This window comes from Oncorhynchus nerka, linkage group LG9a, assembly GCF_034236695.1.
Source record: "Oncorhynchus nerka isolate Pitt River linkage group LG9a, Oner_Uvic_2.0, whole genome shotgun sequence".
Lineage (NCBI taxonomy): Eukaryota > Metazoa > Chordata > Actinopteri > Salmoniformes > Salmonidae > Oncorhynchus > Oncorhynchus nerka.
Genome location: NC_088404.1, coordinates 17,953,412 through 18,025,500, shown reverse-complemented (window position 1 = coordinate 18,025,500; position 72,089 = coordinate 17,953,412). Strand labels below are relative to the sequence as shown.

The window sequence follows — 72,089 nt, the reverse complement described above, 5'->3', positions numbered from 1 at the left end:
TTGCGCACACCTGGCAACCATCATTGCGCACACCTGCTCCCCATCATTATGCACACCTGCTCATCATTTTCTCCTTGATTTCTCAGCCTTTATTTAGCCCTTTATTTAACCCCTGTTTATTATCTATGCATAGTCACTTTAACTCTACCTACATGTACATATTACCTCAATTACCTCGACTAACCTGTGCCCCCGCACATTGACTCTGTACCGGTATCCCCTGTATATAGCCTCGCTACTGTTATTTTACTGCTGCTCTTTAATTATTTACTTTTATTTTTTACTTATCTATTTTTTACCTAACACTTATTTTTCTTAAAACTTAATTGTTGTTTAAGGGCTTGTAAGTAAGCATTTCACTGTAAGGTCTACCTGTTGTATTCGGCGCATGTAACAAATAAAATGTGATTTGATTTAAGTTGTCATCAGTCATTAGGTGGTATTGTTCTCTATCACCTTCAGTACGCTGCTTATGTTTGTTCTTGTTTATCCTTTCATTATTAAACTGACCTTCTGCACCTGCTTCCTGACTCCTGGCGTATAAGTTACAGGTGGTTTGCATAGTAATAATAGACTGTATTTACAAATATACTATAAAGTGGGTAGGGACTTCGTCACGCAGTAGAATAAATATACTGAGCAAACATATAAAGGCAACATGCAACAATTTCAGTTCATTTAAGGAAATCAGTCAATTGAAATAAATTCATTAGGTCCATTAGGCCTGGGAGGGCATAGGCCCAACCACTTGGGAGCAAGGCCCACCCACCCAGCCATTCAGAATTTGTTTTTCACCACAAAAGGGCTTTATTACAGACAGAAACACTCCTCAGTTTCATCAGCTGTTCGGGTGGCTGATCTCAGAAGATCCTGCCTATGAAGAAGCCAGATGTGATGGTCCTGGGCTGGTGTGATAACACGTGGTCCGCGATTGTGAGGCCTGTTGGACGCACTGCCAAATTCTCAAAAATGACATTGGAGGCGGCTTATGGTAAAAAAATTTACATTCAATTATCTGGCAACAGCTCTGGTGGACATTCCTGCAGTCAGTATGCTAATTGCAAGTTCCCTCAAAACTTGAGACATCTGTGGCATTGTGTTGTGTGACAAAACTGGACATTTTAAAGTGGCCTATTATTGTACCCATCACAAGGTGCACCTGTGTAATGATCATGCTGTTTAATCAGCTTCTTGATATGCCACACCTGTCAAGTGGATGGATTATCTTGGCAAAATAGATATGCTCACAAATTTGTGGCCAAAATTGGAGAGAAAGAATTTCTTTGTGTGTATGGAACATTTATGGGATAGTTCTGAGTGTGTGTGCTTGTGTGTTTACAGTATGTGTAAGTTTGTGTGTAAGGGTTGGATATTTGGGTAGTCAGTGCAAATCATCCTTAAAGTGCAGATAGTCTCTAAGGTGCAGATCTGTGCAGGGAGACAGCTAGGGTTAACACACACACTCAAAACTTACACAAACTTACACAGGTAATGCTGCTGTTCTATTCGTCAAATCAGATCATGACTACGTACTCCTGCTCCCTGTTTACAAGCAGAATCTCAAACAGGAAGTACCCGTGACTCACTCCATTGAGAAATGGTCACCAGAATCAGAAATTGTGCTACAGGACTGCTTTGCTAGAGCTGATTGGAATATGTCTTGATTGGAATATGCCAAAAACATCGACTAGCTACCCACCTCCGTCACTGGCTTCATTAGGAAATTAATTTGCGACATTATCCCAACAGTGAAGGCTCGCTGCTTCCCCAATCAAAAGCCCTGGATTAACACTGAGGATGGAGCTAAACTAAAGGACAGGGCTACCACAGACAACCCTGAGGCTACGGCGGAGAACAGGAACAAGTACAGAGACGTCAAACGAGGAAAATAACAATATAGGAATAAAGTGGAATAATATTACATAGGCTCTGATGCCCGCAGCATGTGGCAGAGGCTACAGTCTATTACGGACTACAAATGAAGACCCAGCTGTGATCTGCCCAACGATGCCTCTACCAGACAATCTGGATCTTCTCTTTCTAAAACTATCCGCCGCCATTGTTGCAACCCCTATTACCAGCCTGTTCAACCTTTCTTTCGTATCGTCCGAGATTCCTAAAGATTGGAAAGCTGCCGCGGTCATCCCCCTCTTCAAAGGGGTGACACCCTAGACCCAAACTGTTATAGACCTATATCCATCCTGCCCTGCCTATCTAAAGTCTTCGAAAGCCAAGTTAATAAATAGATCACTGACCATTTCGAATCCCACCATACCTTCTCCGCTGTGCAATCCGGCTTCAGAGCCGGTCACGGGTGCACCTCAGTCACGCTCAAGGTACTAAACAAACGATATCATAACCGCCATTTGTAAAAGACAGCTTCAATGCCATACAACACTCCTTCCGTGGCCTCCAACTGCTCTTAAACGCTAGTAAAAACCTAATGCATGCTATTGAACCGTTCGCTGCCCGCACCCGCCCGCCCGACTAGCATCACCACCCTGGACGGTTCCGACCTAGAATATGTGGACAACTATAAATACCCAGGTGTCTGGCTAGACTGTAAACTCTCCTTCCAGACTCATATTAAACATCTCCAATCAAAAATAAAATCTAGAATCGGCTTTCTATTTCGCAACAAAGGCTCCTTCACTCACGCCGCCAAACTTACCCTAGTAAAACTGACTATCCTACCGATCCTTGACTTCGGCAATGTCGTCTACAAAATAGCTTCCAACACTCTACTCAGCAAACTGGATGCAGTCTATCATACTGCAATCCGTTTTGTTACCAAATAACCTTATACCACCCACCACTGCGACCTGTATGCTCTAGTCGGCTGGCCCACGCTACATATTCGTCGCCAGACCCACTGGCTCCAGGTCATCTATAAGTCTATGCTAGGTAAAGCTCCGCCTTATCTCAGTTCTCTGGTCACGATAACAACACCCGCCCGTAGCACACGTTCCAGCAGGTATATCTCACTGATCATCCCCAAAGCCAACACCTCATTTGGCCGCCTTTCCTTCCAGTTATCTGCTGCAAGTGACTGGAACGAATTGCAAAAATCGCTGAAGTTGGAGACCTTTATTTCCCTCACCAACTTTAAACATCCACTTTCTGAGCAGCTAACCGATTGCTGCAGCTGTACATAGTCCATCTGTAAATAGCCCACCCAATTTACCTACCTCATCCCCATACTGTTTTTATTTAATTTACTTTTCTGCTCTTTTGCACACCAGTATCTCTACTTGCACATCATCATCTGCTCATTTATCACTCCAGTGTTAATCTGCTAAATTGTAACTATTCGCTCCTATGGCCTATTTATTGCCTACCTCCTCATGCCTTTTGCACACACTGTATATAGACTTTCTTTTTACTGCTGTGTCATTGACTTGTTTATTGTGTTATTGGCTTGTTTATTGTTTACTCCATGTGTAACTCTGTGTTGTTGTCTGTGTCACACTGCTTTGCTTTATTTTGGCCAGGTCGCAGTTGCAAATGAGAACTTGTTCTCAACTAGCCTACCTGGTTAAATAAAGGTGAAATTTTAAAAAATGTAAAAGACGAACTCAATGCATTTCATGCACGCTTCGACAATAACAACATCGTGCTGGGTGTGAGTGCCGTCACTGACCCAGAGGACTGGGTGATCTCGCTCTTTGAGGTCGACGTGAGAAAGGTCTTTAAACCGTTCAATACCCGGAAGGCCCAACGCTATTCCAGGGTGCATTCTCAGAGCACAGAACAGCTGGCAGGCATGTTTACAGTCATTTTCAACTTCTCCTTGTTCCAGTCTGTAATCCACACATTTTAAGATGACCACCAGCATTCCCGTTGCCAAGAACTCTAAGACTCTAATTTAACTAGGCAAGTCAGTTAAGAACAAATTCTTATTTTCAATGACGGCCTAGGAACAGTGGGTTAAACTGCCTTGTTCAGGGGCAGAATGACAGATTTTTACCTTGTCAGCTCGGGGATTCGATCTTGCAAGGTTCCAGTTACTAGTCCAACGCTCTACCTGCCGCCCCACAATGACCCCCCACCCCCACACACACACAATGACTACCATATAGAGGTCCTGGATGGCAGGGACCTCGGCACCAGTGATAAAAATGGTTTGTCATGGGCCCTCAAATCCTCAAAAGGTTCTACAGCTGTACCATTGATAGCATCTTGACTGGCTGCATCACTGCTTGGTATGGGTATGGCAATAGCACCACCCTCGATCGCATGGCGCTATAGAGGGTGGTGCGGACAGCCCGGTGCATCACTGGGGCCGAGCTCCCAGCCATCCAGGAACTTTATACCAGATGGTGTAAAAGGAAGGCCCCGGAAATTGTTAAAGACTTCAGCCACACAAGCTTCCGCAAGCGGCACAGGTGCATCAAGTCTGACACCAACAGGTTCCTGAACAGCTTCCATCTCCAAGCCATAAGACTGCTAAATAGCTAACTAAATAGCTAACAAAATGGCTACCAGGACTATCTAAGTTGACCCTTTCACTTTATTTATTTATGTTTTTATTCTCTGTGCACACTCACAGGGCCATACACACTCACACACACTGACACTCCAACACACACACACACACACACACACACACACACACACACACACACACACACACACACACACACACACACACACACACACACACACAAACACCTACTTCATAATTTGCTCATGCACGTAATACACATACATTTATACTGACTCTACACACACACACACCCACTCACATACAATCATTATATATATGCTGCTGCTACGCTGTTTATCATATACAGGGCCTTCAGAAAGTATTCACACCACTTGACTTTTTCCACATTTTGTTGTGTTACAGCCTGAATTTAACATTTATGAAATTGAGATTGTGTCACTGGCCTACACACAATACCCCATAATGTCAAAGTGGAATTAGGTTTCTAGACAATAAGTATACAATCCCTAAATAAGTTCAGGAGTAAAAATGTGCAAGTTATTAGTTACATGGACTTTGTGTGCAATGGTGTTTAACATGATTTTTGAATGACTTCCTCATCTCTGTACCCCACACATATCTGTAAGGTCAGTCGAGCAGGGAATTTCAAACATAGATTTACCACAAAGACCAGGGAGGTTTTCCAATGCCTCGCAAAGGGCACCTATTGGTAGATGGGTAAACAAAAACAAAAAAGCAGACATTGAATATCCTTTTGAGCTGCTGATGTTATTAATTACAGTTTGGATGGTGTATAAATACACCCAGTCACTACAAAGATACAGGCATCCTTCCTAACTCAGTTGCCGTAGAGGAAGGAAACTGCTAAGGTATTTCACTATGAGGCCAACGGTGACTTTAAAACAGTTACAGAGGTTACTGGCTGTGATAAGAGAACACTGAGGATTGATCAACAACGTTGTAGTTACTCTACAATACTAACCTAATTGACAGAGTGAAAAGAAGGAAGCCTGCACAGAATATGCATCCTGTTTGCAACAAAGCACTAAAGTAATATTGCAACAACAAAAAATTGTCCTGAAAACAAAGTGTTATGTTTGGGGAAAATCCAATACAACACATTACTGAGTACCACTCTCCATATTTTCAAGCATAATGGTGTCTGCATCATGCTATGGGTATGCTTGTAATCGTTAAGGACTGGGGAGTTTTTCAGGATAAAAAAATAGAATGGAGCTAAGCACAAGCAAAATCTTAGAGGAAAAACTGGTTCAGTCTGCTTTCCAACAGACACTGGGAGATTAATTCACCTTTCAGCAGGACAATTACCAAAAACACATGGCCAAATCTACAATGGAGCAAATGTTGCACAATCCAGGTGTGGAAAGCTCATAGAGACTTACCCAGAAAGACTGGGTAAGACTGTAATCGCTGCCAAATGTGCTTCTACAAAGTATTGACTCAGGGGTGTGAATACTTATGTAAATAAAATATATCTGTATTTAAGGTTCATACATTTGCATAAGTTACTAAAAACATGTTTTCACTTTGTCATTATTGAGTATTGTGTGTAGATGGGTGAGAAACAATTATTATAATATCCATTTGGAATTTAGGCTGTAACACAACAAAATGTGGAATAAGTCAAGGGGTATTCAGACCAATGTCAAGCTTGGATTCGATGTAAATGACGGTCTAACATAGGATGCAGTCCAAATAGCAACAGCCTTCAATTCTTACTTTCCTGATTCTGTCAAGTTACTGACACAGAACCCCTCCACTGGCGTCTTGGGCTCAGCACTAGTGAATGACACTCAACCTGTCTTCATCATAAGGGAGGTTTCTCAGTCAGAGGTGAACAAGGTGATTAGCTCACTAAAGAACACTAAAGCCAAAGATGTGTTTGGGCTGGACTTTCTTAAAAACTACAGAGTCACTCATTGCCCCCATTACTAAGGTCACCAACACATCTATTGGTCAGGGGGTGTTTCCAAGGGTATGGCAGTCGGCCATAACAGCCATCTTTAAATCAGGTGACCCTGCTGACGTGAGTAACTACTGGCCCATTAGTATATTACCTGTGGTGTTGAAGGTTACTGAAAAGTGTGTAGCAGAGCAACTGATTGCCAGCCTCAACAACAGCCCCTTCACATTACACTCCATGCAGTTTGGCTTCAGAGCTAAACACTCCACAGAAACGGCCAACTGCTTTCTTCTGGAAAATGTGAATTCCAAGATGGACAAAGGGGGCGTTGTTGGGGGTGTATTTCTAGACCTGATACTGTGATGAGGATATCATCACAAAACTGTCAGAGTTCAACTTTTGCCCCGATTTCTTGAGATGGATGAAATCATACCTTGAAGGCAGAACCCAGTGTGTCAGGGTGAGCGATGAGCTATGATGTGGGCGTGCCCCAAGGGACAATACTGGGGCCCCTCCTGTTCAGACTGTATATTAATGGTCTGCCTTCTGTCTGTACTGGGTTGGAAGTTCAAATGTATGTAGATGATACAGTGCTCAATACTACTCAAAAGTTTGGACACACCTACTCAGTCAAGGGTTTCTCTTAATTTGACTATTTTATTCATTGTAAAATAACAGTGAAGACATAAAAACTATGAGATAACATATGGAATCATGTAGTCACCAAAAAAGTGTTAAACAATTAAATCTTCAAAGTAGCCAACCTTTGACTTGATTACAGCTTTGCACTCTTGGCAATCTCTCAACCAGCTTCAACTGGATTTTATTATTTCCTTTATTTAACTAGGCAAGTCAGTTAAGAACAAATTCTTATTTTCAATGACGGCCTAGTAACAGTGGGTTAACTGCCTGTTCAGGGGCAGAATGACAGATTTGTACCTTGTCAGCTCAGGGGTTTGAAGGTGCAAACTTCCAGTTACTAGTCCAACGCTCTAACCACTAGGCTACCCTGCCACCCTGAATGATTTTCCAACAGTCTTGAAGGAGTTCCCAGCCCTTGTTGGCTGCTTTCCATTCACTCTGCAGTCTAACTCATCCCAAACCATCTCAATTGGGATGAGGTCGGGTGATTGTGGAGGCCAGGTCATCTGATGCAACACTCCATCACTCTCCTTCTTGGTCAAATAGGCCTTACGCAGCCTGGAGGTGTGTTTTGGGTCATTGTCCTGTTGAAAAAAAAAGATTGTCCCATTAAGCGCAAACCAGATGGGATGGTGTATTGCTGCAGAATGCAGTGGTAGTCATGCTTGTTAAGTCATCATTGTCCGAGATGGCATAGCAGTTCAGACGTCTTTTGTCCTCGTCTTGTCGTGTCCTGTATATATATATATTTACAACTTTTTTCACATACATTTTATTTTTTATTTTCCATCAACTCATCTTCAAAACACTCTCCTGCAACCCGCCTCACCAATTTATATTTATAAATAAGTATTATTTACCTCAAATCTGCAATCCTCCAAGAAGCTAGCCAGAAGCTAGCCAGAAGCTAGCCAGAAACTCCAAGAAGCTAGCCAGAAACTAGCCAGAAGCTAGCCAGGAGCTAGCCCAGAAGCTAGCCCAGAAGCTAATCCAGAAGCTAGTTCAGAAGCTAGTTCAGAAGCTAGTTAGCTTCTTTACTGGCAAATCGTTAGTATTCAGCTAACCACGGTTTGTGGTCATCAGCTATCCTTTAGCTCGAAAATCTATCGCCAGTTTTGTACGGCGCAGCGCGGCTTGGAACGGAACATACCGGACCAATTTTTCTCTCCATGTCCCTGGATTTCAACTGCTCTCTGGACATTCATACCCGGATCTCATAGCTAGCTAGCTGCTATCCGTGTGACTATCGGCTTTCGTCGATTCCGGAGCAAACATCAATTATTCCGGAGCTAGCCAGCTCCGTCAATCACTCCTGAGTTCCATCAATCACTCCTGGGCTGCAGTCACCTATCCGGACCCGTTTTACTGCCTACGCGGAGCCCCACCGGGCCTTCACAACTGGACTGCCGACGTTATCTACCCGAAGGAGATCCGGCTGGCTCCTCCGTCGTGACGTTACCTGAACGCCCATCTGCGGCCTGCTAACCGTTAGCTGTCTTACTGGCTGCTCTCAGAATAGACAATCGGACAATTTATTTATTTTTATTATTATTATTATGTTTCTTCTTGGGCCTCTATAACTATATCTATTGTTTTAATTTTTTTGTTGTGTGATTTGGATTAATCCCCTCTACCACACGGAACCCCACTAATCTACTGACGGAACGCAAGAGGTGGCTAACAACAGACCTCCATCCTATGCTAGCTTGCTACCGATGGCCTGGCTAGCTGTCTAAATCGCCGTGACCCCCAACCAACCTCTCCACTCACTGGGCCCTTTTGATCACTCGACTAAGGATGCCTCTCCTTAATGTCAATATGTCTTGTCCATTGCTGTTCTGGTTAGTGTTTATTGTCTTATTTCACTGTAGAGCCTCTAGTCCTGCTCACTATACCTTATCCAACTTATTAGTTCCACCACCCACACATGCAATGACATCTCCTGGTTTCAATTATGTTTCTAGAGACAATATCTCTCTCTTCATCACTCAATACCTAGGTTTACCTCCACTGTATTCACATCCTACCATACCTTTGTCTGTACATTATACCTTGATGCTATTTTATCGCCCCCAGAAACCTCCTTTTACTCTCTGTTCCAGACGTTCTAGACGACCAATTCTTATTGCTTTTAGCCGCACCCTTATTCTTCTCCTCCTATGTTCCTCTGGCGATGTAGAGGTGAATCCAGGCCCTGCAGTGCCTAGCTCCACTCCTATTCCCCAGGCGCTCTCTTTTGATGACTTCTGTAACCGTAATAGCCTTGGTTTCATGCATGTTAACATTAGAAGCCTCCTCCCTAAGTTTGTTCTATTCACTGCTTTAGCACACTCTGCCAACCCGGATGTTCTAGCTGTGTCTGAATCCTGGCTTAGGAAGACCACCAAAAATTCAGACATTTTAATTCCAAACTACAACATTTTCAGACAAGATAGAACTGCCAAAGGGGGCGGTGTTGCAATCTACTGCAAAGATAGCCTGCAGAGTTCTGTCCTACTATCCAGGTCTGTACCCAAACAATTTGAACTCCTACTTTTAAAAATCCACCTCTCTAAAAACAAGTCTCTCACCGTTGCCGCCTGCTATAGACCACCCTCTGCCCCCAGCTGTGCTCTGGACACCATATGTGAACTGATTGCCCCCCATCTATCTTCAGAGCTCGTGCTGCTAGGCGACCTAAACTGGAACATGCTTAACACCCCAGCCATCCTACAATCTAAACTTGATGCCCTCAATCTCACACAAATTATCAATGAACCTACCAGGTACCCCCCCAAAGCCTTAAACATGGGCACCCTCATAGATATCATCCTAACCAACTTCCCCTCTAAATACATCTCTGCTGTCTTCAACCAAGATCTCAGCGATCACTGCCTCATTGCCTGCATCCGTAATGGGTCAGCGGTCAAACGACCTCCACTCATCACTGTAAAACGCTCCCTGAAACACTTCAGCGAGCAGTCCTTTCTAATCGACCTGGCCGGGGTATCCTGGAAGGATATTGATCTCATCCCGTCAGTAGAGGATGCCTGGATATTTTTTTTAAATGCCTTCCTAACCATCTTAAATAAACATGCCCCATTCAAGAAATTTAGAACCAGGAACAGATATAGCCCTTGGTTCTCCCCAGACCTGACTGCCCTTAACCAACACAAAAACATCCTATGGCGTTCTGCATTAGCATCGAACAGCCCCCGTGATATGCAGCTGTTCAGGGAAGCTAGAAACCGTTATACACAGACAGTTAGAAAAGCCAAGGCTAGCTTTTTCAAGCAGAAATTTGCTTCCTGCAACACTAACTCAAAAAAGTTCTGGGACACTGTAAAGTCCATGGAGAATAAGAGCACCTCCTCCCAGCTGCCCACTGCACTGAAGATAGGAAACACTGTCACCACTGATAAATCCACCATAATTGAGCATTTCAATAAGCATTTTTCTACGGCTGGCCATGCTTTCCACCTGGCTACTCCTACCCCGGTCAACAGCACTGCACCCCCAACAGCAACTCGCCCAAGCCTTCCCCATTTCTCCTTCTCCCAAATCCATTCAGCTGATGTTCTGAAAGAGCTGAAAAATCTGGACCCCTACAAATCAGCCGGGCTAGACAATCTGGACCCTTTCTTTCTAAAATTATCTGCCGAAATTGTTGCCACCCCTATTACTAGCCTGTTCAAACTCTCTTTCGTGTCGTCTGAGATTCCCAAAGATTGGAAAGCAGCTGCTGTCATCCCCCTCTTCAAAGGGGGGGACACTCTTGACCCAAACTGCTACAGACCTATATCTATCCTATCATGCCTTTCTAAGGTCTTCGAAAGCCAAGTCAACAAACAGATTACCGACCATTTCGAATCTCACCATACCTTCTCTGCTATGCAATCTGGTTTCAGAGCTGGTCATGGGTGCACCTCAGCCACGCTCAAGGTCCTAAACGATATCTTAACCGCCATCGATAAGAAACATTACTGTGCAGCCGTATTCATTGATCTGGCCAAGGCTTTCGACTCTGTCAATCACCACATCCCCATCGGCAGACTCGACAGCCTTGGTTTCTCAAATGACTGCCTCGCCTGGTTCACCAACTACTTCTCTGATAGAGTTCAGTGTGTCAAATCAGAGGGTCTGCTGTCCGGACCTCTGGCAGTCTCTATGGGGGTGCCACAGGGTTCAATTCTTGGACCGACTCTCTTCTCTGTATACATCAATGAGGTCGCTCTTGCTGCTGGTGAGTCTCTGATCCACCTCTACGCAGACGACACCACTCTGTATACTTCCGGCCCTTCTTTGGACACTGTGTTAACAACCCTCCAGGCAAGCTTCAATGCCATACAACTCTCCTTCCGTGGCCTCCAATTGCTCTTAAATACAAGTAAAACTAAATGCATGCTCTTCAACCGATCGCTACCTGCACCTACCCGCCTGTCCAACATCACTACTCTGGACGGCTCTGACTTAGAATACGTGGACAACTACAAATACTTAGGTGTCTGGTTAGACTGTAAACTCTCCTTCCAGACCCATATCAAACATCTTCAATCCAAAGTTAAATCTAGAATTGGCTTCCTATTTCGCAACAAAGCATCCTTCACTCATGCTGCCAAACATACCCTTGTAAAACTGACCATCCTACCAATCCTCGACTTTGGCGATGTCATTTACAAAATAGCCTCCAATACCCTACTCAACAAATTGGATGCAGTCTATCACAGTGCAATCCGTTTTGTCACCAAAGCCCCATATACTACCCACCATTGCGACCTGTACGCTCTCGTTGGCTGGCCCTCGCTTCATACTCGTCGCCAAACCCACTGGCTCCATGTCATCTATAAGACCCTGCTAGGTAAAGTCCCCCCTTATCTCAGCTCGCTGGTCACCATAGCATCTCCCACCTGTAGCACACGCTCCAGCAGGTATATCTCTCTAGTCACCCCCAAAACCAATTCTTTCTTTGGCTGCCAATGACTGGAACGAACTACAAAAATCTCTGAAACTGGAAACACTTATCTCCATCACTAGCTTTAAGCACCAACTGTCAGAGCATCTTACAGATTACTGCACCTGTACATAGCCCACCTATAATTTAGCCCAAACAACTACCTCTTTCCCAACTGTATTTAATTTATTTATTTATTTTGCTCCTTTGCACCCCATTATTTTTATTTCTACTTTGCACATTCTTCCATTGCAAAACTACCATTCCAGTGTTTTACTTGCTATATTGTATTTACTTTGCCACCATGGCCTTTTTTGCCTTTACCTCCCTTCTCACCTCATTTGCTCACATTGTATATAGACTTGTTTATACTGTATTATTGACTGTATGTTTGTTTTACTCCATGTGTAACTCTGTGTCGTTGTATCTGTCGAACTGCTTTGCTTTATCTTGGCCAGGTCGCAATTGTAAATGAGAACTTGTTCTCAACTTGCCTACCTGGTTAAATAAAGGTGAAATAAAAAAATAAAATTCAAAATAAATCACTGACAGTGTCACCAGCAAAGCACCCCCCACACCATCACACCTCCTCCTCCATGCTTCATGGTGGGAACCACACATGCTGAGATCATCCGTTCACTCACACCGCATCTCATAAAGAGAGGAACCAAAAACCTCAAATTTGGACTCATCAGACCAGATTTCCACTGGTCTAATGTCCATTGCTCGTGTTTCCTGGCCCAAGCAAGTCTCTTCTTATTATTGGTGTCCTTTAGTAGTTGTTTCTTTGTAGCAATTCGACCATGGCCTGATTCACAGTCTTCTCTGAACAGTTGACTTTGAGATGTGTCTGTTACTTAAACTCCATGAAGCATTTATTGGTCTGCAATCTGAGGTGCAGTTAACTCTAATGAACTTATTCTCTGCAGCAGAGGTAACTAGGTCTTCCTTTCCATGTGAGCCAGTTTCATCATAGCACTTTCAAAGTTCATAGCACTTTCAAAATTTTCCGCATTGACTGACCTTCATGTCTTGAAGTAATGATGGTCTGTCGTTTCTATTTGCTTATTTGAGCTGTTCTTGCATATAGTATGGACTTGGTCTTTTACCAAATAGGGCTATCTTCTGTATACCACCCCTACCTTGTCACAACACAACTGATTGGCTCAAACACATTAACAAGGAAATAAATTCCACAAATGTACTTTTAACAAGGCACACCTGTTAATTGAAATGCATTCCAGGTGACCTCATGAAGCTGGTTGAGAGAATGCCAAGAGTGTGCAAAGCTACATTATTCCGTTTGTGTTATTTCATAGTTTTGATGTCTTCACTATTATTCTACAATGTAGAAAATAGTAAAAAAAATAAAGAAAAACCCTTGAATGAGTAGATGTGTCCAAACTTTTGACTGGTACTGTATGTGCATGCAAAGAGCAAACAAACAAGCTACACAAGAACTCACTACGGTAATCGTCCAAGTTACAAAGTGGCTCAGTGATTCATGTCTGCATCACAATGTGAAAAAAACTGTCTGCATGTTCTTCACAAAGAGGGCAACTGATGCTCCTGAGCCAGATGTCTATGTGTCAGGGGAGAAGCTCCAGTGTGGTATCTGATGCTACTGAGCCAGATGTCTGTGTGTCAGGGGAGAAGCTCCAGGGTGGTATCTGATGCTACTGAGCCAGATGTCTATGTGTCAGGGGAGAAGCTCCAGGTGGTATCTGATGCTACTGAGCCAGATGTCTATGTGTCAGGGGAGAAGCTCCAGGTGGTATATGATGCTACTGAGCCAGATGTCTATGTGTCAGGGGAGAAGCTCCAGGTGGTATCTGATGCTTCTGAGCCAGATGTCTATGTGTCAGGGGAGAAGCTCCAGGGTGGTATCTGATGCTTCTGAGCCAGATGTCTATGTGTCAGGGGAGAAGCTCCAGGTGGTATCTGATGCTTCTGAGCCAGATGTCTATGTGTCAGGGGAGAAGCTCCAGGGTGGTATTTGATGCTACTGAGCCAGATGTCTATGTGTCAGGGAAGAAGCTCCAGGTGGTATCTGATGCTACTGAGCCAGATGTCTGTGTGTCAGGGGAGAAGCTCCAGGTGATATCTGATGCTACTGAGCCAGATGTCTATGTGTCAGGGGAGAAGCTCCAGGCTGGTATCTGATGCTACTGAGCCAGATGTCTGTGTGTCAGGGGAGAAGCTCCAGTGTGGTATCTGATGCTACTGAGCCAGATGTCTGTGTGTCAGGGGCGAAGCTCCAGGTGGTATCTGATGCTACTGAGCCAGATGTCTATGTGTCAGGGGAGAAGCTCCAGGGTGGTATCCAATTTTAAGTACCTTGGCATCATACTTGATTCCAACCTCTCTTTTAAAAAGCAGGTGAAGATGTAACTCAAATAACCAAATTCAACCTAGATAATTTCCAATTCATACTAAATTGTTTTACTGGAGAGGTAGCAAACCTGTACTTCAAATCTAACATACTGCTTGACTAGTTGGGCCCAAGCTTGCTGTACAACACTAAAACCCATTCAGTCTGTCTACAAAAAGGCTCTCAAAGTGCTTGATAGGAAGCCCAATACCCATCATCACTGTTACATCCTCAGAGAGCATGAGTTTCACAGACGCATGTCTTGTATTCAAGATCCTAAATGGCCTGGCTCCCCCTCCACTCAGTATTTTTGTTAAACAGAAAACCCAAACATATGGCAGCAGATCCACAAGGTCTGCCATGAGAGGTGACTGTATAGCACCTTTAGTCAATCTGCTTTCTCTGTGAGAGTTTCCCATGTCTGGAACACACCGCCATCAGACGCACACAACTGCACCACCGACAGTATCACACCTTCACAAAAACATGAAAACATGGCTAAAGGCCAATCAGTTTTGTGAACATAATCCCTAGCTGTGTATTGCAGCTTTCCATGTTGTCTGTACCTTGTGAGGTTTGGAAACACTTTGTTGCATTTATGTATTTTGTTTTGTTGCTTGTTCTATGTTTCTCTGTCTGCATGCTACGTGTTGCTTGTCCTATGTTTTTCTGTCTGCATGCTATGTGTTGCTTGTTCTATGTTTCTCTGTCTGCATTCTACTTGTTGCTTGTTCTATGTTTCTCTGTCTGCATGCTACTTGTTGCTTGTTCTGTGTTTCTCTGTCTACAAGCTATGTGTTGCTTGTCCTATGTTTCTCTGTCTGCATGCTACTTGTTGCTTGTTCTATGTTGTTCTGTCTGCATGCTATGTGTTGCTTCTATGTTTCTCTGTCTTTTTTAAATTTGTTTTTATTTCACCTTTATCACCTTTATAACTTTATATTTACAACTGCGACCTGGCCAAGATAAAGCATAGCAGTGTGAACAGACAACAACACAGAGTTACACATGGAGTAAACCATAAACAAGTCAATAACACAGTAGAAAAAAGAAAAAAAGTATATATACATTGTGTGCAAAAGGCATGAGGAGGTAGGCGAATAATTACAATTTTGCAGATTAACACTGGAGTGATAAATGATCAGATGGTCATGTACAGGTAGAGATACTGGTGTGCAAAAGAGCAGAAAAGTAAATCAATAAAAACAGTATGGGGATGAGGTATGTAAATTGGGTGGGCTATTTACTGATGGTCTGCTTCCTATAAGTTTCTCTGTCCGCATGCTATGTGTTGCTTGTCCTATGTTGCACTGCGTGTGCTCACTGCTCATTGATTGTCTGTATTATTATTGTAATTGTTTTTAATAACTTGCCTAGGGACTGCGGTTGAAAATGTGCCGGCTGGCTAAAACCAGCACTTTTATTGAAATGTTGACTCCCTGTAAATTACAAAATTAAACTCAAACTCAAACTTGTGAAAATAGTACCAAAGCGATTTAAGAAAACTGTCAATTTACAAAAATGTCTAAAAACATTTTTTCACTTTGTACACACTATTGTGTGTACATGGTTGAGAAAAACATTTAATTTAATACATTTTGAATTCAGGCTGTAACACAACAATGTGGAATAAGTCAACCACTTTCACGCCAGTATCACTGCACATTGTAAATATGGTCTGGAACTGACTGACCCTGTATAGTTTGCTTACTTACTTTCTTGTCTTCTTATTTCTCCTGTGTTTTTGTTCTACCTTATGTTATTTTTGTTGTATTACGTTGTTATTAATTACTGCATTGTTGGGTTTAGAGCTTGCAAGAAAGGCATTTCTTGTGCACGTGACATTAAAACTTGTAACACAAAAACAAATGCTTGGAGGATAGAGACTTAACTACAGTAAATTCCCTGCTGACCTATGACCTCTTTGAGTCATAACTCTCAGGCGGAACGGAAGCTACTTTTATCAGATCTGGAGCTGAGAAGACTGTATCCTATAGAGGTCTATAGATCTACCACGGTGCACAGATTAACGTGACAGATGGAGAACTCTCACTCAGATCAATAACTGTCGACAGTACATGGTGATCTCAATCCCACTGTATGAGCAATCCAGACCTGGGTTCAAATACTATTCTAAATCTTTCAAATACTTATAAAGTATTTGGAGTGCCAGATGGGTGGGGTTTGCACATTGTTATATTGGACTGTTATATTGGTTCCAGTGCACCAAGCAAGCTTAATCAAGCCCAGATAAAGTATTTTAAATGACTTTCCAATAGTATTTGAACCCAGGTCTGGAGCTGTCTGATGATAACCTACAGACAATAGCTCTATCCGCAGAATGGACAGAGAGACAAAGATTGCAACCATCCATCCATCACACAGCTGATCACCACACAATTTATCCCCGAGGTGGATCATCAGCACTCTGAAATTGGAGACGATTGGTCAAATTGAACCGTTCAGAACGTGTTTGCTGTATCAATATTGTGACTCTAGCTGTTATGATTTGAAGAATGGATGAAGTGGGTCCTTTGAGAGCAGCCGGTGCTGTCTGCTGCTGCAATACTACCAGTGACTTATTGGTTTAGATCCTGGTACAAAGCTCTACTGGAAAGAAAACACGAGGAATAAAAAAAGACAAACCTGTGTGATTCACCATTGACAATTCAGACAAACTGCTCGAAAGTAGTGATTTGAAGTCTGCTTTTCGGCAAAACAACCCATCAAACTCAACTCCAGACCTCAAAGCCAGTTCCACTGCTTTTTTTCATTGCTCTCCTCTAATCAGGGACTGAATTAGACCTGGCGGGTGTAATGAATTATCAGGTAGAACAGAAAAGCAGCAAGCTCTGGACCTCGTAGGGTAACAGTTGAATAGCCCTGGCCTAGACCATATCTCCCAGTCCAGTTTGTGGTTGTAGTTGTCCTTTAAGAGTTAACCGGTCATAAAGGACAAAAAGAAACGCAATACAATTGCAGTTTAGATGCTTATCCACAGTTCTGTGTTCTGCTGTTCTTGGCCATAATGTAACCTTTACCTTACCTCAGTTCAGTTAGTGGTCCAAACAAACATATTGTTGGATAAACATACACATAGATGCTACAGAGCACGATTTACTGTCCTGTCGTTTGTAGCTGGCTCCACATCATTAAGTATAAAATGATATGTTTAATCAGAGATGAATAATCTCCTAAACTGACATGGAAGGCATTTATACTGCGGAGGAGGAGGAGGAGGTCTTCACCCATAACATTAGCAGATTATACTGCTGATATCATGATCTACATTTCCTAGTATCTGTCAATTGATCTTTCTATCTGCACTGACTCCGATATTTAAGCAAACCTATTGTTTTTGATGGAATTCTTCTTTCTTATCATTATTCTTCCACACGTTGCAATATCTCAATGCCCAATTGCAATTTTTCCAATATCGAATTACACTGAGTGTACAAAACACTAGGAACATCATCCTAATATTGAGTTGCACCCCTTTTGCCCTCACAACAGCCTCAATTCGTCTAGGTGTAACAGTATAGACTTTACGTCCGTCCCCTCGACCCGACCTGGGCGCGAACCAGGGATGCTCTGCACACGTCAACAGTCACCCTCGAAGCATCGCTCCACAAAAGCCGCGGGCCTTGCAGTGCAAGGGGACCCCCTACTTCAAGGTCTCAGAGCGAGTGACGTAACTGATTGAAACGCTACCAGCGCACACCACCGCTAACTAGCTAGCCATTTCGCATCGGCTACATGGGCATGGACTCTACAAGGTGTCGAAAGAGTTCCACAGGGATGCTGGCTTATGATGACTCCAATGCTTCCCACAGTTGTGTCAAGCTGGCTGGATGTCCTTTGGGTGGTGGACCATTCTTGATACACACAGGAAACTGTTGAGCGTGAAAAACCCTGCAGCATGGCAGTTCTTGACACACTCAAACTGGTGACTCAAACCGGTGCGCCCAATCCATGTCTCAATTGTCTCAAGGCTTAAAAATCATTCTTTAGCCTGTATCTTCCCCTTCAACTACACCGATTGAAGTGGATTTAACAGGTGACATCAATAAGGGATCACAGCTTTCGCCTGGATTCACCTGGTCGGTCTATGTCATGGAAAGAGCAGGTGTTCATAATGTTCTGTACACTCAGTGTATATCACTTAGACAGGATAATGAAAGATGTTAGCTCTGCCCTATGGTTTGACGTTAGCATGAGTGTAACACAAAACTTGAAAAGCTGTTGTAAAGGTTGTTGTAGTGTTTTGGAGTCCATTTAAGGGCCAGGTAATACCAGAACGTACACCAGAGTAACGAGGTCAGCCTTGGCAGATTAGCAGATTGTCAGTTTTGCTCATCATAAGGAACACATTTGCATGGCATCTTTGTAAAAAATATATGTATATTGCGTCCTCAATTAACCCTAATAACTCCACTGTTCTTCGCTCTATCAACTTGAAACGTGCACCTAAAGTGTTTTCAATTGTTACATGTACACGAGGGAGGATGTATAATGCTGCAAAGCAACTGTCTTTCAGCCCACTCTGAAGCCAGCACCACGTTTTAATGCTGCTTGCAGCTCTATTGGTATTCTTTCTGTGAGCTCTCATATTATTTCAGTCATTACATGTGATTTTGGAAAACCTTTACCCATGCTAAAAAGGGGTTGGAGTATGAGCAAGGGAATAAATTGGTGTGAATTAACGAAATGTCATGCTCCCAAGGGAGCGCGGAAATTGAAAGCCGCACAGTTATCAAACTGCTTTGGGAAACCCTATTTCAACATCACCTTCTCTTGCACTCAAGTTCCATATTCTAGTATAGAGTCCTGATCTGAACGAAACTGTATTTGCCCCTTTCATTAACTCTGAAGAATGAATCATTTCATCCAAGCTTTTCCTTTGTAAGTTATATAGTGTATTCTAGCATGAGTACATATGACACATTTTTCCTTTATTGCTTTGTTGCCACTATATGAACGCCCTTTATGGAGGAGAGGAGGAGAGAAAGACTGGATGCACTTTCTTCTATCACAAAACACCACAGCTCTTCCTGATCATGAGGATGTTGCTGTAAACCTTTCACGGATATTGCAGTACACGTTTCAGGGATATTTCTGTAAACGTTTCAGGGATATTGCTGTAAACCTGTCATGGATTTTACTGTAAACGTTTCAGGGATATTTCTGTAAATGTTTCAGGGATATTGTTGTAAACGTGTCAGGGATATTGTTGTAAACGTGTCAGGGATATTGCTGTAAACGTTTCAGGGATATTTCTGTAAATGTTTCAGGGATATTGCTGTAAACGTGTCAGGGATATTGCTGTAAACATGTCAGGGATTTTGCTTGTAAACGTTTCAGGGATATTTCTGTAAATGTTTCAGGGATATTGTTGTAAACGTGTCAGGGATTTTGCTTGTAAACGTTTCAGGGATATTTCTGTAAACGTTTCAGGGATATTGTTGTAAACGTGTCAGGGATATTGCTGTAAACGTGTCAGGGATATTGCTGTAAACGTGTCAGGGATATTGTTGTAAACGTGTCAGGGATATTGTTGTAAACGTGTCAGGGATATTGTTGTAAACGTCTCAGGGATATTGCTGTAAAAGTGTCAGGATCAGACAAAGATCCATGATTAGAAAACTGCAAAAGTCATTTCACAGATTCATCCTTACATCAAACTATAAGCTACTGAATACAGTCACATTATTCTAGCAATAAGGCAATCTTTCCAATAACAATAGTTTTTTTTTTTTAAGTGTCATTTTAGCAGACACTCTTATCCAGAGCAATTTACAAGCGCATTTGCTTAAAGGCACATCGACAGATTTTTCACCTAGTCGGCTCGGTGAAACATTTTGGTTACTGACCCAACGCTCTTAACCGCTAGGCTACCTGCTAATGGTCTCAACAGAATAAGGTCTCCTCACACTCAGTGGCCCTCATCAGATGGATTATCAGATGAAAAGCAATTGATGCTTTCAACCAATAAAATATTTCCATGACTGAAATGGAACTCAAGTGATTACACAACAATCCAGCCTATGCACATTTACTCTCAGTCACTCATATACTGGTCTAACTGAAATTACACAAAGCATAGAACTACACACACATCAGCTTCCTCCTTCCCCTGAAATATAATTCATTTGGGTTTCCAGAGAGTTCTATTGGAACCCTTCAAAGGAACTCATGGGCACATAGTCAACCAAAAAAACAGACAACTTGAGAGGAGGAGAGTTAAAGTAACTTCACTCCACATAAAAGCACTGACTTGGTGTAAAACATCACAGCTCTGTGAAGATGCTTAGCATCCATTAGCATAGCGCTATAAGATGCATCAGGGATCCCTGGGGAGTCTTGTTTCCTTTAAATGGAAGGCAGCCATCGAAACCCTCCCATACCTAACCACCATGGTTGCGTCCCAAATGGCATCCTATTCCCTATATAGTGTATCACTTTTGACTAGGGTCCAATGCACAACTTTTGACGAGATGCCCTATGGGCCCTGGTCAAAATGTGTGCACTATGTAGGGAGCATTTGGGACGCACACTATGAACCCATCCGGATCACCTCTGTCCTGTCCCAAGGGACCACACAACCACAACCTAGCAGTGGCAGCAAAGGTCATTGTGGGATGACGCTGCTGCTGCTCTCTGGGGGATATGTTGACCTGGAGAGGGAACAAAACAAACAGAGATCTGTCCCCTTTCTATCTGAGACCGAAATAAGGGGATCCTTCAAAAAGTATTATTAATGGCTCTCAACCTTTATATAAATAGTTATTTGGGGGGGGGGGTATTTGACATCCGGATGAATAATCAAGACGTGTAGCTTTCCTCATTAGAAGAAGGTGGAAGGATACTATTTTCTCTGTGAGAGGGGATGTAATATGCCAGCCTTTTAAATGTCTTTATGGGAACTGAATCCTAATACAGAAAGTGGGTCTGAAATTAGGCTTGATATTTCCAGCTCATGCTTTGGAGCTTAAGTGAATTTAATGCCATTTAGAAAGCTATATGCTATCAGTAATCTCTAAGATACTTTCCAGTAGATTTGATTAGGTTATTAAGGAACCATAACGTATATCAGTTCATGACAAACTGTCATGACATATGACATACGTTTTCGATGTTATTTTAAAGAACGGTCATCTCTATACTAGCCGACACAGTTGACTGCTCCTACAGTGAACTGTACTGCAGTGTGCGTGTGCGTGTGTGTGTGTGTGTGTGTGTGTGGTGTGTGTGTGTGTGTGTGCGTGCGTGCGTGTGTGTGTGTGTGTGTGTGTGTGTGTGTGTGTGTGTGTGCGTGCGTGCGTGCGTGCGTGTGTGCGTGTGCGCGTGCGCGTGTGTGGTGTGTGTGTGCGTGCGTGTGCGTGTGTGCATGTGGTGTGTGTGCGCGCGCGCGCGCGTGTGCGCGTGCGTGTGGTGTGTGTGCGTGTGCGTGCGTGCGTGCGTGTGCGTGCGGTGTGCGTGTGCGTGTGTGTGTGCGTGCGTGTGCGTGTGTGTCTATACAGATTCCTAGCCCTGCCTGTAGTGCACAGATTCCCCAGGGGCTGTGAGGTGCTCAGAGCACAGACAGGATGAGACTATTTATAGCCAGGAGAAGAGAAATAATTCAGTGTGATCAGAGTGCAGGTCATTCAAGTCTTCTTTTCACAGAAGAGACAGAGAGAAGTGAAAAGACGAACATCCCCTCTCCTCTCGTTCCCCTCTCTACCTCTACTCCCCATTAATGAAAGGGGTGATATCTGTTTGAATCCCCTCTGTCTCCTCTATCTACTCTCCATTCAGGTCAAATCTTCTTTTCACAGAGGAGACAGGCAAAAGACGAACATCCCTTCTCTTCTCTCTACCACTCTATCAGTCTTCATTCACGACAGTGGGGATATGTCCTATCTCTCCACCACTATTCTCCATTCATGACAGTGGGGTTATTTCCTATCTCTCCACCACTATTCTCCATTCATGACAGTGGGGATATGATATCTGTTGGAAGCGTTATGGCTCAATCCCCAGTCCTTTCTGTGAGCTGTCAAGGGAGACACTGGAGATATGGATGTCTTCTTCCTCTGAATAGCGCAGCACAGCCAAAGCCTGGCCAATAATCATGATATTTATTCATCTTAACCTACTGCCAATTAATGAAACTTGATTTGACAGTATATGGCTTAGCTTGCAAGGTTTATGTCAACTGGGTGTTTTTCATAACATGGATTTCAGGGGACTGCAATGGAGTCTGTAAAATGAATTTGAATGAATGTATGTATTTAACATATCTCCCATACCTCCGGAGAACGTATGCACAATGCCATTCCACGTGATGGAATAACCATTCAGGAATAGATGAATAAAGCAGCCTAAAGATAGAGTTTCATCACATAGAAGCCAGGACACAGCGCAGTGTTTGGTTTGAATGCAAAAACATGTCATTTCCCCTTTTGTGAAATTATGTCGAAATTCAAACAAAATAAAAGCGAATTATTTTCTCATTCAGGTAGTACCACATAGTTACCAAAAATATACTCCTACAATTTCAGCATACAAAGGTAAGGTCGTATAATATTGTATATAACATATTAATAACATAGTAATAAGGCGTGATTTGCCTACTCACCTCTGTAGCAATAACCATCAGTCTTTGAAGCTGAGAAGAGTTTGCGCCTGTCCGTCGAAAGTCAATTTCCTCTCGCTCGAGGTTGTTGATTTTACAACAATGTCTCTCAGCATCACGACTGAAAACTCAGCTTTCGCATATCTTTGCAAAATGTTTCAAAAACGAACCTTACTGCTTCTTGCCATGCGTTCCATTAACGCAGTCACGTTCTTGGTTGTCTGTTGAATTCACTTATTAGGTCTAGCGAGGATTGGAGAGTAGCTCGAGGGTGAGAGAAGTAGGCTAGCCTACAAGGGCGGTTTGCCAAATGTGTGAGTGGAGCGCAGCGCGGCATCTCCCTGCTTGTATTTCTTGCTCTCTAAGTCTCTGGCAGTCCCATGGGAAAGCGATGCAGCTGATACTGCCGACACTGCCAGGCAACCGCTACAATAATAGTTTGTGCTTCAAAGGTCTGGAAACCGCAAGACCTACAGTTGTGCCAACGTGTGTATATGTGTGTGTTTGTTTGCATAACACATGTGGCGACTCCCCACGATTCGATCTCCCTGCTCTCTGTCCATGACTAATGTATCAAGTGTCAATTTAACAGGAGCATAATCCTTTAAACATGACAAGTTGTTGTCTTTAATTTCAAATGTATTGTGGAAAGTAAAATAATACACTAGAAAACTATATTGTTGATTTTCCACATTGACATTTGGAATGGCCTGCATGAATGAGTGCTGTGTCCTTTGTTTGAGTTTTATTTTTTATAGGCTACCTTGACGAACAAACCCTATTGTCTGTCATCCTTTTGCTTTATACAAGATGCAGAAGGAGATTAACACCTTGCTTAAAGCAATCCAGCATTTGTTGTTGAAACAGAACACCCGGTAAATGTCATTAGGGCATAGAGCTACTATAGGCCTATATCAGAGAGTATGTTATCCCTTTCATACCAAGACGTCAACTTTACTATACCTCCAACTTTTTTCCACCTTTTCCTTATATCTGAAAGGTATCGATGGTATCATAGCCGAAACTTTTATTTCCGCCTAACGACCATAGTAGCCTAAATCATTTCGGTAAACTTCTGCCTACGGGTTTAGTATGAAATGTAGCCACAATGCTGAGGCGACATTGGCACGCACTACGCTCTTAAACCTTTGATGGTCGCCAGGCAGCGCGAGTTAACCATCCTGACAGTTCTTAATTTTGCAAGGCATGTCACTTCTCCCATCTTCGCAGAGCCCACCAGCATGCACTGTTTTCTTATCAACAATTTGATGGGTCCCATAAAGAATTACTGTGGGAATAAATATCACTGAATATCACTGATTGACGGACATTTTGGAATAAAGTAGGTTAATACAATTGAAGGCATCTATCAAATGGTTGTTTACTGGAACTCCCAAAAATCATCCATTCTATGTAATACATTTGAAGCAATAGCCTACCCAAGTGTGGTCAACTAGATGATCATTTCAGCGCCATCGCGCTGCTTTGAGACAAGCATGGGTACTCCTCCTGATCAATCAATCGGTTAGGTTACAATTAGGCTAGGGAAATGCTAGCTACATTTAAGTGAGTGCTGCTCATGATCATCTTGGTTAGTTGCATAATTTATCAAAACATTTTGATTGCATGTCATGTAGTTTACCAAGTAGATTATTTTACTCTTCACTCGCAGTTGTTTAGCATCTAGGCCTAATCCTGAACAAAAGCCTGTGACTTCACTGATTTGTCTAAATCAATGTGATTCTGTATCACTGAATCTCCATCTGTAGCCTATAGACTAGGCCTATTTGGTTCATTGGTTTATGGATGGGCAAATTAGTGACTGTGGTAAAGCTCGTCTCGTTCGCTCATCTATCACTGATCAGAAACGTTTAACATATAATAATGTAGCCCAGTGTAGGTTTATTATTTTGCTAATTATTATGCTAGATTGTGTATAGGCAAGTCCTAAATCCCGCAGAGGTTGTGAAATATGAACACCAGACTCACATGCTTTTGAAAATAGGATTGCTATTATGTTCTATCGGTATCTTGATGAAGATACACTCAATATAAAACCCGACGGCTACTCCCTAACAAAGTGGAGTGAGGGTAGGAAAGAGATGAAACCTGGATACAAAAAAGCATGGTGTTTGCCTCTGTTTCAAAATATTCCCATGACACAAGTTGTGTGGGAAATATATTATTTGTATTATATATATTCTGTTATATTCTTACTATGTGTTGACTGTGATGGGGTGGGTGTGTCTTGTCTGTTTAATGATTTTAAAAAAGAATGAACTATTGATCTCATTCATTTGGAAGTAACATAATTAAACTATAAATATGCCATTCTATTGGTTTGGAAATACATTTTATTATGCGTATTATGTTTCTTAGGACCTGCCTAAGCAAATTAACAATGGTTTATTTGTTATGGATTTATTAAAATAGATTCCCACCCAAATCTGCACACCACTTCTACCACGCCCCACCTGCATGCCGGCATGCACATGCGAGGTATAAAAGGCCTATGCAGGCAAGAATGTGGTAAAAATTGGCCTGTGTGTAAGGGGGTCATAAACATTGCCCAATTTATTTTACAGGCAAAATACTGTAAATCCTATGGGAAAGCAGTATTTCAGACACAGACAACAACACACTGCATTTGATCACCCTCTGCTGTTTTAGTTGGGTACATTCTGGGCCTACTGTATAAATAAAAAGTCTCAAAAAACCATGATTGTGTAATGAAACCGTGAACAGTAGTGCATCTAAACTGAGATCTGGTGTTTGAATGTAAACCCAAAGTAAGTGTTTTAAAACAGAAATGTAGCACTCTGAAACACCCAAATTGGTTCTTCAACCTGAATATTGGTGTTTTTAAGAGAGTGCAGTAAACACTTGGGGTTTCAGTGCATGTAAAAGGCAGCATCAAAACACAAAAACGGTGTTTCCCATACAATCAATGGTTTAGAAATGCAAATAGTTTATAGCCTAAATATTGATTGGGTCTCTGGAGATTGTTTTATGTGGAATCCCCCCCCCCCAAAAAAAGAAAAAGATACGCTTTATTCTGAAAGTTTATAAAGAAAGGGCAAGGAAGATGTTACATTTAGTTGAAATTTTACCCACTCAACCACACAGCCACACTGTCAGAAATTATTCTGGGGTGAATTGAAATTGAAAAAAAAAATACATATAATGAATAAAAATGAATGCAAGTCGTGCAGAGCCCCTGGTCTAGTGGTAACGCACCCGCTTAGACACGTCACCTCTCTTCCCACCGAAGACCCCCGCTCCAACCCCTCAATCTGTTTCTCCCATATCTGTAATTCCTCTGTCATTTCATAACAGTCTCAATAAAGTGTCAAAATACCCCAAAATAAAAAAGAAATGTAAGTATGCAAGTGTTTTCAATGATTTGTTAATTTAATTTTACCAAGATAATGTAAATCTAACTTAAAGTTGCAATATGTAGAAATGTGTGTTATAGATCTATCCCTCTCATTGAAAGCATGTCTAAGAAGCGGTAGATCTGTACTATGTCTATGTGCTGTATTTCTATGCTTCCTGTTCTTACATTTAGTTTTTGCTTCTTTTGATTTTGTCACCAGCTTCAAACAGCTGAAAATACAATATTTTTCTTTATTGAAAAGATATTTCACATCAGTTTAGATGGGTCAATGATTCTCTTCACTATACATTGCTTGTTTTGTCACATAAACTGAAATGAGGAGATCTATTAGAATTTTAGCAACCAGGAAATGGCAGAGCGATTTCTGCATAGTACATCTTTAATATTTTGCTCAAAATGTAAGTATCTTTCATGAGGATAAACAAAGAGAGAGAGAGGATAGAGTAATTGAACTAATTAGTTGTCTTTGGTTTTAATCACCTTGAATTTCCCATCTTGGAACGTGACTCTATTTTTAGGATTTAGACTTCATGATTCTTTCACACAATGTTGTATGCATGTTTGAAGAAATAAAAGTATATGTCTATATTAGTATTAAGATTGTTGTGGTGTAATGGATCACAATGAACATATTAATAAACATTCAGGCAAATTGACATTTAGTAAGGACAGCACCAATTCCCACATTCATGATTGTCAATGGAAGAGGAAATTGCAACATTTTCAGTTCTTGCCGTTCAACCTCCAGTTACTGCTCGTAGTTTGAACACTGTGCTTGGCAATGCCTGTCAAAACAGTATACAGTATAATGGCAAATGATCAAATACATAAAATAATGTTAAACATTAAGAAACTTCTGAAAAATTGATCTAATTCTGTTCAAAACATCATACTGGTGTTTACAAGCTTTAGAGGGAGGAAACAACTTCAAAAGAGAAGGGATCTTATTCTCCATTAAACAGGACTCGAAACACCAAAATAGCATTTTCACCTTTTTCTGTTAGTGCTCCCAGTCCCTGGCAAGGTGTTGCACAACACTTTATTAAGTGTTGTTACAACACACCATGTAATGTTTCAAAACACCTCAGAATGATGTGTTTCAATACTCCAGCAATGTTAAGGTTTTGTCTCATTCAAGTTGGTGGCTGCTCAGTTGCCACTAGTGTTGGTGTAACAAAGCACTTCATTTCAACAGTGCACAAGCCTACACTCACTAACAGTGTGTCAATAGCCGTTGTCCATGGAGGGACTTGCTAATGTATGACTCAATTGTCTTGTGAATTCATTCAATTCAAAACAATGTAGCTTGAATTGTAGCCATCAGGCTGAAATAATAGCTCTATGGTGGCACATATTGATTGAGCTGAAGGGTCTTTGGGCAGTTTTTGCTTTTCACAATCTACTCTGTTTGATTGTGACTTAATGTCCTTCGCTGTAGGGAGGAAAATACACCCACTTTCTGTCTATTTTTCTGTCTGTCTGAATTATGCACTTTTGGTTTTATAGCCCCTTTAATTCCTCATTCTTATGGGATTTCATTGTGAGACGGGGTGGATGTTGTTGACATGACACTTTTATTATGTGCTCCTACATTCATTGCACAAGACTAGAATTCTATATCAGCCCACAAATTCTAGAACATGCAAGCGTTTTAATGTGTTTTTGTTTGTTAAGAAAAAACAAGTCACTGGAAAAATAACAGTGTGAAACAGTTGACGCTCTCTTCACTGAAATAACTTGAAATGGTTGAGGTAGGGAAAACAAACTGTTCTATTGTACTGGTGTTTTACAACGCAATTAGTCTCACAAAGAAGCATAATTTGCTGCTGTGCATTTGAAACATGTTTTATTGTTATGGTTTATATTGATATATTGAATAAATAATTAGAGCTTGAGTTAGAAAAGGCTACAGTAGCCAGTTAGTAGCTTGTTAATGAAGTCAAATGAATTTCTCATTCTAAATCAAATGCATTTTTCATAATATCTATTGGTATTGGACAGATTTAAATATTGCTTTGGCCGAGCTACAGTTAGTAGCCCCAGACGAAATAAAACATTTCAAATGATGGATTATGAAGTCATATGGATAATCATATGTTTTCTCATTATCTCTTTGGCAGAAGCAGACACTAAGGTTAAGCCAGGGTTCAAACAAGGCAGTGCCACACAGGCCAGGGGTTAGCAGAGCTGGGGGTCAGTGTTGGTACACAGCCATGCCTGGCTCTGAATCCAACCACCGGGAGACCAGAGGAGGCTGTAGACCAGGCTGCCATCCATCCCCAAAGACAGGTAAACTACACCAATTTATAATTCCTAATTCTATGAGCTACACTGACTACACTTTGATGAGCCTGGTCCCAGATCTGTTTATGATGTATTGTGAACTCCTACGGTCAATCATTGTCATACCAAAGTTGACAAGAAAGCTAAAAAAAAATCTGAGACTAGGTTATCAGTGCTAAAAACACCCGACCCAAATGACTCTTTCTATGATGCATATTCTGCCCTTGAGTTGCGTTCCCATGCAAAACTAGACAGATAGCTAACAACTAAGTCTTCAATAAAACTCCCAAGGCGTGACTTTTCTTGAATGAATATATTGAAAACGTTTATGTTGTGAAACTGCAAAATACAGAAAAGAATATACTTTAGTGTTCAATTCACACCGACATACTGTAGCTGTACATTAAACATTTGAAGTTGCATAAATACAAAGCACGCGCTAAGGTACCATGTATCTGGCATGATGCCAAACCATATAGCTGATTGTTAACCATATGGTAATTGCTCCTTTCATTACTCTAATAATGTATAACCATCTATGTAGAATAACAAAGCATATTACACTAGAAACAGTAACAAAACTACAGTATTGTATATTTTACAATTCGTTTGCATGACGCATGAGCAAAGTAACACAGCTAACGACATACACAAAAGGCATTGCAATTTGTGAGTAAATGCAACCAACATTGATATGTAAGAAACTCTATCAATAACAAGATTATCATCATTAGCTAAATGCTTGAATCGAACTTTACAAACAAATATTTTTCCAAGGCTGAAGCGTGACAAGAAATAACTACATTGAAAGACCTGCACCGTAGCGTTGTTTGTAGCTGCTTCTATGCGTGCAAAACAAATTCTGAACTTCCCGTTTGCGTTGTCTTTCTAAGTACCAGAAAGCGCCACTAGGGGGCAAATAACACCATTGAACACAATGAAAATCCAATTTAACCATTGTAATAAAATAATCTGTTACCTTCTAACAGGATGGCAGCACAATGCAAACTACTGTACTAGCTTGGTCCCAACTTTGCACTTGATGCAAATGCTTAATAAATCTGTCCCAGAGGGACTGCAGTTTCCCTTCCTCTGTACTGACAACTTGAATAGTACTCCATTCCATCTGTTCACATTCTGTTAACTCTTCTTCTTGTACAGAAACTGAAGAAGGAAAGGGGGGGGGGGGGGTGAATAATGAGAAGGGGAGTATATACAATTCCATTAAAGCAGTGTAAAGTGTCTACCCTCTGTATCCCAAAGGAGATATAGAACTCTACTGCTATCTGAAGTGTGCACTAAGGCAACCAAGCCAACTGACCGTCTCCGCTCATCCATGGTCTGAGTGTCAATGAGTACCAGGCCGTCTACAACACAGTGGTGGAACCCTTCGCTAGTACTGCTAGTGCATTGTCATCATATAGTCACGCCCAGGGCATACGGTAGACTTAAATGAGAGACTGCTGGACAGACCAAAGCTTAAGGAGGTGGTCCTCGAAGACGGTTGTGTGGAGGTTATAGAAACGTTTTATCCCAAGGTTAGGCCTCAAGCCTCAAGTCTGAGGGTTGGTAGTAGAGCCACACACAGTCACTCTGTATTTTCTCATTTTAATATATTCAATTGAATTTCAACATACCCTCATCTGATGTCTTGGCTTTGTAATCATCACAATGCATCAGGTCATGTAGTAACACGGACAAACACTGGCTATCTTTGATGAGCCGACAACTTTTTCCTACAATTAGCAATTGATTTCCTATGGGCATGATGATTCATACAGATTGGCTCATATTACTTTATGACATGAAGTAACCTCTGTAGAATTGTACATGTGGTGTTTTTATCTACTAACTCTATGAAAGCACTATACAGAGAAAAAGCACACTGCTCATTATACAGCAGGCTAAATTGGTCTCAGTTTCTGTGAGTTGAGAGTGAAACGGCAGACCCAAATGTTTATCATTCCTTAGATATTTGCATGGTTCAGTTTCACACTGAATGGAAAAAGATGAGGATGAGTCCTTGGTGCGTCACAAGAAAATATTACGCAAACCTTTTCATGGTCTTTTAACTCCAGTCAACTCTGTTGACTGGCGCCTGGAGGAAGTGGAGAGGGAGGTCGTGAGGCAACAAAACATCTGTTTTTATCATCATTTTTACTAAATTGGATGACAGCGCTAAATAAAACATTCCATATCATATCAAACTTCATATCATTAAACTTGTAAATATATTAGCCTGGTCTCAGATCTGTTTGTGCTATCATGTCAACTCCTCGTCATGTTTTTCATAACAAGGAGTGGCAAGGAGTAGCATGATGACACAAACAGACTGGTGCCCAGGCTAGAAAAATATCAATGTAATTAAAACAACTTTACCTTGGTAACTGTCATAAATATACATTTCATACTGGAGCACAGGAATATTGAACTATTTACTGTGTATCTAAAGACACCTGAAATATAGCCTATTCTGCCTGTGTCTTGGAGTCTGCTAGCGCTTTATTATTTCCCTTCCTGCAGCAGGGGAGCAGCAGCCTGATGTGGGCCAGGTAGAACAGGGGTCCAATGAACAGGCCGAAGTTGGGGAAGGCCAGGAGAAGCTGGAGGATGCGGCAGTGTATGCTGTTAGCCTCCTGGTCCTCCTCCTCCAGGTGCCACATGGACATGAAGGGCACCAGGGCCACCAGAGGAGTGTAGGCCACCACGGAGGGTACCAGCACAGCCAAGATGTTCTTCAGAGCTCTCCTCTTCAGGTTCATGCTGCCCCCAGATCCGGAGCCCTCTCCAGGCCTACTCTGGCACAGCACCCACACAATGCCCACCAGACACATCAGCATGATCAGGAACAGGATTGAAGTGGTGAGGGCCAAGTACAAAGCCATGGAGAACACCCCCTGGAAGTAGGCCAGCAGCATCACCACCAGGGTGAGAAGCCAGGCCAGGACACAAACCCCGGCGCGGTACTGCCACTTCCCCAGCCGTATGTAGGTCATGGGGTGGGCTGCCGCCAGGTAGCGCTCCACACACATGCAGGCCAGCAGGAGAGGACATCCGAAGATGTTGAGGGCGTAGAGGGCTTCGGCCGCCGTGAGCATCTGTTGGGACGCATCGTGGTGCATGGCAATGTAGATGTCCATGGGCAGGCAGAGGCAGTAGAGGATGTCCAGGATGGACAGGTTGAGGCCCAAGACCTTAGAGGCTGACAGGGCCTTCTTGCTGCTCATCAACAGCCACAGCAGGCCCACGTTGGCTGGGAGACTTGTCAGCAGGGTGAAGATCTTGATGCTCAACCACACAATAGAATCTGCAAGTATGTGACACTGTTGCATCCCCTCATCTATGCTGCTATCTACGCCATAGAATGACCAGAAAATTTCAACAAATGATGATGTGGCAAAACTATTGGTGCCATTGGAGTTTTGGTCCCCGCAAAAAAAAGTGTTGCTTATGTTGCAGGGTGGTGGCGTAGGGCTACCCCCATAGGAGGAAGTGCTATTGATGCCCATGGTGTCTCTTCTGAGGAAACGTATCAGAAGACTCTGCAGTAGACAAAAGCAAATCCTTATTTACATAATAATGAATGTTTATAAGGAAAAGTACCACCAACCATTCAAAGTGAAACACCTGTGGTAATGGGATATCATTACTATTATTTACAATCAATTAACACTCAAGAAGTCATCAATCTGTTATGTATAGGTTGCATCTCAATCATTTTGACGTAAGTCTCAAACACTCCCCTCCACTCTACATACATTGAGATTTAACAAATAAGGTTTATCAATCCTGACATTTACACCTGAGATTAGATTTCAAAATGTAAAATAATTAAATCCATTTACAGAACATCTTAATTGTTCACAAAAATCTACTTGACTCCACTGGGCCATTGAACAATATAACTTATGATACCAAAGTAATAAACCCTATACATCATAATTACATTATAAGACAGTACTTTATTATAAGGTGTAGGATCTTAATTTGAGCCAGTTTGCTACAGCAGGAAAATAATCCTGCAGCATCAGGAAATGTGAATTATTATGTGGGTATAATAAATAGGGAAATATACAAGGGTTGATACATTTTCTGTTCTGGCAAATCAAGTCTGATAAAGTGGAAATTACAAAATGTATAATACTTTTAAAACCTTGAATACACTACAGGTTTGCATTTCCTGCTGACCTGGAAAATTCTTAGAAACAAATTAAGATCCTACATCTGTAATCCCCAAAGGGGAAATTTGTTTATACCAGTTGATACATACAAATTCCCACCTTTGGGGATTAATAAGTACTATCTTATCTCTTGTAATTGAAAAGTGAAGACTTGCGATTTAGTTTACAAAAGAGGGAACTAACCTGATCAGATAGTAGATGAAGGTGGATAGCTGATGAGGACTCTGTGATGTAACTACGGTGGTTGTCTGTTTTCTAACCCTCCCCCTCATCCTTTGCATTTGTAATTTGTCAGAGAGAGAGAGAGGATATTCCTGGGATGGACTTGTGGAAAAGGAAAAGGTGCTAGACCCAGGAGGGGTCAGGACAGGTATAGGGCTTTTCTTCTCCTCGGTTTTGTATTTTGAACCTGACTAAAACTACACCATGCAAATATCCCCTGAAACACAGAAACAATGTGGGTTGGTAACTTCTTCGCCTTTCCGTTCATCCTTCACCTTACTTTATCTTTGTATGGCTCTCATCATGTTGCAACTCCAGGGGAACCACCATAATACCACCGATACAAAGGGAGTTGCTCAATATGTATATCACTAGGACGTAGATCAATGCATATTGTTGGTCTGATATCACAGAATACAGAAGAGTAGGCCATATACAAACACAAGATAATGTTTGCTAGTTGATGATGGCCCATTGTACTTATGGCCCATTGTATTGAAGGTCGTAGTCTTGGCTCTGCTGTAGGTAAGTTATTTTGCACTACTGTATGTCGGCATTCATTCACACTTACTGAATTCTGACAAGCATGCAGTTTCCATGTGAATAGCCTAACCCTAGAGTATGTCAGTTTTTAAAGGCCCAGTGGAGTCAAAACGTGATTTCCTGTGTTTTATGTATATTTCCACACTATAACGAAATTGTGATGATTATGATAAGCCCTTTTTAATGTAAGAGTTGTTTGGGAAAACGGCCTGAAATTTCAGCCTGCTGGGTGACATCACCAGATGGAAAATGAGTTAATAGACCAATAAGATCGAGAGTTCCAAACCTCTCTGCCAATAACAGCTTGAGAAATTGCTCTTTGCTAAGAAGCTATTTTTATTTATTTTTGACCATTTTAATTTAAAACAATCACAGTAAGATACTTAATTGTTACCCAGAAATTATTTGATATTGAGATAAAAATGGCCGCATTGGACCTTTAAAGTGGCAATCAGCAGTTGCTACATCCATTTTTTGACAAATTAATGATATGTACCCATTGATTCTTGAAGAATATAACTTACAAATGCCTAATGAGCTTAGTTCAACTGCTTGTTTTACACCAATGTTTGTAAACAAAGATAATGTAAACAATCAGTAGACTATATAGCCTCAAAACGTGGTTAAAACTATAAATTTGGATCTTTTGCTCTGTCTATGAATTTGAGAGTGGCTCCATTTCTCCAGCCCCATCCCTCAGATTTTTTATTTTAGCGCAGATTAACGCTTTAAATAGAAGATTGAGTTATTTGTCTTTATGATGTCATATTTGGCTACCATGCACAGAATTCTTTTTTGGAATGTAGGAAACATACCACTTGTCCTCTTGGGACACCTGACTGCTGAACTAAGTCCCCATCCCCATACACTCTATTATTTTTGATTGGGTAATTGCGCTCGGGACGTTTCCAAAGCGGGTAAAGGTGGTGGGGAAGGGTCTTTAGCCAAAAAAATGGATTATTTAACACCCTGCCCAGATAGATATTTGATGACCTTGACCTACACAACAATGCTTGACTCAAAGGATGATTCTGCAGGTATGGTGCAAGAGCACGTAGGGGTCTTGTTGCATGCTGACCTATGAGCTCATGCTGAGCCCTTGATTAAAACACGTACTAAGTGTTTATCACATACAGTAACATCAACCTATTCTCTTTCCTGCCAGGCAAAGATATAAGCTTCGCCTGGGGCAAGGGAGTGGACGTGCGCGTGACGAACCGCCTGCTGGTCCCGCTGACACCTGACAACTTGCAGTCGCTTTCCTTCAGCATTCCGGGCCTTCACACGCGACTCAACACAACACTGGAACATGTAGGCCTGTTTCACTATGGCCATTTACTGGTGTACAACCTGCCATCGGTGCCTGCCGACAAACCAGACAAAGACAGTGGGGTGTCCCTCGCTCCTCCATTGAGCTGCTTTTATTTGGGAGAGGACGGTGGAGAGGTTCAGGGCTCAGCACGAGATGATGCGCCCACGGGGATTGTCTCAAACTCTGTATCACCGGAGGGTGACTGCTTCTATTCAGCAGTACAACCTGAAGATTCTCCAGTAATAGACTCTCCAGATTTGAGAGGCAGTGACAAGCAGTCTCTGTGCAGCGGTTCAGAGAATTTCTACACATGTCCGTCTGCAGCCTCTCTGGACTCCGTTCCGTCCCCTTGGAGTGCTCATTGGGCGTCAGCCGCCATGTCCCCGCATTATGGGTCAGGGTCATCACCAAACCTGCCTAGCTCCACACCGACCAGCGAAGATCATAGTGACAGTAATGAGCTGTTGTCGGTGGAGTTCAAAGGGCGGCGCTACGTGCGGGTCCTGTCCCGGATCAAGCCTAGGATGGATGAAGACGTGGAGGCCAGTTGGACGGTGACAGACTTCACGAAGCATGGGGAGCCCGTGTTCTCTCTGCGGCTTGACTTCATGCGGCCCCGGCCACCCTTACCCCGGTGGATGGAGGGCATAGCAGAGAGGTACTGGTGATGATGATGGGCTTGACAAGAACTGGACAGTACATGCCAATTTTTTACTGATCTGCCTCCAATGTTGAGGAACATCTGACCAATTCCCACTGTCAAATAAACAAACTCCAATTAAACCTATGGTTGTGTTATTTATCAAACAATTCAATGTAATTGTCAGCATAACGTCAAATAGAATGGAATAATACTTTATTATTCATCAGGCCAAATCATTGAGGCTGTGATCATTAAATGTCAAGTTGAATTGACAGCCTAGGCTACCTGACTCTATCCTGTAGGCCTACTCTCCTCTCACTCAAAACATCCCCAACATTTCATATTAAGCTATGTTTAATCTATCGTCCAAAACATACAGACTTGGCTACTTTTTTATTATTTATTAAAATAATTGAAAACTTCAAATAAAACCTGATATATGTTGGACTAGGCCCAGCGGAGACCTACGGCTGGAACAGTGGTATATTGTGGGTATATTTTGTGAGGCAACCTGTCTGTCTAGAGAGACTAGCAGAATTCAGTGTTTGAAGCCTCCCTGTTTTTATGTGTGTGAAGACAAAGACAACTTTCCTCAATGCGTAGATCACCACCTGTACTGATACAAGAAACCTCAATGACAGTGGAATGCTCATGGTCTTATTTTGTTTAATTGTATTTCTGAAGAACAGAGGAAGATTGCAGTGGGCCTCAAAAGAATCCGGACAACAGAAGTTTTGTGTTTTGAACGTCGGAGCAGATCACCCGTCAAAGGAGTCATCTCAGGGGTGACGACGGATGTTCAGGTTTAATACCTGAAGAGAATTCCTGATCTGGTTGGTTCCCTGCACTTGACCCTCTGGGTGAATGGAGAAAAATAAGAAAGTCTGTCAGTGTCACACCCTGATCTGTTTCACCCGTCTTGTGCTTGTCTCCACCCCCCTCCAGGTGTCGCCCATCTTCCTCATTATCCCCTGTGCATTTATACCTGTGTTTTCTGTTTGTCTGTTGCCAGTTCGTCTTGTCTTGTCGAGCCTACAAGTGTTTCCCCCCCCCCCCCCATACTCCTGTTTCGCGGTAGTTCCAGTTTTCTAGTTCTCCTGGTTTTTGACCATTCTGCATGTCCTGACCCTGTGCCTGCCTGACATTCTGTACCTCTTGACATTGTCCTGGATTACTGACCCCTGCCTGCCGTTCTGTACCTTACGGACTCAGCCATGGATTACTGACCTCTGCCTGCCCTTGACCTGTCGTTTTGTAAATACCTTTTGTTATTTCGAACTGTCTACATCTGGGTCTTATCCTGAGGTCTGATAGTCAGTCCTGTTGTTTTTTTATAAAGAGCACCTACCTACACATGTGAAGCTTGGTTATGTAAAACACACTGTAAGTGTAGAAGGATGGCCCTTGTGTGCAGGGATGGCCCTTTACTCCCTACAAACAAAAAACTGTACGGTAGATATTACCAGTGGTAGGGCAGTTGGTGAGTAAAGACAAAAGTACTATCCAGCCTGTCTTTGTCATTGACTCTCTAGCCAGACCGTTGCTGGGGCTGCCAGCAATTGAAGCATTGCAACTCATTGAGAGAGTGAGCAAACTGTAAGACCCAGGGGAGGTTTTCAAAAAGACATTCCCAAAAGTCCCACTGACTGGTGTGCAGGGATGGTGGTGGTCCCAAAAGCCAATGGGGACATGAGGATCTGTGTGGACATAACTAACTTTATTGAGGCACTCTACAGAGAGAGACACATCTTACCATCAGCAGAGCAGTCGCTGGCTCAGTTGGATGGCTCACAAGTCTTCACAAAGCTGGATGCCAGCTCAGGCTTCTGGCAGATATTCCTGTCACCAGAGAGTAGGGCGCTCATGTTTATAACACCGTTTGGCCAGTAAAGTTTTAACGTTTTGCCATTTGGAATCGCTTTCGGTCCTGAGCATTTCCAAAGACGCATGTCCCAGCTGATGGATGGGCTGAGTGGCGTCATAGTCCACACGTCCCAGGTTATGGATGGGCTGAGTGGCAACATAGTCCACACGTCCCAGCTTATGGATGGGCTGAGTGGCAACATAGTCCACATGTCCCAGCTGATGGATGGGCTGAGTGGCAACATAGTCCACACGTCCCAGCTGATGGATGGGCTGAGTGGCAACATAGTCCACACGTCCCAGCTGATGGATGGGCTGAGTGGCGTCATAGTCCACATGTCCCAGCTGATGGATGGGCTGAGTGGCAACATAGTCCACACGTCCCAGCTGATGGATGGGCTGAGTGGCAACATAGTCCACACGTCCCAGCTGATGGATGGGCTGAGTGGCAACATAGTCCACACGTCCCAGCTGATGGATGGGCTGAGTGGCAACATAGTCCACATGTCTCAGCTGATGGATGGGCTGAGTGGCAACATAGTCCACACGTCCCAGCTGATGGATGGGCTGAGTGGCAACATAGTCCACACGTCCCAGCTGATGGATGGGCTGAGTGGCAACATAGTCCACACGTCCCAGCTGATGGATGGGCTGAGTGGCAACATAGTCCACACGTCCCAGCTGATGGATGGGCTGAGTGGCAACATAGTCCACACGTCCCAGCTGATGGATGGGCTGAGTGGCAACATAGTCCACACGTCCCAGCTGATGGATGGGTTGAGTGGCAACATAGTCCACACGTCCCAGCTGATGGATGGGCTGAGTGGCAACATAGTCCACACGTCCCAGCTGATGGATGGGCTGAGTGGCGTCATAGTCCACACGTCCCAGCTGATGGATGGGCTGAGTGGCGTCATAGTCCACACGTCCCAGCTTATGGATGGGCTGAGTGGCAACATAGTCCACACGTCCCAGCTGATGGATGGGCTGAGTGGCAACATAGTCCACACGTCCCAGCTGATGGATGGGCTGAGTGGCAACATAGTCCACACGTCCCAGCTGATGGATGGGCTGAGTGGCAACATAGTCCACACGTCCCAGCTGATGGATGGGCTGAGTGGCAACATAGTCCACACGTCCCAGCTGATGGATGGGCTGAGTGGCGTCATAGTCCACACGTCCCAGCTGATGGATGGGCTGAGTGGCGTCATAGTCCACACGTCCCAGCTGATGGATGGGCTGAGTGGCGTCATAGTCCACATGTCCCAGCTGATGGATGGGCTGAGTGGCGTCATAGTCCACACGTCCCAGCTGATGGATGGGCTGAGTGGCAACATAGTCCACACGTCCCAGCTGATGGATGGGCTGAGTGGCAACATAGTCCACATGTCCCAGCTGATGGATGGGCTGAGTGGCAACATAGTCCACACGTCCCAGCTGATGGATGGGCTGAGTGGCAACATAGTCCACACGTCCCAGCTGATGGATGGGCTGAGTGGCAACATAGTCCACACGTCCCAGCTGATGGATGGGCTGAGTGGCAACATAGTCCACATGTCCCAGCTGATGGATGGGCTGAGTGGCAACATAGTCCACACGTCCCAGCTGATGGATGGGTTGAGTGGCAACATAGTCCACACGTCCCAGCTGATGGATGGGCTGAGTGGCAACATAGTCCACACGTCCCAGCTGATGGATGGGCTGAGTGGCAACATAGTCCACGCGGACGACGTGCTAGAGGATAGAGGATAGACGGGATAGAGCAGAACATGATGAAATGCTCACAGCAGTTCAGACCAGACTCCAGGAAACTGGCCTGACGCTTAAATCAAATCAAATCAAATTTGATTTGTCACATACACATGGTTAGCAGATGTTAATGCGAGCGTAGCGAAATGCTTGTGCTTCTAGTTCCGACAATGCAGTAATAACCAACAAGTAATCTAACTAACAATTTCAGAACTACTGTCTTATACACAGTGTAAGGGGATAAAGAATATGTACATAAAGATATATGGATGAGTGATGGTACAGAGCAGCATAGGCAAGATACAGTAGATGGTATCGAGTACAGTATATACATATGAGATGAGCATGAAAACAAAGTGGCATAGTTAAAGTGGCTAGTGATACATGTATTACATAAGGATGCAGTAGATGATATAGAGTACAGTATATACGTATGCATATGAGATGAATAATGTAGGGTATGTAACATTATATAAGGTAGCATTGTTTAAAGTGGCTAGTGAATATATTTACATCATTTCCCATCAATTCCCATTATTAAAGTGTCTGGAGTTGAGTCAGTGTCAGTGTGTTGGCAGCAGCCACTCAATGTTAGTGGTGGCTGTTTAACAGTCTGATGGCCTTGAGATAGAAGCTGTTTTTCAGTCTCTCGGTCCCAGCTTTGATGCACCTGTACTGACCTCGCCTTCTGGATGATAGCGGGGTGAACAGGCAGTGGCTCGGGTGGTTGTTGTCCTTGATGATCTTTATGGCCTTCCTGTAACATCGGGTGGTGTAGGTGTCCTGGAGGGCAGGTAGTTTGCCCCCGGTGATGCGTTGTGCAGACCTCACTACCCTCTGGAGAGCCTTACGGTTGTGGGCGGAGCAGTTGCCGTACCAGGCGGTGATACAGCCCGACAGGATGCTCTCGATTGTGCATCTGTAGAAGTTTGTGAGTGCTTTTGGTGACAAGCTGAATTTCTTCAGCCTCCTGAGGTTGAAGAGGCGCTGCTGCGCCTTCTTCACGATGCTGTCTGTGTGAGTGGACCAATTCAGTTTGTCTGTGATGTGTATGCCGAGGAACTTAAAACTTGCTACCCTCTCCACTACTGTTCCATCGATGTGGATAGGGGGGTGTTCCCTCTGCTGTTTCCTGAAGTCCACAATCATCTCCTTAGTTTTGTTGACGTTGAGTGTGAGGTTATTTTCCTGACACCACACTCCGAGGGCCCTCACCTCCTCCCTGTAGGCCGTCTCGCCGTTGTTGGTAATCAAGCCTACCACTGTTGTGTCGTCCGCAAACTTGATGATTGAGTTGGAGGCGTGCGTGGCCACGCAGTCGTGGGTGAACAGGGAGTACAGGAGAGGGCTCAGAACGCACCCTTGTGGGGCCCCAGTGTTGAGGATCAGCGGGGTGGAGATGTTGTTGCCTACCCTCACCACCTGGGGGCGGCCCGTCAGGAAGTCCAGTACCCAGTTGCACAGGGCGGGGTCGAGACCCAGGGTCTCGAGCTTGATGACGAGCTTGGAGGGTACTATGGTGTTGAATGCCGAGCTGTAGTCGATGAACAGCATTCTCACATAGGTATTCCTCTTGTCCAGATGGGTTAGGGCAGTGTGCAGTGTGGTTGAGATTGCATCGTCTGTGGACCTATTTGGGCGGTAAGCAAATTGGAGTGGGTCTAGGGTGTCAGGTAGGGTGGAGGTGATATGGTCCTTGACTAGTCTCTCAAAGCACTTCATGATGACGGAAGTGAGTGCTACAGGGCGGTAGTCGTTTAGCTCAGTTACCTTAGCTTTCTTGGGAACAGGAACAATGGTGGCCCTCTTGAAGCATGTGGGAACAGCAGACTGGTATAGGGATTGATTGAATATGTCCGTAAACACACCGGCCAGCTGGTCTGCGCATGCTCTGAGGGCGCGGCTGGGGATGCCGTCTGGGGCCTGCAGCCTTGCGAGGGTTAACACGTTTAAATGTCTTACTCACCTCGGCTGCAGTGAAGGAGAGCGCATGTTTTCGTTGCAGGCCGTGTCAGTGGCACTGTATTGTCCTCAAAGCGGGCAAAAAAGTTATTTAGTCTGCCTGGGAGCAAGACATCCTGGTCCGTGACTGGGCTGGTTTTCTTCTCGTAGTCTGTGATTGACTGTAGACCCTGCCACATACCTCTTGTGTCTGAGCCGTTGAATTGAGATTCTACTTTGTCTCTATACTGACGCTTAGCTTGTTTGATAGCCTTGCGGAGGGAATAGCTGCACTGTTTGTATTCGGTCATGTTACCAGTCACCTTGCCCTGATTAAAAGCAGTAGTTCGCGCTTTCAGTTTCACGCGAATGCTGCCATCAATCCACGGTTTCTGGTTAGGGAATGTTTTAATCGTTGCTATGGGAACGACATCTTCAACGCACGTTCTAATGAACTCGCACACCGAATCAGCATATTCGTCAATGTTGTTATCTGACGCAATACGAAACATGTCCCAGTCCACGTGATGGAAGCAGTCTTGGAGTGTGGAGTCAGCTTGGTCGGACCAGCGTTGGACAGACCTCAGCGTGGGAGCTTCTTTTTTAGTTTCTGTCTGTAGGCAGGGATCAACAAAATGGAGTCGCGGTCAGCTTTTCCGAAAGGAGGGCGGGGCAGTGCCTTATATGCGTTGCGGAAGTTAGAGTAACAATGATCCAAGGTTTTTCCACCCCTGGTTGCGCAATCGATATGCTGATAAAATTTAGGGAGTCTTGTTTACAGATTAGCCTTGTTAAAATCCCCAACTACAATGAATGCAGCCTCCGGATAAATGGATTCCAGTTTGCAAAGAGTCAAATAAAGTTCGTTCAGAGCCTTCGATGTGTCTGCTTGGGGGGGGGGATATATACGGCTGTGATTATAATCGAAGAGAATTCTCTTGGTAGATAATGTGGTCGACATTTGATTGTGAGGAATTCTAAATCAGGTGAAAAGAAGGATTTGAGTTCCTGTATGTTTCTTTCATCACACCATGTCTCGTTAGCCATAAGGCATACGCCCCCGCCGCTCTTCTTACCAGAAAGATGTTTGTTTCTGTCGGCGCGATGCGTGGAGAAACCCGCTGGCTGCACCACCTCCGATAGCGTCTCTCCAGTGAGCCATGTTTCCGTGAAGCAAAGAACGTTACAGTCTCTGATGTCCCTCTGGAATGCTACCCTTGCTCGGATTTCATCAACCTTGTTGTCAAGAGACTGGACATTGGCGAGAAGAATGCTAGGGAGTGGTGCACGATGTGCCCGTCTCCGGAGTCTGACCAGAAGACCGCCTCGTTTCCCTCTTTTACGGAGTCGTTTTTTTGGGTCGCCGCATGGGATCCATTCCATTGTCCTGGTTGAAAGGCAGAACACAGGATCCGTGTCGCGAAAATCATATTCTTGGTCGTAGTGATGGTGAGTTGACGCTGATCTTATATTCAGTAGTTCTTCTCGACTGTATGTAATGAAACCTAAGATGACCTGGGGTACTAATGTAAGAAATAACACGTAAAAAAACAAAAAACTGCATAGTTTCCTAGGAACGCGAAGCGAGGCGGCCATCTCTGTCGGCGCCGGAAGTAAATGATGAATGCAGCTATGCACAGTCAAAGGTATTGTTCTTGGGACATAAAATCAGTGCAGCTGGAATAGAGCCGTACCCGGGAGGAGATCAGCGCCATCACAGATATGCCCATCCCCCAGAACGTGGCTGAAGTCAGGACCTTCTTAGGCATGGCCACATATGTGGGTAAGTTCCTCCCACAGTTTTCAGATACAACCAAACCCCTGAGAGACTTAATAGCCAAAGAAAATGACTGGTCATGGGGTCACATGCAACAGTTGTAATTTGACAAAATCAAAGGAGACCTGGCCTCACAGAGAGTGCTGGCCCAGTACCGTCCCCATGCTAAGACAAAGGTGTCAGCAGATGCATCAACCTTTGGGCTAGGGGCGGTACTCACACAGATGCAGGACAACATAGAGTGGTGTCCAACAGCACTATATATCTCACAAAGCTTATCCAACACGGAGCAAAGGTATGCACAAGTGGAGAAGGAGGCGTTGGCTATTACATGGCAATGTGAAAGGCTATGCCAATATCTTATTGGCCTACAGATTACAGCAGAGACATACCACAAACCACTGTTGGCTCTGTTAGTGACTAAAGCACTGTATGACTTGCCTCCCAGAGTTCTGCGCTTCTGCCTCAGATTGCTGAGGTTCACCTAAAAGATGGTGTATGTCCCAAGGAAGGTACTGATCACAGCAGACACACTCTCTATGCCCCAATTAAATGTCCATTAACAGAGGAGGAGCAATGTCTGGAGGGTGAGGTACAGGTGTCCATTAATGCAGTAAGAGACAGTCTACCTGCATCTCAGACCAAACTGCAGCAGATTGTAGAGGAGCAACAACGAGACCACATCTGCCAACAGATAGTTCAGCAGTGTAAAAAGGGATGGCCCAGGCAGCAGGAACTACCTTAGCTGCTGAAGCCCTATTGGGTGCACCAAAGGGATGGCCCAGGCAGGAGGAACTGCCTCAACTGCTGAAGCCCTATTGGGTGCACCAAAGGGATGGCCCAGGCAGGAGGAACTACCTCAACTGCTGAAGCCCTATTGGGTGCACCAAAGGGATGGCCCAGGCAGGAGGAACTGCCTCAGCTGCTGAAGCCCTATTGGGTGCACCAAAGGGATGGCCCAGGCAGGAGGAACTGCCTCAGCTGCTGAAGCCCTATTGGGTGCACCAAAGGGATGGCCCAGGCAGGAGGAACTGCCTCAGCTGCTGAAGCCCTATTGGGTGCATCAAAGGGATGGCCCAGGCAGGAGGAACTGCCTCAGCTGCTGAAACCCTATTGGGTGCACCAAAGGGATGGCCCAGGCAGGAGGAACTACCTCAGCTGCTGAAGCCCTATTGGGTGCACCAAAGGGATGGCCCAGGCAGGAGGAACTGCCTCAGCTGCTGAAGCCCTATTGGGTGCACCAAAGGGATGGCCCAGGCAGGAGGAACTACCTCAGCTGCTGAAGCCCTATTGGGTGCACCAAAGGGATGGCCCAGGCAGGAGGAACTGCCTCAGCTGCTGAAACCCTATTGGGTGCATCAAAGTGACTTCCACTGTAATGGAGACCTTCTCATGAAAGGAAAACATGAGGGACACATGGGGATAACCAAATGCAAACTGAGGGCTCAACAGTCTGGCTTGGTGGCTTGGTCTGAGTACTCAGATTGCCAAGCTGGTGGTCCAGTGTGAGGTGTGTGCAAAATGTCAATATTGTCATCCTGAATCAATGATGTCAATGAAGTTGCCAAAACGGCCATGGCAAAAGGTAGGGGCAGATATGTTCTATTGGAAAAATTGCACTTATCTGCTAGTGGTAGATTACTTTTCAAGATACATTGAAATAGCAAAGACACCCATAACCACATCAGCTGGTGTTGGATTAAAGTCAATGGATTAAAGTCATTTTTTTCCAGGCAAGGGGTCGCTGAGGCTCTGGTTACAGATAACGCTCCCCAGTTTTCCAATAGCTTATTTTCTGCTTCACACATGTGACCAGTAGCCCCTACCATTCACAGAGTAATGGTGAGGCAGAGGGAACTGTGAAAACAGTCAAGGGACTGCTGAAAGAGAACAAGGATCCATACAGGGCTCTGTTAGCTTACAGAGTTACACCACTGCATCATGGGCTGTTGCCTGCTGAGCTCCTGATGGGCAGGAGGCTGCGCTCTCCATTACCTGTCTCGCTGGCTCAGTTGGCCTAACAGGAAGGTCTTCGCTAAGAGGGACAAATGACTGAAACAATCACAAACTGGAGACTTTTATCAGAGACACCGTGCTAATCCACATTGTGTGGAGGAGCAACACCGTGTGTTGATTACAAACTCAAAGACACCAGCAATAGTGCTGAGGAAAGCAGATGCCCCACGCTCCTATGTGGTGGACACAGGCTCAGAGGAGGTACGAAGGAACAAAACACACCTCAGAGCTCTTCCAGATCTACCAGCCACACAGACTGAGGCCAAAGACAATGCACAAAAATAGAGGGAAGGAGAGAGCATTCTCACAGAGCCACAAGCTCACCCAAAAGGGGATGTGAAGCCACCAGAGTGGCTGAAATACTGTTGGGGACCATACCCAGCAAAAAGAGACTGTACCTAAGTTAATGCATAGGAGTTCAGACTGTGTAATTGAATGCTTTCATACTATTTCAGGATGTGGTGTTAAAGAGAATAACACTGGCTTCCAATTCAGTTATGCTCCTGTGGTTATGAATGTTGAATTCTTGTTAATTTGAGAGGGAGGACGTAATAGGATGGCCCTTGTGGGTATCCGTACCTATGTATGACATGCGCAGACTAGGCTAGTAAACATGCTGAAGCTAGAACCTTGTTGTCGTGCCTCCTTATTTTAGATGATACTACAGTAAGAGCTTTTGTCCCCAAACGAAAGCAGTGTAAAAATTGTAAAGAATTTGGCCATGTTTCAAGTGTGTGCAGATGGATGGAGTATACTGAAGAACGGTGTGTAGAAGGACTACAGTGTTGCAAGGGTGGTGGGGATCATGATCACAAGATCCTGGAGTGCCCTGTAAAAGCCTATTTATGCTTGATCTGAAAATGTGGTCGGAGGCTCCGTATGGAGGGTGTGATGCAATTGTAGAGCCTCTGGAGGCATGCAGAGGCCAAGTTGAGCTCAGTACCGCATCGCTGTGTGCCTCTCAAATGTTGTAACGATCCAGAGGGCAAACGTTTTTGGGAGTTAACGATTTCACATCTAAAGACTTGCAAGGGGTACAAGCGCCGGAATACGGCCCACCCTCCCAGGCTCCCCTTGAGCCTGTGGAGGGATCTGATATAACCTATTTTTTAACAGAAAGGTTGTTTGATTTAGTATATTTTTATTTTATTTGTTTTTGGTAGTTTGTTCCGTTTTTGGGGGAGAATCCTGTTTCCACCCCGCACAGTAGGTGCACATGAAATTCTGTGAACGCCAATATAACATAGAAGAGGAAAAACCTCGAAGAGCCATACCAGACTCTAAAGTCTGGAGGACATGAGAGTTCGGTGTTAGCCAGACTAGAGGAACGCGCCCAAAAAATATAGTTCATCACATCCAGGGGGTGGCAGTACAGAGTAGTTTTCACCAGAAAAGTGTAGGAGGAAGTAGAATGTCCCGTTATGAATCTCAAATCTAGTTATGGTTCCTTATTCAAGGTGAAAGCATCATCATATATTTGCTGAAAGAATTTATAGGTAAGTGTGTTTACGGTTTAGCCTACTATTTGTATGCTTTTGGTTTTCTGTCGATGTTATTTGTGTAGACTGTCCTACAGCCACATCGATTTTTCAGTCAAAGAACTTTGAAAACGAGAAAGTGATTACTCCATTATTACAGTGAAAGTAACCTTATTTACTCAAGTAGGTAACCCACGTTCGCTGTCTGTAACCGAGCAGCAAATTATTTAGCCTACGTGGCATACTGTATGGCTACAGTAAGTATATTTTTGCATAAGCAATCACCTGTAAAGTTTATGCGCTATTTGACTTTCACCATGAAAGTGAAACTAACTTGATGTGAAACAATTCATAACTCCCTGAAGCTGGTAGTATGGTGAACCAAAATGAGAAAACGAAGGCTAAAACAAATAAAATAACATAAAATAAAGTTTGTCCACCACCAGTGGCGTGTATTCTTGCATAACAGGCTTCCCCAAATATTTGACCTATAAAATTATCTATCTTTGGTCTCTGTGTTTTCACAATTTTCACCGGAAAAATCACCCGAGCGAGGGAAACAGCGCCCCTCTGTCTCAGTATGGGTAGCCCACGTATCTGATGCTGTCTGGACCAAAAGAGTATGACATGTTGCCGGTGAAGCACTTGATTTGGCCTCCCTTGATAAATAAAATATAAAATAATTAGACAATCAGCGTTGATGTGAGCTCAACTGTGGGTTGTCCTGGCGCAGAAAAACTCCCCGTAAGGGAGGCCAGTTTGAATTTGGCTTCACACCAATCAAATCACATCCGTTTATCTAACCATAAATTAATATATTGTGCCACTGGCCTGAGACGATTGAAGTTCAATATGTAGCCTAGTAGACTCACGTTAACTAGCTAGCTAGTTAGGCTAGCAAGCATTTTAGCTTGGTAGCCTATGAAAACAGAAACTAAAAGTGTACTGTATGACAGCGCCATAGACCGTTTGGCTAACATGACAGAGAGGAGGATGGTATTGGTGTTCAACTAGTCAACAACTAGCATGAGTAAACAATTATTTATTTTTTAATAACATTTTTTTTTTTTTTTACCTTTATTTAACTAGGCAAGTCAGTTAAGAACAAATTCTTATTTTCAATGACGGCCTAGGAACAGTGGGTTAACTACCTGTTCAGTTCCGGTTACTAGTCCAACGCTCTTAACCACTAGACCCTGCGCACACACCAGTGGAGGCTGCTGAGGGGAGGACGGCTTATAGTAATGGCTGGGATGGAGTCAATGTAACATTATCAAACACATGGAAACCACATGTTTGATACTCATTACTATGAGCTGTCCTCCCCTCAGCAGCCTCCACTGACACACACACACACACACACAGCCCGAAATCAGTAGGCCTACCATGGACAGCCACGTGATATTTAAGAACATCGATTTGACTAAATAGTTTTTGGTATCTTTAAGTTTGTTTTCAGTGTATTAAACTAAGCATATGTAGCCTAGTTGATTTGATGATGTTTAAGTTGAAACGTTGCTGGATAGTGGAGGCAGTGCTCCTGTTGTCTTTGTTCTGACTTGCGGTAACTCCCTGATCAGTAGTAGTTTAGTAAACTGTCGAAAACATTAACTTTCTTGACCATGCTGCAGGTCATGTAACTGTTTAATGCAATATTTGCTTTGTGGATATCAAATCAAATCACATTTTATTTGTCACATACACATGGTTAGCAGATGTTAATGCGAGTGTAGCGAAATGCTTGTGTTTCTACTTCCGACAATGCAGTAATAACCAACAAGTAATCTAACTAACAATTCCAAAACTACTGTTTTGCAGTAGATGTTGCTCTCCAGTTTTGTGATGAAACAAAAATAGTTGTAGTTATTCTGCCACTGTGTGTTGTCTTTTTGTTGTCTCGACCTTATTGTACTGTACATCACGGCGGCGTACGAATGAATGGGTTATAGGGAGAACAAAGCAATTATCACCACATAGGTTGTAATATGGATTTTTTTTTTGCTGCCTCGGCTTGGCTTCCCTAGTGATTTTGCCCACGCGCTGCCACTGTCCACCACAGCCTTCAGGGAGACTAATTTTGCACTGTTTGGTGTTGTTCGGTCCTGGGGACCCACATGCTGTGTAACATTTTGTTCCAGCCCAGTAATATGTCACACCTGATTCCACTTTATTATTTGAATCAGATGTTAATAGCCTACCCTGCTGTGCTGGAACAAAACCGTGCACTGTCTGTGGGTCCCCCAGAATGATTATTGAAGAGGGAAACGGCGCCTGTTTTATACTAGAGATTATTGTTTTTAAATGGTTAGCGACCAACGTAAGTCAACATGACATTTCTTAATGTTTTCTTTAATTCTGCAGATCCTGCAGTGTTCCAGGCTGTCAGGTTGTGTGTGGCGTGGCAGTGAGATGGAGAACCATGCAACAGCAGGGGCCGTGGATGCATGCGGAGTGGACCAACGTAGCGATGAGTATCGACTGCTCATGGCTTACTGTGGCAAAAGGAAGAGGCAGCGGTCTGGCCCAATGCCTCAATGTCAAGGCCTCATTCAAAAAGAAGGTCCTCCTCCATCCAGACATAATGCTAGATTTTATGACACCGGTCCCATACACTACAAATTAGGAGGTTGTGCTCCGTCCAGACATGGCCCAGTGGCAGGTAAGAGGTAGTTGAAAACAGTGGTGGTGGAAAAGGGAGCAACAAAGACCGGGGGGGGGGGGGGGGTATCCACACCTAGTATCTATACAGTTACAGGTATGGAACATTCTGTGGAGCTATAGGAGGACACACTCATTATAATGGCTGGAATGGAACAGAACCTGTGGTTTCCTTATGTTTGATACCGTTCTATTGATTCCATTCCAACCGTTACAATTATCCCGGCCTCCTATAGATATTCTCACCAGCCTCCTCTGGTGCGGAACCGTAGAATATTATATGTCAAATATATGGATTGATCACAGAATATTGTGCTACTTAGAACATACACATTTATGTAACCCCTGCAACTAAAAACACTGTGTGTGGGTGGTGTGTGTGTGGGTGGTGTGTGTGCGTGGCGTGCGTGTGGGTGGGTGGTGGGTGGTGTGTGTGTGCGTGTGGGTGGGTGGTGTGTGTGTGGGTGGGTGGCTGGTGTGTGCGTGCGTGTGGGTGGTGTGTGGGTGGGTGGGTGGTGTGTGTGTAAAGCAGCTACTGGAGCTGCAGGAGGAGAGGGCAATACCTTGAATGGAGTAGCAGACAGGTTGACTCAGATTGCAGACTCTGTGCAGATCACAACAGACGACATAGAGTCAGACGGGACAGAGGATCAACATGGTGGGTCTCTTTCACACTTATAACAATAACGTTTATGATGATAAATGGATTCGATCTATTAAAGGTGCTATTAAAGGTGCTATTAAAGCTGCATTGTAATTTCAGAAAATGGCCGTAATATATGTGCAGTAATAGTGGAATTATAGTGTTTCACAGTATTACTTACCGGCCAGTGTTGTGATTGGCTGTGATATTCGACTATTGATTTCTCCCGCCGGAGCGGCATCTGTTGTCAAAATGGGATGGCTGTGTGGCTGTGTTATCTAGTGGAAAATGGTTCAAGCGGCCAATGTAGAAGTCACTCTGTCATTTCCTGGTTGCAAAAATTCTACACTGTTCAATTTCAGTTTATGTAAGAAATCAAGCACTGAGTCGTGTAGGGAATCATTGTACCATCTAAATCGCTGAGAAATATATTTTTCAATAACAAAAAATATATTTTTATAGCTGTTTGAAGCTGGTGGACCAAAACCGAAAGTAAAAGGCTCAAGCGTGAGTTTCCACCATGTTACGGGGAAATAGGATGTGGGTAGGGGGAGATGTGTTTTGAATGCAGCCAAGTGCTGTTGCAATTTACCTAGCTTCCACATAGGGGAGCCATTCTGAGAAATGATATGTGTAGCACCTTTAAGTGATTTTCCTTACAGTTGTAGCTTTCAAAGTACTGCAATGCAATGATTTGCATAAAGTTGAACTTGAACTTAGTGCCTTTCTGATGCCGCAGATGTGAATGGACAGTTACTGATTGGTTTTGTCTCCCTGCAGATGTCATCCGAAGACTAGTGGAGTTGCTGAAGGTGTCTGGAGACAAGCTGAATGAGGAGGTGTGTGTGTCTTTTCATGGGGAGAAAGGGGAAGGGTTTCAAATGCAATTGGACTACCCATTACAAATAAAATCTTATTTGTCACATGCGCGGAATACAACTGGTGTCGACCTTACAGTGAAATCCTGAATACAACTGGTGTCGACCTTACAGTGAAATGCTGAATACAACTGGTGTAGACCTTACAGTGAAATGCTGAATACAACTGGTGTCGACCTTACAGTGAAATGCTGAATACAACTGGTGTGGACCTTACAGTGAAATGCTGAATACAACTGGTGTAGACCTTACAGTGAAATGCTGAATACAACTGGTGTGGACCTTACAGTGAAATGCTGAATACAACTGGTGTAGACCTTACAGTGAAATGCTGAATACAACTGGTGTAGACCTTACAGTGAAATGCTTACTTACAAACCCTTTACCAACAATGCTGTTCAAGAAATAGAGCTAAGAAACTAAAGTTTTTTTTTTTTAAATCAAAAAGTAACAAAAGATATTTACAAAATAATACTAAGGCTATATACAGGGGGCACCGGTACCGAGTCAGTGGGGTACAGGTTAATCGAGGTCATTTGTAAAGTGACAGTGCATAGATAATGAACAGCGAGTAGCAGCAGTGTAAAAACAAAGGGATGCAATGTAAATAGTCCAGTGGCCATTTGATTAGTTGTTCAGAAGTCTTGTGGCTTTGGGGTTCTAGCTGTTATAAGGAGCCTTTTGGTCCTAGACTTGGCGCTCCAGTACCGCTTGCCGTGCGGTAGCAGAGACGACAGTCTATGACTTTGATTACTGGAGTCTTTGACAATTTTTGGGGGCCTTCCTCTGACACTGCCTAGTATATAGGTCCAGGATGTCAGGAAGCTTTGCCTCTTCCGTCGCGACGTCCCCCGAAGGCCCTTCTGCTATCCTGCTAGCCTCGGCCCACTAGCTGTCTGAATCGCCGTGTCTCCAGCTCGCCAAGCTACTCACTGGATCCTATGATCACTAGTCTATGCATGCCTCTCCCTAATGTCAATATGCCTTGTCCATTGCTGTTTTGGTTTATGATTATTGTCTTATTTCACTGTAGCGCCTCCAGCCCTGCTCAATATACACTGCTCAAAAAAATAAAGGGAACACTAAAATAACACATCCTAGATCTGAATGAAATATTCTTATTAAATACTTTTTCTTTACATAGTTGAATGTGCTGACAACAAAATCACACAAAAATTATCAATGGAAATCAAATTTATCAACCCATGGAGGTCTGGATTTGGAGTCACACTCAAAATTAAAGTGGAAAACCACACTACAGGCTTATCCAACTTTGATGTAATGTCCTTAAAACAAGTCAAAATGAGGCTCAGTAGTGTGTGTGGCCTCCACGTGCCTGTATGACCTCCCTACAACGCCTGGGCATTCTCCTGATAAGGTGGCGGATGGTCTCCTGAGGGATCTCCTCCCAGACCTGGACTAAAGCATCCGCCAACTCCTGGACAGTCTGTGGTGCAACGTGGCGTTGGTGGATGGAGCCGAGACATGATGTCCCAGATGTGCTCAATTGGATTCAGGTCTGGGGAACGGGCGGGCCAGTAGCATCAATGCCTTCCTCTTGCAGGAACTGCTGACACACTCCAGCCACATGAGGTCTAGTATTGTCTTGTATTAGGAGGAACCCAGGGCCAACCTCACCAGCATATGATCTCACAAGGGGTCTGAGGATCTCATCTCGATACCTAATGGCAGTCAGGCTACCTCTGGCGAGCACATGGAGGGCTGTGCGGCCCCCCCAAAGAAATGCCACCCCACACCATGACTGACCCACCGCCAAACCGGTCATGCTGGAGGATGTTGCAGGCAGCAGAACGTTCTCCACGGCGTCTCCAGACTGTCACGTCTGTCACATGTGCTCAGTGTGAACCTGCTTTCATCTGTGAAGAGCACAGGGCGCCAGTGGCGAATTTGCCAATCTTGGTGTTCTCTGGCAAATGCCAAACGTGCTGCACGGTGTTGGGCTGTAAGCACAACCCCCACCTGTGGACGTCGGGCCCTCATACCACCCTCATGGAGTCTGTTTCTGACCGTTTGAGCAGACACATGCACATTTGTGGCCTGCTGGAGGTCATTTTGCAGGGCTCTGGCAGTGCTCCTCCTGCTCCTCCTTGCACAAAGGCGGAGGTAGCGGTCCTGCTGTTGGGTTGTTGCCCTCCTACGGCCTCCTCCACGTCTCCTGATGTACTGGCCTGTCTCCTGGTAGCGCCTCCATGCTCTGGACACTACGCTGACAGACACAGCAAACCTTCTTGCCACAGCTCGCATTGATGTGCCATCCTGGATGAGCTGCACTACCTGAGCCACTTGTGTGGGTTGTAGACTCCGTCTCATGCTACCACTAGAGTGAAAGCACCGCCAGCATTCAAAAGTGACCAAAACATCAGCCAGGAAGCATAGGAACAGAGATGTGGTCTGGTCTGGTAATTGCCTATAATTTCCACCTGTTGTCTATTCCATTTGCACAACAGCATGTGAAATTTATTGTCAATAAGTGTTGCTTCCTAAGTGGACAGTTTGATTTCACAGAAGTGTGATTGGCTTGGAGTTACATTGTGTTGTTTAAGTGTTCCCTTTATTTTTTTGAGCATTATATATATATATATATATATTTTTTTTTATATATATATATATATATATATTTTTTTTCTCACCTTTATTTAACCAGGTAAGCTAGTTGAGAACACGTTCTCATTTGCAACTGCGACCTGGCCAAGATAAAGCATAGCAGTTCGATACATACAACAACACAGAGTTACACATGCAATGAACAAAACATACAGTCAATAATACAGTAGAAAAAAAGTATATATACAATGAGTGCAAATAAGGTCAAATAAGGGAGTTAAGGCAATAAATAGGCCATGGTGGCGAAGTAATTACAATATGGCAATTAAACACTGGAATGGTAGATGTGCAAAATATGGATGTGCAAGTAGAGATACTGTGGTGCAAAAGGAGCAAAATAAATAAATACAGTATGGGAATGAGGTAGATAGATGGGCTGTATACAGATGGACTATGAACGGGTGCAGTGATCTGTGAGCTGCTCTGACAGCTGGTTCTTAAAGCTAGTGAGGGAGATGGGAATCTCCAGCTTCAGTGATTTTTTGCAGTTCGTTCCAGTCAGTGGCAGCAGAGAACTGGAAGGAAAGGCGACCAAAGGAGGAATTGGCTTTGGGGGTGGCCAGTGAGATATACCTGCTGGAGCGTGTGCTACGAGTGGGTGCTGCTATGGTGACCAGCGAGCTGAAATAGGACGGGGCTTTGCCTTAGCTAGCCCTTTTGTTCCACCCCCCACACATGTGGTGACCTCACCTGGTTTAAATGGTGCCTCTAGAGACAAAACCTCTCATCGTCACTCAATGCCTAGGTTTACCTCCACTGTATTCACATCCTACCATACCCTTGTATGTACATTATGCCTTGAATCTATTCTTCCACGCCCAGAAATCTTCTCCTTTTACTCTTTTTTCCTGAAAGCACTAGACGACCAGTTCTTATAGCCTTTAGCCATACCCTTATCCTCCTCCTCCTCTTTCCATCTGGTGATGTAGAGGATAACCCAGGCCCTGCAGCACCTAGCTCCACTCCCATTCCACAGGTGCTCTCATTTGTTGACTTCTGTAACCGTAAAAGCCTTGGTTTCATGCATGTTAACATTAGAAGCCTCCTCCCTAACTTTGTTTTATTAGCACACTTTAGCACACTCCGTCAACCCGGATGTCCTAGGCTTGTCTGAATCCTGGCTTAGGAAGGCCACCAAAAATCCTGACATTTCCATCCCTAACTATAACATTTTCCGACAAGATAAAACTGCCAAGGGGGGTGAAGTTGCAATCTACTGCAGAGAAATCCTGCAGAGTTCGGTCATACTATCCAGGTCTGTGCCCAAACAATTCGAGCTTCTACTTAAAAAAAAAGTGCTTTCCACCTGGCTACCCCTACCCCGGCCAACATCTCAGCACCTTCTGCAGCAACTTGCCCAAGCCCCACCCCGCTTCTCCTTCACCCAAATCCACACAGCTGATGTTCTGAAAGAGCTGCAAAATCTGGATCCCTACAAATCAGCTGGGCTAGACAATCTGGACCCTCTCTTTCTAAAATTATCCGTTGAAATTGTTGCAACCCCTATTACTAGCCTGCTCAACCTCTCTTTTGTATTGTCTGAGATCCCCAATGATTGGAAAGCTGCCACGGTCATCCCGCGGTCATCCCCCTCTTCAAAGGGGGAGACACTCTAGACCCAAACTGTTATAGACCTAAAATCTTCGAAAGCCAAGTTAACAAACAGATCACCGACCATTTCGAATCCCACCGTACCTTCTCCACTATACAATATGGTTTCCGAGTTGGCCATGGGTGCACCTCAGCCACGCTCAAGGTCCTAAACGATATCATAACCGCCATCGATAAAAGACAGTACTGTGCAGCTGTCTTCATCGACCTGGCCAAGGCTTTCGACTCTGTCAATCACTGCATTCTTATTGGCAGACTCAATAGCCTTCACTTCTCAAATGACTGCCTCGCCTGGTTCACCAACTACTTCTCTGATAGAGTTCAGTGTGTCAAATTGGTGGACCTCTGGCAGTCTCTATGGGGGTGTGGGGTGCCACAGGGTTCGATTCTCGGGCCGACTCTTTTCTCTGTATATATCAGTGATGTCGCTCTTGCTGCTGGTGATTCTCTGATCCACCTCTACGCAGATGACACCATTCTGTATACATCTGACCCTTATTTGGACACTGTGCAAAACCTCCAAACGAGCTTCAATGCCATACAACACTCCTTCCATGGCCTCCAACTGCTTTAGTAAAACTAAATGCATGCTCTTCAACCGCTCTGCCCGCACCCTCCCACCCGACTAGCATCACTACTCTGGACAGTTCTGACTTAGAATATGTGGAAAACTACAAATAACTAGGTGTCTGGTTAGACTGTAAGCTCACCTTCCAGACTCACATTAAGCATCTCCAATCCAAAATTAAATCTAGAATCGGCGTCCTATTTCGCAACAAAGCCTCCTTCACTCATGCTGCCAAACATACCCTCGTAAAACTGACTATCCTACCGATCCCTGACTTCGGCGATGTAATTTACAAAATAGCCTCCAACACTCTACTCAGAAAATTGGGTGTAGTCTATCACAGTGAAATCCGTTTTGTCACCAAAGCCCCATATACTACCCACCACTACGACCTGTATGCTCACGTTGGCTGGCCCTCACTGCATATTCGTCGCCAAACCCACTGGCTCCAGGTCATCTATAAGTCTATGTTAGGTAAAGCCCCACCTTATCTCAGCTCATTGGTCACCATAGCAACACCCACCCATAGCACACGCTCCAGCAGGTGTATTTCACTGGTCATCCCCAAAGCCAACACTTCCTTTGGCCGCCTTTCCTTCCAGTTCTCTGCTGTCAATGACTGGAATGAATTGAAAAAATCACTGGAGCAGAAGTCTTATATCTCCCTCTTTAATTTTATGCATCAGCTGCAGCTTACCGATCACTGTACCTGTACACATCCAATCTGTAAATAGCACACCCAACTACCTCATCCCCATATTGTTACTTGCACATCGTCATCTGCACATCTATCACTCCAGTGTTAATGCTAGATTGTAATTATTTCGCTTCCATTGCCTATTTATTGCCTTACCTCCCTACTCTTCTACATTTGCGAACACTGTACATAGATTTGTCTATTGTGTTATTGACTGTACGTTTGTTTATGTGTAACTCTGTGTTGTTGTTTTTGTCACACTGCTTTGCTTTATCTTGACCAGGTCGCAGTTGTAATTGAGAACTTGTTCTCAACTGGCCTACCTGGTTAAATAAAGGTGAAATAAATAAAAAATGCAAAAGTGATGTACTGGGCCGTACGCACTACCCTCTGTAGCGCCTTACGGTTAGATGCCATACCAGGTGGTGATGCAACCGGTCAGGATGCTCTCAATGGTGCAGCTGTATAACTTTTTGAGGATCTGGGGACCCATGCCAAATCTTTTCAGTCTCCTGAGGGGAAAAGGTGTTGTCATGCCTGCTTCACAACTGTCTTGATGTGTTTGGACCATGATAGTTCGTTGGTGATGTGGACACCAAGGAACTTGAAACTCTCGACCTGCTCCACTACAGCCCTGTTGATGTTAATGCGGGCCTGTTTGACCCTCCTTTTCCTGTAGTCCACGATCAGCTCCATTTATCACCACAAGATGTCCTTGTTCCATAGTCAAACATCCCTTGACTCTCATTAACAGTATATAGTACTCTATATATTACGAATGCAAAAATACCAAATACGGTATAAGGCTCTGTCCAAGACCAGGTACAGTACACTCTTCTTTCACAATTATGTGTTCAAATGTCTCCCTTCCTCTCAACTCCCTCTACCCAAACTCTTGCTGACCTCACCCTCCCGGCACCCTCCTTCCCCGTCCTTTCACCCTCCCTCCACCCTCCCCCATCTCAGATCATGAGTAACCACATCTTGCAGAGGCACCTCCAGACTTCCTTCACTTACAGTCTGTTTGAGACGGTGACCTCCACCCTGCTCCAGGGAGTGACGGGGGTAGAGAGTGATGGTCCTGTAGCCCGGACAGGCTGCCCTGCCCCTGAGAAGGAGGAGAGGGTCCAGAGGGAGAAGATTGCCCTGGCCTGCGAGGTGACTAGCAAGCTATCTGCCCTGGACCTCCACCCCATGAGCCGGGCCATGGGCTTTGGGACACGCTACCTCCAGGAGCACCACACGGCCTGGGTGAAGAAACACGGGGGCTGGGTGAGTACTGCAGAACCAGAGCAGGGTCGTCTGTCAGGAGAGTGTCAGGGGAATAGCAGCTTAAAGTGGATGATATTCCTAAATGAGAGAAAAGATAGAAAAATGAACAGGGGAAAACAATGTATTGTTTTCTACATTCTGTAATTCTGTCTTTTCTTCCTTCCAGAATAACGTGTTTGACAGTGAAGACACTGATTAGACCTGCCAGGCATTTCAGCTGCTTCAACCAGCCATGGGAACCCATTTACATTTTGCTGAATATTACATGTTTAATTTGCTCCTAAAACTATGGATTCACTTACTGTACTTACATGAATAAGGCTGTTTCTTACTGAAACTGACTGCATTTTGTTCATGTTAAAGAGATCCTTCAAAAGTTATGTACTGTTAGATACTGAACATTGGTCCCAATTTAGACTTGAAATAAACAGACTTAACATGGACTTAAGTCGTTAAAACATGGACTAAAGTATTTTTTTTATTGACTTAAGTCCATGTTAAGTCACCTTATCTGAAGTTTTTAAATATTAGGGCCTATACTGAATGTATAGCTTTCAAGATGTTTGGGTTTATCTTAACCTCTAAAATGACATTGAACCTGTGATTTATGAATGAACTGCTCAGTGTGGATGATCAATGAATTGCCTTGAAATGGTTGTATGTGGGGATAAATCTAATGGTTAATACATTTCTGCAGCCAGTATGTGATGAAAGTAACAATCATCATCTTTAGATTGTTAGTTTTGGAAATTGTGTATGAACCTCTATCCCACAAACAGTTTTTTTTATATTACAACATAAAGTCGTGTTAGTGGGATATGTTGCTATTTCAGTGGTGTTACTGTGATAAAGTACAAATTATTTGATACCATAAAGGAATTAAAGATTTATTTTATCATTTAATAGTCATTCATTTGTATTCTTTTGAATATAATTGTCTTCCTCTTTGTAAAGCTGTGAATGAAGACTATACATTTGCAATGTGCAGTGAAAACAGTATAGTAGAACGATACATGAAAGCAAAAGCACAGAGATTCCAAATGGAACATTACATCAGTTACCTCATCAGAGAGAATAAACCATTCCAGTCCTAGCATAACATGTATACATATACTTACAACATTAAGGCCAAAGAAGCCTGACATTAAAAATATTAGAACAGTGATTCTCTTTTCCTAATTTGTATTGTATTTGAATTACATTTGAGACATTTCTTTATTTCAAAGCAAATGGCAGCCGAGTTACATTTGACATATTTGCGACACATTTCGACTGCATAACAATGCAATACTTATGAATATCCTGTTGTATTCTTCACATTTGATGCACTGTACAGAATAAGTCAAAAAATATCTCTGAATTTCCCCCAACAATTTCAAATACTATATATTTCAAGTATATAAACATATCCATATATTTTCTGTATTATACTCTATCCCTCTTAAACTCAACTCTGAACGTGAAGCCAGTTCCACTGCATTTTTTTATTTGTTCCCCTCTAATCAGGGACTGATTTAGACAGGTGTAATTATCAGGTAGAACAGAAAACCAGCAGCCTCCGGACCTCGTAGGGTCAGAGTTGAATACCTCTGCTCTATACAATAAACTCTGAGTGGAAAATAGATCTGATTTATTTTTCATGTCACTTCAAACATGTTATTTATGTTTTAAGTGTAACTTACTATTTTATCTATTTTTATTTTAAGAGATATCTGTGCACTGTACAGGTCATGTCTGTTTCATTTCCACAAAGATGTTATATTCAACAAGATAAGTAACATATTTCCAAGATAAGTATGCCCAAGATACACAACTGCTATATTCCCAGGTATGTGTTCATCTTGCCCAGGGCATCACACACGGTGTTGAGGTCACTGCGAAGGTCCTGCACCACATTCTCAATGCTCCTGGTGTCCTTCAGCAGGTCTATGCTCTGGGTGTAGGGGTTGTAGTACACTGAGAACGGCCTCTTGATCGTCTTGGCAAACTCCCTGTTGGTAGAAGGAATATACCTGACTGCAAAGAGGAGTTACTCCAGTGGACTCCTGTCTTGTCAGCATGTAACCTACTAAACCAGTGGACTCCTGTCTTGTCAGCATGTAACCTACTAAACCAGTGGACTCCTGTCTTGTCAGCATGTAATCTACTAAACCAGTGGACTCCTGTCTTGTCAGCATGTAACCTACTAAACCAGTGGACTCCTGTCTTGTCAGCATGTAACCTACTAAACCAGTGGACTCCTGTCTTGTCAGCATGTAACCTACTAAACCAGTGGACTCCTGTCTTGTCAGCATGTAACCTACTAAACTAGTGGACTCCTGTCTTGTCAGCATGTAACCTACTAAACCAGTGGACTCCTGTCTTGTCAGCATGTAACCTACTAAACCAGTGGACTCCTGTCTTGTCAGCATGTAACCTACTAAACCAGTGGACTCCTGTCTTGTCAGCATGTAACCTACTAAACTAGTGGACTCCTGTCTCGTCAGCATGTAACCTACTAAATCAGAGCATGCAGTTTTTAGCAGCAATTTGAATAACTTTGTCCTGATTCCTAGACACTCATATTCAGTATATGTGGCCCATGTGGGAATCAAACACACAACCTTCATGTCCTAGGATGGTCTGGCCTAGCGGTTTAAGTCGCTGCCTCCAGAACACATATACTGCTGCAAAATGGGTTTCAAACAAATAATTGTGAGAGGAGTGGCACTGCCCCAATCCTTAAAAATAAACTGTTATCCATTAAGCCATTGGGTTGCCCTTAGTTTTACCTCATCTTCTCTTTGGCTTCTTCAAAGCTGTCAGAGACAAAGTAGACCTCCTGGAAGGTTGTGATGAGGCACTCCTGGTAGCAGGTGGTCCCAGGGTCAAACATCTTCACTGAGGCTTTGTCAGACAGGGCATGCTGTGAGGAAATAATCAGCCTGTCACTGAGGTGTCACTCAGTGTGTGTGTGTGTGTGTGTGTGTGTGTTTGCGCTTTACCTTCAGCTCTCCAATAGATGACAGCAAACCTGCACCATAGGCCCTCAGCTGGCCGTCTTGTTTGCACAAGCCGAACTCAATGGTGAAGAAATAACACTGTCAACAGCATAGAACAAAACAGTCAGTAAGCCTTTATTTTTTTTAAATATCAAAGTAACAAAATTCAAATCGCTTATTTTTGTATTCTTTTTCTTTTTTTTACAAATCACCCTGCATTAGGTGCATTATCAGGGTGTTGTACTCACGGTGGCTAGTTTCTGTACGTCCTCGTCAGATGCCCCTAGAGATGCCAGGCCTATCTCCTGGGAGAACTGGGCGAACTTGGGGTCGGCCAGGAGCGGAACATGACCGAGCAGCTCATGACACGTGTCCCTGTATCCAGATATCAGATAATATTCTGATATCATTAGATATGGGCTATTGAAATGCAAACGGCATCTATCGAAACTAAGAATATGCTACAGACTAAACTCCCCATTATCGTTATCCCCTCTCTCTTTCTCTCCTGTTATCGTTATCCATCTCTCTCTCCCTCTCGAATAATCATACAATCGTTTATTTTACTTTGATGTTGAGTGCTTCAGTTTGAACAAGTAATGCGATGCCAAGTGCTGTGAAACTGGAAACATGTTATACCTCTGGTGATGATGTACTCACGGTTCGGGTGTGTAGAGCGGGTCAGTGCTGTGAAACTGGAAACATGTTATACCTCTGGTGATGATGTACTCACGGTTCGGGTGTGTAGAGCGGGTCAGTGCTGTGAAACTGGAAACATGTTATACCTCTGGTGATGATGTACTCACGGTTCGGGTGTGTAGAGCGGGTCAGTGCTGTGCCGGACATATTGAGTACAGTTAAACACCCGGTAAGCCAGACCGGCCAGGAAGTCCCGAGGAGACAGGTATCCTGCCACGGGCCTCACTGTGAACCCAGACGTCTCTGAAACAGTCACACACAAACAACAGGATCAATATATGATCATTATGGCCAATGCCTTTAAGGAACTTTGAAGGAAGGAAATGTCTTCTTCTTTGGACCTGAAGTTTCAATGACAGATGTGTTTTTTTAGGGTCAGCCTGAGGTTACACAGGTGAGACTGACAATGTTAGTGAGGATGAACGTGTTACCAAACTATCTGAGGCTGATTCAGTCTTGCTGTTATGAGTGAATGTGTTATGGTTCTACTGTACACTGATAATCGTGACAACAATGTGCTGTTACAGTCATCAGGGTTGTTAGAGGTATTCATAGGCCTATACCTTTCAAGAACAGGGACACGTCCTCCAGTTGGGGGATGTTGTCCTCCCGATACCCACAATGCTTAGTGAGCAGGGGGAGGTTCTTCAGGTACTCTCTACAGGCGTGTGTGGGGTAGAGCTTGGTGAGCTCCCTGTACACCACACCCCAGGTCCTCACCTCCTCTAGGGTGTACTTGATGTGAGGGATAGGCTGGCCACTAGGGAATGGAGGTGGATGCAGATAAGGATATAACCACACTTATATTACACTCTTTTATTATATCATATGCACACTGAGCTGTTATTTGTTATGTGTATTTACATTGTAATACCAACTAAATAGTGTGCTAACACTGCAATTAGTATAACAGTACTAATAACAGGTTACCAGAGTGATTCCACAGTAAAGAAAGAGAAGAGAAGAGACTACTCATACTATTTGTAATTCATGGCCATTTCCACAAAGTACTTCCTCCTCTGGCGGTATACGTTATCTTTGAAGCCCTGGAGTCAGAGCAGGGGACCAGAAGTTAGATAAGGAACAGGATCACACAGAGTTATCTATCAAGTCAACCAGCCAACAGTGGTGATATACTGTAGTTCCTGTGAATTCCTTGAGTATTATCAGCACAAATATACATATATTTTTATATATATATAACCATGGAATTATGATCATTAGTTGTACACTGAGTATACCAAACATTAGGAACACCTAATGACTCAGAACAGCCTCAATTCGTAGGAGCATGGACTCTACAAGTTGTCAAAAGTGTTCCACAGAGATGCTGGCCCATGTTGACTCCACTGCTTCCCCACAATTGTGTCAAGTTGGCTGGATGTCCTTTGGGTGGTGGACCATCCTTGATGGTCCAGTGTTGCAGTTCTTGACACACGCCTACTATCACACCCCGTTCAAAGGCACCACTTTTGTCTGGCCCATTCATGGCACACCTACACAATCCATGTCTTCATTTCTGAAGGCTTAACAATCCTTCTTTAACCTGTCTCCTCTCCTTCATCTACACTGATTGAAGTGGATTTAACAAGTGACATCAATAAGGGATCATAGCTTTCACCTGGATTTGCCCGGTCAGTCTACGTCATGGAAAGAGCAGGTCTTAATGTTTTGTATACTCAGTGTATATTAAAACACTATGTATCTAAGTCTTATTTACTTCCTTTGGTCATTCAGTTGAGAGACAATTCTAATTTTGCGATGATGACCCGGCCAAGCAGTGAACACACTAACTTACTGGGTGATCTGCATCAAGCTCTGATCCGTACATCAGCACTCTGTGAGAACACTGGTCGAGCTCTGCAATCTTCTGGGGGAACCAAGGAACTTCCTCCCCATCTAAGGATGCAAACATCATATATATGCAAAATTAAGCATTACACACACACACACACATTATATATACACTACCATTCAAAAGTTTGGGGTCACTTAGAAATGTCCTTGTTTTTTGAAAGAAAAGCAAAAAAAATTGTCCATTAAAATAACATCAAATTGATCGGAAATACAGTGTAGACATTGTTAATGTTGTAAATGACTATTGTAGCTGGAAACGGCTGATTTTTAATGGAATATCTACATAGGCGTGCAGAGGCCATTATCAGCAACCATCACTCCTGTGTTCCAATGGCACGTTGTGTTAGCTAATCCAACTGTATCATTTTAAAAGGCTAATTGATCATTATAAAACCCTTTTGCAATTATGTTAGCACAGCTGAAAACTGTTGTCCTGATTAAAGAAGCAATAAAACTGGCCTTCTTTAGACTAGTTGAGTATCTGGAGCATCAGCATTTGTGGGTTCGATTACAGGCTCAAAATGGCCAGAAACATATAACTTTCTTCTGAAACTCGTCAGTATATTCTTGTTCTGAGAAATGAAGGCTATTCCATATGAGATATTGGCAAGAAACTGAAGATCTTGTACAACGCTGTGTACTACTCTCTTCACAGAACAGCACAAACTGGCCCTAACCAGAATAGAAAGAGGAGTGGGAGGCCCCGGTGCACAACTGAGCAAGAGGACAAGTACATTAGAGTGTCTAGTTTGAGAAACAGACACCTCACAAGTCTTCAACTGACAGCTTCATTAAATAGTACCTGCAAAACACCAGTCTCAACGTCAACAGTGAAGAGGCGACTCCGGGATGCTGGCCTTCTAGGCAGAGTTCCTCTGTCCAGTGTCTGTGTTCTTTTGCCCATCTTAATCTTTAATTTTTATTGGCCAGTCTGAGATATGGCTTTTTCTTTTTAACTCTGCCAAGAAGGCCACCATCCCGGAGTCACCTCTTCACTGTTGACGTTGAGACTGGTGTTTTGAGGGTCTGTCATTTACAACATTAACAATGTCTCCACTGTATTTCTGATCAATATGATGTTATTTTAATGGACAAAACATGTGCTTTTCTTTCAAAACAAGGACATTTCCAAGTGACCCTAAACTTTTGAACGTTAGTGTACACAGGATAAAGCATAACACACACGTCATCTATACACAGGATAAAGCATAACACACACACATCATGTATACACAGGATAAAGCATCACACACACACACACACACACACACACACACACACACACACACACACACACACACACACACACACACACACACACACACACACACACACACACACACACACACACACACAAAACATCATGAATACGCAGGATAAAGCATTACACACACACACATCACATCACACACACACATCATGTATACACAAGATAAAGCATTACACACACACACACACATCATATATACATAGGCATATATACATAGGATAAAGCATTACACACACATCATATATACACAGGGTAAAGCATTACACACATTCAACTGAAGCACTACCTACTCTGAGAATTTCACATACAGCAAGTAGTCATTGATGAACACTCATTCAATAAAATGTCAAAATAGTTTTCACTAGCACTAAATTGTACAAAGAAGAAATGGTCAACAAAAGCACATTTTGTCTGGTTAAAAGTCACTCAGTACTCACAGATCTCCATTCAGATACATTTATACTCCTACAAGATGAGACAACAAACAGAACATAAGATGATATGGATAAGATGTGTACATTCACTCTGAACCATGAACAAAAGCTAAACGTCTTCATGTTCTTGCTGTAAGTCACTCAGTATTCCACATATGCCCATACAGATGTGAATGTTGAACTGAGACCTTAATAAGCTGTGGCTTATGTCCTGAATATGTCCTGAAAAACTATCAAACTGAAAGCCTACAAATCTCCTGGGTCATACCTGCTTCTGTAGACCACTGGTTTTGGGGCGTGTTGAAGGAGATGATATTGACGTGGTCTTTGAGGTGCTCCAGCAGCTCATTAAACTCCTTCTTGCTGCAGCTGCAGTCGGCGTAGATCTCCACCTCTGTAGCGATGCGCTTGGACATCCGCGACTCAATGTGAGCCAGGTTCACATGCTTCTCCTGGAAGAGCAGAGAATAGACAATGAGGAGAGAATGTTGTTGGGGCAGATGGGGTGGAGCAGGACAGTAGATACTCACCTGAAAAAGGCGTAGGGCTTTGACCAGGCAGCCAACCTCGTTCTTCAGAGAGAAAACAACAGCCGTCTTCCCCGACTCCCTGCTCTCCCTGATCTCTTTGTCGGTTGGGTTCTCATCTATTGGACAGAAGGAGGGCCGGCGCGACTGTCGGACAGGGAACAGAAAGTGACACAGACATGTCGATACAGATGACCAGATGTAACCCAATGTGACTGATCAGGTTCAAACAGAATTACCCACTGAGCTAAACCCTAGCTAGGCATAAGCTCAGACAGAAACAGTCTTCGGGTCTCAGGCAAGGTTACTCATCATGCGAGCGGAGGTCACTGAACTACCGTCGCTACACCAGCACATGTCCACCTGTTAACACAATTATTAATACACAATAAACAAGTCAACACAGCACATACAAGATCTGATAGGTGATTGATGCATGAAGATAGAATGTTGATTACCAAACCATTTCCCAAGTGTAGGCCACATTAAAACCAGCCTGAGTATTTCAATCAATAGTCTCACTCAGTGCCTTAAACCATCCGTTCTACTAACACGCCTTCTTATCTTTGACATGACCAGAGAGATGAGCTAGCTAGCCATAAGAACATGTCATGAGAAAGAGGATTTCCTCCCCCTGTGATGGACACTAAGATATGGTTGCCTAGAAAACTGATTAAGTGTGCTTCACACAGAGAAAGAAAGTCCATAGCAATATACAGTCCAGTGGAAAAATAAACAAAATGGTGTGCACTAAATAGTTATCAGGAGAGCCTCAAACCTCAAACAACCAATCAATCAACCCATTCTTCAAGCCATCCATGTATTGCAGACAGTTTAAATTAATGAATCAACCAACCAACCAACCAACCAACCATCCAACTCCTCCATTGCAGAGGACACTAGATCTCATTCCATGCAGTCTTTCACTTACCATCTGTCCCCCGGTATGGTGTTGTTTCTGCTGGTCGAACATGGCCGAGTCCAGAGAGAGCCCCCGCCGGGACCAGTACTTACTGGAGAACATCATCATGGCAGGCTGCATTCTTGGCACTGGCTCTGGGCCACCCCTCTTCTCCGGGCCGCCGCCCCGCTTCCTCAGCTGGGACGACGCCATCACCATGGGCTGCCTGTATGGAGAGAATGTTCTGATCAAATTCAAGTTGAAGGTTGATGACGGTCTCTTTGTAGACCCAAACATCACAGTATGTTTTCAATATTTGATTTCTACTAAACATTCAAATGGAGAGTCACGCGTTACCTCCCAATGCACTGGAGAGGATGTTCCGGATCCAGAGTTCCTATTTGGTGTCTACTATAATTACTATTACAGTACTACCCTGTCTCTACTCTCTACAATAGCTACTACTACTACTACTACTACTGCATCCTCCTCCTCCACTGAGCTACACTAGGCTCGTCTTCTGCCAGCCAGCACCACTGAAGCTCCTTTAAATAGTGTGATGGAGGCAGAGGGGGTAAGGCATCCCCTCCCTCTCTCTGCTGTTGACATGCATATAGACCAGGCAGGGGTGCGTGTGAAGAGCCATCTCTTACCTTTATTGGAGAGGCAGGAAACTCCATGGGAATACATTAGGAAATACATTTTATGGTGAACCCATTAATCTGACCAATAAGATCAGCTCGGAAAAATATCTGATGTGATTGGTCAAAAGACCAATTAGTGAAAAAAAAGATTATAAATGCAGCCTATGTATACATTTTATTGTATTTTTTAAATTTTATTTCACCTTTATTTAACCAGGTAGGCTAGTTGAGAACAGTTCTCATTTGCAACTGCGACCTGGCCAAGATAAAGCAAAGCAATTCAACACATACAACAAAACAGAGTTACACATGGAATAAACAAAACATACAGTCAATAATACAGTAGAACAAAAGAAAACAAAAAGTCTATATACAGTGAGTGCAAATGAGGTAAGTTAAGGAAATAAATAGGCCATGGTGGCGAAGTAATTACAATATAACAATTAAACACTGGAATGGTAGATCGGCAGAAGATGAATGTGCAGGTAGAGATACTGGGGTGCAAAGGAGCAAAATAAATAAATACCAGTATGGAGATGAGGTAGGTAGATAGATGGGCTGTTTACAGATAGGCTAAGTACAGGTGCAGTGATCTGTAAACTGCTCTGACAGCTGGTGCTTAAAGCTAGTGAGAGAGATGTGAGTCTCTAAATGCAGCCTATGGCATTCACTGTATTAATCCACCTTTCTGAATGCAAATCCACTAGTCAAATATGGTAACATAATAGAGGGACTCTCAATATACACTCATTCACACCAGAGAGAGGAGCCAAACCATACATAGGAATCCTCAATTTAAGTGACATATCAGATTGTATATCATAATTGTATTGGCCAGAGGAGGCTGGTGGGAGGCGCTATAGGAGGATGGGCTTATTGTTATGGCAGGGATGGAATAAACGGAACAGTCAAACGTGGTTTCCATTTGTTATTAGTTTTTGTTTTAATTTATTAATTTGACCTTTTTAAAAAACAAGCACAAACTTGAGAAAGCCATACATGCACATGAGTAACATCATGGAGGATAACACACCAAGTCTGGGACGTGTTTCCATTGTTAAATCATGGAGGATAACACACAATACAGTCTGGGACGTATTTCCCATTGTTAAATCATGGAGGATAACACACAATACAGTCTGGGACGTATTTCCATTGTTAAATCATGGAGGATAACACACAATACAGTCTGGGACGTATTTCCCATTGTTAAATCATGGAGGATAACACACAATACAGTCTGGGATGTATTTCCATTGTTAAATCATGGAGGATAACACACAATACAGTCTGGGACGTATTTCCATTGTTAAATCATGGAGGATAACACACAATACAGTCTGGGACGTGTTTCCATTGTTAAATCATGGAGGATAACACACTATACAGTCTGGGACGTATTTCCATTGTTAAATCATGGAGGATAACACACAATACAGTCTGGGATGTATTTCCATTGTTAAATCATGGAGGATAACACACAATACAGTCTGGGACGTATTTCCCATTGTTAAATCATGGAGGATAACACACAATACAGTCTGGGACGTATTTCCATTGTTAAATCATGGAGGATAACACACAATACAGTCTGGGACGTATTTCCATTGTTAAATCATGGAGGATAACACACAATACAGTCTGGGACGTATTTCCATTGTTAAATCATGGAGGATAACACACAATACAGTCTGGGACGTGTTTCCATTGTTAAATCATAGAGGATAACACACAATACAGTCTGGGACGTGTTTCCATTGTTAAATCATGGAGGATAACACACAATACAGTCTGGGACGTGTTTCCATTGTTAAATCATGGAGGATAACACACAATACAGTCTGGGATGTATTTCCATTGTTAAATCATGGAGGATAACACACAATACAGTCTGGGACGTATTTCCATTGTTAAATCATGGAGGATAACACACTATACAGTCTGGGACGTATTTCCATTGTTAAATCATGGAGGATAACACACAATACAGTCTGGGACGTATTTCCATTGTTAAATCATGGAGGATAACACACAATACAGTCTGGGACGCATTTCCATTGTTAAATCATGGAGGATAACACACAATACAGTCTGGGATGTATTTCCATTGTTAAATCATGGAGGATAACACACAATACAGTCTGGGACGCATTTCCATTGTTAAATCATGGAGGATAACACACAATACAGTCTGGGATGTATTTCCATTGTTAAATCATGGAGGATAACACACAATACAGTCTGGGACGCATTTCCATTGTTAAATCATGGAGGATAACACACAATACAGTCTGGGACGTATTTCCCATTGTTAAATCATGGAGGATAACACACAATACAGTCTGGGACGCATTTCCATTGTTAAATCATGGAGGATAACACACAATACAGTCTGGGATGTATTTCCATTGTTAAATCATGGAGGATAACAAAGTCTGGGACGTATTTCCATTGTTAAATCATGGAGGATACGGGACTGAGTGTTTTTAATTTATCAAGCAAGACATTGAGCCCTGCCCATATCTTCTTGCTTAATAAAGGGTTATCTTTTGTGCCTCCAAACCAGTGCAAAAATGTTGATGTTAAGGTAGACGTGTTTAAGTTTTTAGAAACATCCGTTTAAGGGAATACTTTAGCTCCCCTAATCGTGATATTGCTACTGAACATGTAGGTTGCTCACCTGCACATACTCCGACTCCTTTTAGAAGTACAAGTTATTTTGTACCTCCAACCAATCGCAATCAGTCTATTGAGACATATTGCAGACTTGTTGAAAAATATGTTGTTCATCTCCTTAAGAACAAACAGGAGTTCATATCTTTCCATAATTTACCTAAGGATGAAAAACAAGCTTAGCTTGATTTACAATCCGATATGTCAGTAGTCCTTACCCACCCTGCTGATAAGGGTGGGTCGGTTGTACTCATGGATAGGACTGGTTATGTAAATGAGTGTCACAGACAACAGTTTGACAACACCTTTTACAAGAAACTCAGAAGTGACCCCACTGCCCAATTTCAGAACACAATCTTTCCTGTCCTAGATGGGTATTTAAGTTCTGGTCAGATAACCAAAAAAGAACACAACTTTTTAGCTATTCAACACCCTAAAATTGCCACTTTTTAAACTTTGCCGAAATTACACAATGTTACAAAACCTCCAGGGCGCCCTATTGAAGCGAGCATTGATGCAGTAACGGCCCCTCTATAGACTTTTTATTAGATCACTCGTAGAACAGCTCTCCTTCTTTGTAAAGGACACCAGCAGTAAATCTGGGATGTATTTCCATTGTGGTCCTGATACCATTTCATGTCTGCCATTCTAGCCATTACAATGAGCCTGTCCTTCTATAGCTCCTACCACCAGACTCTTCTGGTATTGGCCTACTGTACTTTAAACCTGATCTACAAAACCATGATTGGCATTCGATCAAAGGAAAAAGAGAATGGAGTACTTCAGATACTGTTTAACATCTGTTGTCCCCATCCAATAAGGTGTGCATCTGCACTCGGTCCGCAGGTAGTATTACATTTCATTATAGTACAACGGTTTGATTTGTCTAATCTTAGCAATTTCTTCTTAGCTAGCTACATAGCCGTCTTTGTATCATAGATAATTGCGTAATTATCGTATTTCGTCGTCCTAACGCAGTCTACACTGCCCTGCAGCTAGCCAGCTAGCTAACGTCCACCGTTAGCTAGTCCACCGTCTACCGATTAGCAGCACAACTATTACACTCAACTGAACGACTTGATTAGTGTAGTGTTAGCTAGCTACATAGTTGTCTTTGCTGTCTTCGTACCCAAGATAATTGTGTAGTTTAGAGTGTGTAGTTTTATGTCGTCCTTAACATAGGAGACTCTGCTAGCTAGCCAACAGCTAGCCAACGTCTACCGAACAGAACTTCTGCACTCAACAATCCGGTCGCATTTCGCTTCGCTCCACAGGTAGTATCACATTTTTCATTTCATTTCATTACAGTACAACGGCTTGATTTGTTTGATCGTAGCTAGCTACATAGCTAGCTACATAGCCGTCTTTGTATCAAAGATAATTGTGTAGTCTAGAGCGATTTCCTAGGTTAGCTAGCCAGCTATTGTCGTTCTTTTAACGCAACGTAACGTAATCAACACTGCTAGCTAGCCAGCTAGCCCCGAATAGCAGCACAGTAGAAACTATTACACTCAACGGAACGACTTGATTAGTGTAGTGTCAACAACGCAGCCAATGCCAGCTAGCCTACATAGTCAACAACGCAGCCTCTGCCAGCTAGCCTACTTCAGCAGTACTGTATCATTTTAATAATTTTAGTCAATAAGATTCTTGCTACGTAAGCTTAACTTTCTGAACACTCGTGACGTGTAGTCCACTTGTCATTCCAATCTCCTTTGCATTAGCGTAGCCTCTTGTGTAGCCTGTCAACTATGTGTCTGTCTATCCCTGTTCTCTCCTCTCTGCACAGACCATACAAACGCTCCACACCGCGTGGCCGCGGCCACCCTAATCTGGTGGTCCCAGCGCGCACGACCCACGTGGAGTTCCAGGTCTCCGGTAGCCTCTGGAACTGCCGATCTGCGGCCAACAAGGCAGAGTTCATCTCCGCCTATGTCTCCCTCCAGTCCCTCGACTTCTTGGCACTGACGGAAACATGGATCACCACAGACAACACTGCTACTCCTACTGCTCTCTCTTCGTCTGCCCACGTGTTCTCGCACACCCCGAGAGCTTCTGGTCAGCGGGGTGGTGGCACCGGGATCCTCATCTCTCCCAAGTGGTCATTCTCTCTTTCTCCCCTTACCCATCTGTCTATCGCCTCCTTTGAATTCCATGCTGTCACAGTTACCAGCCCTTTCAAGCTTAACATCCTTATCATTTATCGCCCTCCAGGTTCCCTCGGAGAGTTCATCAATGAGCTTGATGCCTTGATAAGCTCCTTTCCTGAGGACGGCTCACCTCTCACAGTTCTGGGCGACTTTAACCTCCCCACGCCTACCTTTGACTCATTCCTCTCTGCCTCCTTCTTTCCACTCCTCTCCTCTTTTGACCTCACCCTCTCACCTTCCCCCCTACTCACAAGGCAGGAAATACGCTCGACCTCATCTTCACTAGATGCTGTTCTTCCACTAACCTCGTTGCAACTCCCCTCCAAGTCTCCGACCACTACCTTGTATCCTTTTCCCTCTCGCTCTCATCCAACACTTCCCACACTGCCCCTACTCGGATGGTATCGCGCCGTCCCAACCTTCGCTCTCTCTCCCCGCTACTCTCTCCTCTTCCATCCTATCATCTCTTCCCTCTGCTCAAACCTTCTCCAACCTATCTCCTGATTCTGCCTCCTCAACCCTCCTCTCCTCCCTTTCTGCATCCTTTGACTCTCTATGTCCCCTATCCTCCAGGCCGGCTCGGTCCTCCCCTCCCGCTCCGTGGCTCGACGACTCATTGCGAGCTCACAGAACAGGGCTCCGGGCAGCCGAAGCGGAAATGGAGG

At 43.6% G+C, this 72,089-nt stretch overlaps 3 protein-coding genes across 4 annotated transcripts in view; 1 reads left to right on the top strand and 2 right to left on the bottom strand.

Annotated features, from left to right (window-relative positions):
- The window catches only part of LOC115133983 (carbohydrate sulfotransferase 8-like), a 113,702-nt gene extending 90,443 nt beyond the window's left edge, over positions 1-23,259 (bottom strand). Inside the window, exon 1 of the mRNA XM_029667469.2 lies at positions 22,935-23,259. The gene's annotated coding sequence lies outside the window, so the exon portion shown is untranslated. The remainder of the gene's footprint in view (positions 1-22,934) is intronic.
- A 22,981-nt stretch (positions 23,260-46,240) lies between these two features.
- si:ch211-218c6.8 (apoptosis facilitator Bcl-2-like protein 14) lies at positions 46,241-58,191 on the top strand. 2 transcript variants are annotated; one of them, XM_029667468.2, is made up of 6 exons: positions 46,241-46,354; positions 48,698-48,995; positions 49,527-49,652; positions 50,418-50,476; positions 56,983-57,288; positions 57,455-58,191. In XM_029667468.2, exons 2-6 carry the CDS (start codon positions 48,746-48,748, stop codon positions 57,485-57,487), a joined length of 774 nt encoding a protein of 257 aa, XP_029523328.2. In that variant the 5' UTR covers positions 46,241-46,354; positions 48,698-48,745; the 3' UTR covers positions 57,488-58,191. The 2 variants fall into 2 exon arrangements, with proteins under 2 accessions (XP_029523328.2, XP_029523327.2); XM_029667467.2 differs by having other exon boundaries at positions 49,524-49,652.
- On the bottom strand, positions 58,162-66,177 carry tph2 (tryptophan hydroxylase 2 (tryptophan 5-monooxygenase)). Its single transcript, XM_029667466.2, has 11 exons — positions 65,988-66,177; positions 65,060-65,203; positions 64,798-64,981; positions 62,767-62,867; positions 61,947-62,014; positions 61,532-61,728; positions 61,076-61,211; positions 60,518-60,644; positions 60,273-60,368; positions 60,060-60,193; positions 58,162-59,279 (listed from the first exon to the last, which is right to left on the bottom strand). The coding sequence occupies exons 1-11, from the start codon at positions 66,174-66,176 to the stop codon at positions 59,105-59,107; spliced, it is 1,551 nt and encodes a 516-aa protein (XP_029523326.1). The 5' UTR covers position 66,177; the 3' UTR covers positions 58,162-59,104.
- Between the last annotated feature and the right edge of the window lie 5,912 nt (positions 66,178-72,089).

Excerpts from the sequence above, each read along its gene's own strand:
- si:ch211-218c6.8 (XM_029667467.2), top strand. The coding sequence starts at position 48,746 with ATGGAGAACCATGCAACAGCAGGGGCCGTGGATGCATGCGGAGTGGAC. Across the intron at positions 49,653-50,417 it reads CGGGACAGAGGATCAACATG|ATGTCATCCGAAGACTAGTG; the intron begins GTGGGTCTCTTT and ends GTCTCCCTGCAG. Across the intron at positions 50,477-56,982 it reads GAGACAAGCTGAATGAGGAG|ATCATGAGTAACCACATCTT; the intron begins GTGTGTGTGTCT and ends CCCCCATCTCAG.
- tph2 (XM_029667466.2), bottom strand. The coding sequence starts at position 66,176 with ATGGTGATGGCGTCGTCCCAGCTGAGGAAGCGGGGCGGCGGCCCGGAG. Across the intron at positions 64,982-65,059 it reads AAGCCCTACGCCTTTTTCAG|GAGAAGCATGTGAACCTGGC; the intron begins GTGAGTATCTAC and ends CTGCTCTTCCAG. Across the intron at positions 60,194-60,272 it reads CATCTATTGGAGAGCTGAAG|CATGCCCTGTCTGACAAAGC; the intron begins GTAAAGCGCAAA and ends ATTTCCTCACAG.